The sequence below is a fragment of the Sorghum bicolor genome, chromosome 8, assembly GCF_000003195.3.
Source record: "Sorghum bicolor cultivar BTx623 chromosome 8, Sorghum_bicolor_NCBIv3, whole genome shotgun sequence".
Taxonomy (NCBI): Eukaryota; Viridiplantae; Streptophyta; class Magnoliopsida; order Poales; family Poaceae; genus Sorghum; species Sorghum bicolor.
Window position 1 is genome coordinate 54,772,672 of NC_012877.2, and position 60,948 is coordinate 54,833,619.

Sequence of the window (60,948 nt, forward strand, 5' to 3'; positions counted from 1 at the left end):
ATCATGCATTTCTACATACGGTTTTCCTAACGAACCGCCACTAAAAATCATATTTCTACAGGCGGTTGCTTAAGAAAACCGCCTGCAAAAATAATTTGAAATTCAATTTTCTGAGCTTTTCAAATTACCTCGTTTGAAAAAACTGTCAAAATGAAAGTTGTAGATCTCGAAAAGTTATGAAATTTTGTAGTTGATAATTTTTTCATTTGAGATCATCTTGTTGTCGAAAACAACGTTTGAATTTCTCAAATTTGAAATTCAAATTTTGTAAATGACCTCCGATGGACAAACTATCAATATAAAAGTTGTAGATCTTGAAAAGTTATGAAACTTTGTAGTTGACAGCTTTTCCATTTGAATCGGTTTAGAGCCTCAAATAATCAATGTAGGCTCAGTATACGATAATATGTGGGAAACTAACCTCTAATATATAGGTAGAGTGGTAGAGGAGGTTACACGCGAGGGCGAGGTCTCATGTTCGAATCCCACTAGCCGCGTAGCACACGATTTTACGTGAAAAAATACGCGACTTAGGCGGCGATTAGCCAGTGGGCCTTCCCTAGAATTTAATCTTTTTTCCTATTTTTAAAACGCGATTTTATATTTTCTATAAAAAATTTCATAGACGGTTCCCTAAGAGAGCCGCCTGTGGAAATGTTTTCTACAGGCGGTTCGTGGCTCATAAGAAACCGTATGTGGAATTGGTCCATTTCTACTTGCCTCCAGCGCAGGCAGTGCTGAAAAACGCCAGTACAAATAGGTTATTAGCCGCTTGTATAGTATTGCTCTGTACTAGTGTGTGTCTAGAGCCTAGTGCTAAAGCCATAGATCATTCTCTAAACATGACATACAAACAAGTTTTTGTAGGCGGTGGCATTTGTTAAAAGACAATTTTCGCTTCTTGTTGACATTTATTGACAATTTCATTTCTTGTAAACCAAACTACATAGATCCTTGTACTTGCCTACATATATAGATAAAATAATTAGCATAAGAAATAGTGCAATTAGCACATGTTCCTAGGTACTAGCTTAATCCAGGGCTCGAGATGTAGTGCTTGTCAATTGCACATATCCACTCTAGACTCTACCTATTATGTAAAATTTGGGATTTCACATTACATAGTCGTAGATTGTTTGTCAATCATTTTAAGAACAACACCCTCACCCTCCCCTTTCTCCTCTTTTGGGCCCTTCAAAAGTTACCTAAATCTACACGAATAACCCTTTTCAAACAACAAAAATGAAAATGAATCATTCCAATCATACACGGCCACACGGGTGAACTCAGGGCCCGCTGACCTTGGGCCTCCGTGTGCGCTCATCGGTATTTGACTCCACTAAATTTAATTAGTGTACAACCCATATATAAAGGGAATAGGCCTACTTAGCTAGCCCCCCCTCTACCCACCCACAAAAAAAGCTTTGGGTATGCTAGTGCAATCATACCTGGCTTAAAGGTGACTCACATGTACACACTTATTTTTATAAGCACACGTATACGCATATATTTATATTGATACTTTTAAAAGACTGAACCGACATATCAATAGGTAGGAACCGTGTGATCGGTTGACATGTCACCTAACATGATACGACTAATAAAATGAAAACATAACCATGAATACGAGCTTCAATGAAACATATATATATATATATATATATATATATATATATATATATATATATATATATATATATATATATATATATATATATATATATATATATATATATATATATATATATATATATATATATCCATAAATATGAGCTTCAATGATAAGAGTTACTCCCTCTGTCTCAAAATAAGTGTCGTTTTCGCTTTCTGAGAAATAACTTTAACTAAACATATAGTAAAAAAATATTAATATTTATAGTACGTAATTAGTATCATTAGAAAGATCTTTATGTCTAGTTTTTAATAAATCTATTTAGAGATACAAATATTGCACGTATTTTTTTATAAATAAAGTCAAATTTGTGGCACAAAAATATAAAACGACACTTTTTTGGGATGGAGGGAGTAGACTCGAACTTGGGTACCAAGTTCCATCACAAATCACAAGAGATCTAACCAAGGTAGGTACACTAGTATGCAGTCATTTGCCTATTTTCCATTTCCTTCTTCATTCCCATATGGCCAAATCCCTAGCTAGTCAATTCTACGTGGATGTTATTAATAATAACAGTCGACACGTACGGTTTTCGCCCGAGTCACCGAGATAACAACATTTATTTTTAGTTTCCTTTTCTTTTATAGAGACAAAACACTTATTGCAATAGTTTTATATCAATCAAGCATCTGATCCAATCAGTTTTTTTTTTAAATATCAATCAAGCATCTGATCCAATCAGTTTTTTTTTTGGTCTCCCAAGTCCTAATTAAATCACAGTCCTGTGCATGATAGTCGAGCAGTATTATTCTTCTCCTCTCTCTCTCATGTCAACCAGCTGCTGCCTTCTATAGGAAAATTCCATAACCGCCTCAAAAGCGCCGAATCATCCGGGGAAAATGCTTGCGTTCTCGAAAGCTCAACTATTCGATCGGCCGCCGGCCTGTACGTGGCTGCAGATACCACATGCATGTGTTTCATGGATGTGAGCCGCCGCTTCTCATATCACAGTTGAATGCTCATGCTTTGATGGGCTGGCTGATCTGAGGCCGGTGATATGCTGTGGGCGGTATCCCATATTCCCATGGAGATATCAGATATGCTGTGTGGCCTTTCAGGGCTTTGGATAGCCGCCGGCCGGCCACAGTACTGAAGCCGTTTTCAAAAAATTTAAAAAAATCTTTCAGATTCTACGTCATATTTAATATTTAGACACATGCATAGATCATTAAATATAAATAAAAATAAAAAACTAATTATACAGTTCAACTGAATCTTTTGAGCCTAGTTAGTTCATGATTGGAAAATATTTATCAAATACAAACGAAAGTGCTATAGTGTCTGTTTTGTAAGAAAATTTTGAACTAAACAAGGCCTGAATGAAGAAATATATAAAAGGGTTTTGAGATTAGGAGTTTAATCATAGGAATCTATAGTAGAAGCATCTAGAGAAAATTAGTGCCCTACTCTATACCTAATTCAGTGGCGGAGGGAAGGGGGGGCTGAGGGGGGCCTGGCACCCCCCAACCTTCCCATAACTCCCTTAATACACCTTATAGATTAGATGTTTAATTATCTAATTAGTTAGTTAATGATATTATCTGTACTAAGATTTTTATTCTTATTTCATATTAATCTCTATAGTTTTTTATAAAAATAGAATTTAGATCTTTCTAATATTTTCTTCATATCTTTTATTTTTATTATTGTCTATCAAACATCAGTTTGTCCCCTACCACACACTCTAATTAGCTAGTTAATTGAAAATCAACGTTTTTCTTGTTTAATCCTTCTGAATTGATCTCCAACAATGTGATCTATATTATTTAGCATTAGTCTTCCTATTATCTTTTCTTATCTCCTATGCTTCTATCATTATTCGTCTAAACTCTAAACGGTCATTTAGCCCGTTGTACTCAACTTCTAAACACTAACAGTGGTATGGTGTTTTTGTTTAACCTTCTATTTAAATGACCATTTTACCTGTTTAAGTGATCGTTTTGTCTAAGACTAAATGATATGTAACTGATTGTTTGTCATTTGATGTTAGGATCTAGTACTAATTAATTTTGCCCCAGTTTAACTACTTGTTTTTATTGTGATTCGGCAAAGAAATAGAATGAGCAGGTGAAGGTTAGAGGCCTGAGACTAGTTAAATTTCTCTTTTTTTTAGTTTTTCTGCTTTTTTTTATCGCAACGCAAACATTTATTTTGGTGCTATGTACAACTTTGTCATGTGATATTTAGATACACATGATTGTTCTTGGTTTGCACGGCCCCCTATGCTCAAATCCTGGCTCCGCCCCTGACCTAATTAGTGGGTGCTTGCGTACGTGGAGATTCGTTATGCTTTGATTTCTTTTTCTATTAATTGGTGGTAAGCGTACTATAGGCTGTACTGGTACGCAGTGATAAGGACAACAATTTTTTTAAGAAAAATAAAGTATTAATTAATGGATGAAAGGATGCATGATTTCGGTAGTAGTTCTTTCATAGCCGCTAATTCGCTCGAGTCACAATGCAAATAGTGACGAGATCTGAACGGATACACACAATCATGATCAAGAAACCGCATGCATGAAAAAGGCACTAAAAGATGGTGACGCCAATTAATAATGCTCGGCTCCCTCTCGGTCATGTACATCTACGGTCACAGCACGGCAACATGCCAGCAATGGAAGTCTGGAACGGAATCACATGTGGCTACTGCGCCGGCCCTGAGCAATTTTACTAGTACTAGTTTTCCAACAGATTGTTACATTATACTCCCTCTATCCCTAAAAACTTCAACTTCCAGAATCCGTGCCAGTCAAACATGTTTAACTTTAACCAACTTTATAGAAAAGAATATCAATATCTATGACATAAAATGAGTATCTTATGAAAATATATTTGATGATAAATCTAATGGTATGAATTTGGTACTATAAATCTTAGCGTTTTTTTCTATAAATTTGGTCAAAGTTTTAAAAGTTTGACTTATGACAGCTCTAGAAGTTGCAGCTTTCAGGAACGGAGGCAGTAGACATAACTTTGTTTTTCACACAAACTTTTAAAAAGAATTCGTAACATGCTAGGTTCAATCAAGAACTATGAGCTCAAATATAAGAATTGATTTACTAAAACTTACGCTTTCACTAAAAAATATATGTATATTTGTTTTATAAGGCCTTGTTTACTTCCAAAAAATTTTGCAAAATAGGAATAGTAGCACTTTCGTTTGTATTTGACAAATATTGTCCAATTATAGACTAACTAGGCTGAAAAGATTCGTCTCGTCAATTCCGATCAAACTGTGTAATTAGTTTTAATTTTCATCTATATTTAATACTCCATGCATACGTATAAAGATTCGATGTGACAGGGAATCTGAAAATTTTTCAGGAACTAAACAAGGCCTAAATATGCGCGTGCCGCATGTGCATCCCGCTAGTATTTAAAAACACTTTTCCTATATTTTAGGTGCGTGAATTTTATGATGGTTTCACACAGCACTCTTGTACCACCAACTAGTAGTAAAATTGTTAACTTTTTATTTGTTATTTATCTTTGTGTCATAACATATTAAATTATTGTCTTTGTCTACCTATAAAAATAATTGTTAGTTGTTTTTGTGCCAACACAAATCAGATTTTTAGGAGTTGTATTTTTGTTGGTACCGAAAATTGCAGATTGCATTTACTGAAAGTGCAATAAATGAAATCTGTAATTTTAGTATAAAATTTATGTAATAACTGTCGTCTAAAAGAAAAACTAAACTTCAGGCACTTGAAATTTAGTGAATCCCATTTAAAGAAGAGAAAATAAAATTATAAAGGCTAGACTGTAATTCTAATTTTTATTGGTGTGGTATACAAAATTACAGATACAACAAACTATGTCAAGACAATTAGCCAGAATTTCAAAGTAGCCCAGTTTAGTTCCCCACCCAAAAAATTTTCACCCATCCCATCGAATCTCTAAACACATGATTAGAGTATTAAATGTAGATAAAAATAACTAATTACACAGTTTGGTTGTAAATCGCGAGACAAATATTTTCAGCCTAATTAGTCTATAATTATACATAATTACTATAGTGACCCATATGTGCTAAAGGCAAATTAATTAGGCTTAATAAATTTGTCTCGCAGTTTTCAGACAAACTATATAATTTATATTTTATTAGTATTCGAAAACCCCTCCCAGCATTGTTCTGATATATTCAATGTGACAGTCAATTTTTTTTTTGAACTAAGGCCCTATTTATTTTCAATTTTTTTTTTTGCAAAATGTATATTGTAGCACTTTCGTTTATATTTGACAAATATTGTCCAATCATAGACTAACTAGGCTCAAAAGATTTGTCTCGCAAATTACAGGTAAGCTATGTAATTAGTTATTTCTTTTATCTATATTTAATACTCAATGTATATGCCGTAACGAGGAATCTGAAAAAAAAAATTAATTTAATACTCAATGTATATGCCGTAACGAGGAATCTGAAAAAAAAAATTAGGAACTAAACAAGGCCTAAACAAAACCATACCACAAAGAAATTTGGAACCCCAAGAGTGGACCGCATGCATGCTCTTTTGGTGACCGGGATGTGATGTACTGATGTGACGTAATGTGACAGTTACGATTTTGAACTTCAAACTTATTACGAGCACCACAAAGAAATTTTATATATCCAAACAAAATATTACCCCACCACTGGCAAAGGCAAGAGGCAAAACGTGTTTTTTTTTTTTGACAAGAGAGGCGAAACGTTGGAGACCAAGACAGCAGCACTTTGGATTGGAACAAGAGCGTGAGACAACGACCGGAACGTGAGTGAGTTCGGTGCGGCATCTGAGAGGGTATATACCATACGAAGCGCGTTGGACTTGGATGTCCCCGGCGTAAGCCGGCAGCGGGGGAGGTTGGTGGGCCATGTTTAGTGCATGTAGCACTTTAGTTTATACTCATAAATTATTATTTAATTATAGATTAATTAGATTTAAAAGATTCAAATTATAAATAAATTATGTATTTATTTATTTTTTTATCTATATTTAATACTCTATATATATATATATATTTTTTAAGATTGAAGAAAAATCATAAAAAATTTTGCAAAAATTTGGTAACTATAAACAAGGCCGTGGGCCTTCGGTTGTCCTCAACGAACCGCCGAGACCTCCGTTCCGTTCCGTTCCGTTCCGTTGCACCGCTCGCTTCCCACCCCAGATGCCGCCTGCCTCCCGCAGTCCGAATGCAACTGCAACCGCAACTGTCCTCGGTTCCCGCCTGTCCAAATGCAGCCGCACAAAACCTTGCGCCAAACTGCCCAACCCTACCTATAAAACTCTGCTTTCGGTGGAGTCCTATCTGGAACAGGGGTCTCCTGCTCTTTCCATCATCATTGCAGTCCAGATTTACGAGCTCCAGTAATCATGGTCTAAAAAGTCATGGCTAAAAATATTATTCACTGATATAAAAAAGTTATGGCCGATCGCTGATTTATTATAAGAGAAAAATATTACTGACTGACACACACAAGCGAACTGAGCCTAAATAGCGTAGGGTTGCACAAGAATTCTATACATTTATTTATAGAAAAAAAGTGCGGAATAGAAAATTCCCAAATTCCAAAGAGGACTTTCATCAGAGCCACCGATGAACCTTTCTCCAAGTTTTGGCAAGCGTAATCCTGCCCAAAAAAAAAACAGTTTGTGCATTTTTTTTTCTCTCTTAACAATCTATTAAATACATGTGTTTAACATTTATATATACAACAGGTAGGAAAGAAGAAAAGATATTTGTCATAAGAGTACTAGTATGTCATAACTTATAACAGCTTCTTCTAAGGAAATTTGCCACTATTCCCCTTCCCAAGAAAAGAAATTGAAAAAATTACACTCATTGAAAATATGCAGCTTACTCTTTTTCCTATCCCTTTGTTTCTGACGCCATTATAAGAATTCCAGTATCATTCCAATTTACAGGTTGTTAATTTCAATGATGTAGCAATATATATAATTTTTTTAACAATGTTTATTTCTAAAACCTTTCAGTTTTTTTCTTTTTTAAAAAAATCCTATATCACCAAATATATAACATACACTTCGTTTGGTCATATATGTCCTAAATCTAAAGATATAGACAGAAGAAGAGTAAATATTCCCCGATAGTAGGAAATAACGTAATGTGCTCCGTGGAGATTCTTGTGTTGGTAACGATAAAGGATGACAATGTATAAGAAGATGAATCTATTATTTAATGAATGACGGATTAATTAGTCGACGATGATGAAAGTCGTTCTTGTTTCTAGACATTAATTTAAAAGATCTCATAGTTCTGCATAAAAAAATCAGAATGCCTATAGTAATAGTTATTTAAAAAGGTCACCTAACCTTGTAACTTATTAACACGTGAAATTGACAAAAAGAAAAATGCACTAGGCCTTATTTAGTTTCCAAAAAGTTTTGCCAAAAATTTTAGATTTTTCGTCGCATCGAATTTTGCGGCACATGCATGGAGTATTAAATATAGACGAAAACAAAAACTAATTACACAGTTTACCTGTAATTTATAAGACAAATCTTTTAAGTCTAGTTAATTTATAACTGGATAATATTTGTCAAATACAAACGAAAATGCTACGGTACTTGAAATCCTAGAACTTTGGCAACTGAACAAGGCATGAGTATGTGAGCCACAGCCTGCACTCTGTAGTGTACGGCACCCTTGTTCGTTTGGCTGATAAGCCATGACATAAAGTATTGTTGGCTGATTTATTGTGAGAGAAAAACACTGTTGAATGGCTGACTAATTTATTGTGAGATAAAACACTGCTGAATGGCTGACAAATTTGACTGATAAGCCCAAACGAACACTTGGTTCTTGCAGATGATGCCTGTGTTTAATTGCACTCTTTGCTGGTTGCAACGTAGACATATTATTATATCTGGATGTATAGCAAATAGATGTATTATAAAAAGTTGAAGTCGCTTATAATTTATAACGAAAGAGTACACTATAATAGGTTATGCGCTTCAATTAAACTTATAAAATCACCATTTTTAAATAAAATAAACCGTACATGTTGTGGATGTTCTCCGCAGGCTGAAAGCGGCCTCGGGTGTGGTAGGTTTCACCATCTAGCTGATGCTTACGTGGAGATTCCTCACCATAACATGATCAAGCACAACAAATAGGAAAGCAGAATTATATACTAGTAGAGTGGACGGTAGGGATTATAGAAATCCATTGCTGAGGTGCTTCTCTTGTACGGAGACATTAGTTTACTAATCCCCTAGCTGCTGTGAATACAGAAGGTTCAAGATCTATGTCCTGATATCATCATTATATAGATAAGCTAACTTGGGACTGACACCAACAAAAAAAAATGCAGAATTGCAGATGGAGTGTGTGAGAAACGGCCTGCACAATGTACGGCATCACCTTATCAGTGAGGTAGATTGGAGGATCAAGCTTTACGCACAGCTTATCAACACCTCAGTGCACAACACCACCACATCTATACTCAAGATTCCCAGAAGACTTAATCAAATGGGTGATTCCCATGTTCATGAGTGTCCTGTTATTACGGCACTTCAAAGTGTAACCATTAACGATGTAATGGTTTTAACAGCTTTATACTGTTAATTTATATATCCGGTTTTCTTGTAAAAAAAAAACCCAAGGGAGGTTGGTTTGGTTGCCTGCTGTGCTAGCTGCATGCCGCCTCTTCCAGTTAAAAGTTCAGATGACGTCTTTGCCCCTTAATCACCGTTCTTGCGCTCTAACTAGCCTACCCCAAATGCAACCGCATGGATTAAAGAACCTTCCCCATGTAGCCCCAAATCCAAAGCTGAAGCTATGAGCTGATCTTTTGACCCAAATGCAACAGCAGGGTTTCTGCCGCTCTCAATCTCGTCATCGATGACTACATTGGATTGAAACAACAATTCAAACATCTACTTTTATCCACTATTTGCTTGAGCTTATCGGCCACTGCTTTTCAGCCACGAAATAATGTTTTTCTCCAAGAATAAATCAGTATTAGTATCAGCTGCAGAAACGATCAGTTGATTTGTAACTTAAAAAAAAAATACTTGATCATTGCAAATCTATTGAGTATGTGATCACCCGTCAAACGTGACGATTATTATCAGCTAATCTTATCGGCCTCTTGCTCGCAAACATACGTGTAGTAGTTGTGTATTAGTTGTTGGATGTAGAACAGATTTTTCAGGAGTCAAGCGTTAAGAGAACTTTAGTGATGTTCAGCAGTAACATAATTCTAGACAAGTATTTACTAGTGGTCTAAACAGATGGTCGAATGTTCACTAAACTTTAAACTACAGAGGTTCTAAACAGATGGTCTAATATGTAAGTTTAGCCAACCTCACAAAAAAATTCATCAAACCACATAATTGAGATAAAATGGTCTAAAGTGATCCAACGCAGAGCCTTAGTTTATGTCATTGTAGGTCTTATTGTACCATAGCTTAGCCATTACCTCTTTATAAGAGTCCATATATATATGTAAACTATTTTGCAGGTATGTGTATGTGCCCTATCAAATTTTAGAAACTTATACTCTGCGTCGGATTAGTATAAAGCCAAAAAAAAAAAAGGACCGTACCACGAAACACTCAAGAAAAAAAATAAAAATGCTATGTTCATTTACAAGTAGTTTCCTGGAGTAGCTGTACCACACCAAACAGCCAGACTGCTCTTCAATCATTGAACTTCCCAACGAATTTCTACCGAAATTAATAAGTACGTTTACGTACTGTACATTCTTATTAAAAAGATGAAAACGAAAAAGAAAAAAGTGTTATTACCAGGTGTAGTAGTAGAATAATGACATATATGTACGTGTCAAGGAAAAGGATGAAAAGGACTATAATGACATCCATTGAATTGGGAATGTGATTCCTGCGATGATAACCAAGAGTATAACTCCGAGTATTTATCATTTATGAAAATGCTTCTTCTCCTTTTTCTTAATTTTTCTTCTAAAAGGAGAAGAAAACATGTGACTGGCAACTCACCGCGGGCACGGGCCATGCATGCGGTCAACACCAGCCGGTCAGCTACACTAGCAAAATGTCAAAGCTACCCCTACCAATTGACAAACGTTTCCCTGGGCAAAGCTTGCTAGATTACTAGGTGAATTGCAAGTGACACCATCGTTAGACTCGTTGCCATCTCCTTTATATCAATTATGCAGTATATTCGTTTGAGCTTATCTATCGAATCTACTAGTCATTCAGCAACACGAACAATATAGTTTTTCAACCAAACGAATAGACTCTTAAGTATTTTCAAATTTGTCATACAATTGGACCCTCTTAGTACCTGTTTGTTTTTCTTCCTATCTCCTTCTTCCTTGCGATGCCTCACCGCAGCATGATAAGGTCTCGCTCAAGCTCGGACCACTCTCCCTTCTCTCCCCCGCCTCCGTCATAGCACCCTCGTCCTGACCTGGCCTGATCGCCTCCACTACCATGAGAAAACTGTGAGTGTTGAATCTTTCCAAAACACTCGGTTGTTCTATAACATTTCTCATATATTTTTTTGCCTCATTTAATTTGGTGAAACTAATACATCTATTTCGTCTCGTCAGATAACGATGTGGACAAGATTCATATATGTTAATTCATTTCTAATCAAATCAAAAGGAAGATTTTTTTTTTTGTTGCTATGGGTCTGAGAGCAGGGGCATTTTAGTCCTCTTCTCCATCGCACTACCGGGGGGACTGATCAGGTGCCACCTTCGACCCTCACCTGAGGCAGGCGGCATTCCGACCGGCATCACCTATCCACATCTTTCTCTCTCTCTCTCCTCCTCACCGGTGGTCGAGCTCCCCGCAGCCCGTACCTACCTGCCCCCAGTCCCCGCCGCCCCGCCTGCCCGACGGCGCGCGGCTTATCCACCACGCCATCACCACCACCACCTCCGCCGCTGGGCCGGATCGATCCGGATCGGGATCGCGCCGCCGCCGCTGCCCTCCGCACTCGCGGGGTCCTGCTCCTACCATGCAGCAGCGCTGCGCGCTTGCCCGACCGCGCCGGCCCGCCGAACCGCGCGTCCCGCTCCCCGAAGACCACCCCTTCGTCGCCGTCTTCTCCTTCCTCTTCATCCCCACCTAAACCAGCCTCCTCCTCGCCGCGAAAATTCTGCTAGAATCTCCTCGATTTCTCTCTCGTCCGCCGGGAGCGGACGGATCGCCGCGTCGTCCTCGGCCGCCGGCGGGGAGTATGAGCCGGGAGGCGCAGAAGCTCGACTCCGCCGCCGGCGACGGCGCGGTCGGGATCGGGGTCCTGTCGCTGGACCTGCTGGGCCAGGTGCTGGACCGCCTGCGGGAGCCCCGGGACCGCAAGGCGTGCCGCCTCGTCAGCCGCGCCTTCGAGCGCGCCGAGGCCGCGCACCGCCGCGCGCTGCGGGTGCTCCGCCGCGAGCCGCTCCCGCGCCTGCTCCGCGCGTTCCCGGCACTCGAGCGGCTCGACGTCTCCGCCTGCGCCTCGCTCGACGACGCCTCCCTCGCCGCGGCCGTCGCCGGCGCCGGCGGCGGGCTCGCGGGGCTCCGCAGCGTCTGCCTCGCGCGGGCCAACGGGGTCGGATGGCGCGGCCTCGAGGCGCTCGTCGCAGCCTGCCCCAGGCTGGAGGCCGTCGACCTGTCGCACTGCGTCAGCGCCGGGGACCGCGAGCTCGCAGCGGTGGCCGCGGCTGCAGGGCTCAGGGAGCTGAGGCTGGACAAATGCCTTGCTGTCACCGACATGGGGCTCGCCAAGGTGGCTGTTGGGTGCCCCAGGCTGGAGAAGCTCAGCCTCAAGTGGTGCCGTGAGATCTCTGACATCGGAATTGATCTGCTGGCCAAGAAGTGCCCCGAGCTCCGCAGCCTCAACATATCCTACCTCAAGGTTACTACTCCTATATGAGCTATTAAAATGTTCATTGCTTGGGCAATGGATTGATGAAGGATGATTACTTGTGGATAGACGTTTGGACTAGCAATTGATATGCTGTGTAGAGAAATGGTGAAAATGTCATATGCATAAACACACCTATAGTAAGAACCTTTGTCCAAAGAAACTTTGGGCAGTCAGTTATTATGATACCCAAGTACCCAACAAGAGCTGCACAGACCAAATTTCAGATGCAGCATGGCGGCAAAAAGAAGTGGTTTGGTACCATGATATGCTAAATCTCAACTTTAACCTGGAAATTCTCATAAATCTTGTGAACTTGGACTTAAGTTGGAAGCTAATGCATATTGTCAGTGGTTGTTTTTAATAAATGCACATATTGTAGGAAATGGTTGCGTCTTCGCTTCTCTTTTCCTGTCTGTGGGTAGTGACAGCTTAGAGTGTACAGTAGTTATATGTAACACCTGGCCTGTTTGGGCTTTCTCTGCAGGTTTTAAAAATCAGTAATTAAAAGGTGTAATTGTGGTAGAATCAGGCAATATGCCACCTAGTAGTGATTAGAAGGTAATTAAAAGCTGGCCCTACAGTAACAGGTAGGGACGTCCATTATTTGTACATAACAGGGCTGAGAAAATGGCCTAATAGACCTGTTTTGAAAGTGACCCCTGTCATGCAAATGCAAATTTTGTGTTATGATACTGTATAATCCTAGATTGGAAGTTTAAAGTTTAGTTGTACTTAGCATACAAAAGCTCATGATCCATACATTTTGCCATCCACTGAGGTGTTAGGTGTGTGATTATAAGGGGCCTGGGTGCTGAATGAATTTTTGGCCGAGGTCTTGCATTATTTAGTTTTTCTCACTGATAGTAATGGCATCATTGCATTATACTATTTGTTTGTATCATATGCTTATTATTCTTGTGTTGCAGGTGGGTAATGGATCCCTTAGATCAATTTCCTCACTCGAGAGGCTTGAGGAATTGGCAATGGTTTGTTGTTCATGTATAGACGATGAAGGCCTGGAATTGCTGAGCAAGGGGAGCGATTCGCTGCAGGTAATCACTTCTTGGGATGTTAAACTTTTATAGACTTTTGATGGCTGATGCACAACATTGTGTCAATTTGATTATTTAAAATTCGGACAATTTTCATTATTGGTCTCCTTACTGTGACTGTGCTTACTGTCATCTGAAATCCGGAAATTGGCAACTTTATGTATTTTTAAATTTAAATGGTGAATTTTGATCTTTTTAATCTTTTTTTTAATTTCAGAGTGTTGATGTGTCAAGATGTGATCATGTGACTTCCGAGGGGTTAGCTTCACTGATAGATGGTCGCAATTTTGTCCAGAAGTTATATGCTGCAGATTGTTTGCATGTGAGTTGGTCTTCCGCACATTACTCACCTCTTGCAGCCATTAGCTCTTATTTTCTGTACAATCCAACGTGCCATAATTTTTGTGTTTGAAACAAAATGGTTATTTAACTGACATATTCAGAGGGACTCATCCTCATGAAGAGTTAAAGAGTAATCAAAAGTAGCAAATATCTGACTGCCTGTAGTTTGTTGATGTTATATTTACAGGAGATAGGACAACGTTTTCTATCCAAGTTGGCAACACTGAAGGAAACCTTGACAATGCTGAAACTCGATGGTCTTGAGGTCTCGGACTCTCTTCTTCAAGCCATTGGTGAAAGCTGTAACAAATTGGTTGAGATTGGACTTAGCAAATGCAGTGGTGTTACAGATGACGGAATCTCATCTCTTGTAGCTCAGTGTAGTGACCTAAGAACAATTGATCTCACATGCTGCAATCTCATTACCAATAATGCGCTTGATTCAATAGCTGACAACTGTAAGATGCTTGAATGCTTGCGGTTGGAATCATGCTCTTTGATAAATGAGAAGGGACTAAAGCGAATTGCAACTTGTTGCCCCAATCTTAAGGAGATAGACCTCACTGACTGCGGAGTGGATGATGCAGGTTTGTGATCACTACATTTGTGTCTATGTTTATTTTTAATATAAAAAAATCTGTTATTTTGAAATTGAGAGTGATCACTTTACATTGCTTGTTTTGCAGCATTGGAGCACTTGGCTAAATGCTCTGAATTGAGAATATTGAAATTAGGCTTATGCTCAAGTATTTCTGACAAAGGCATTGCGTTTATTAGTTCAAATTGTGGAAAACTTGTGGAGCTTGATCTCTACCGGTAATTCAGATTTTCTTATTTATTCTTTTATCAGGATCTTTATAGTCATATGCATGAAAATAACATGTCTGCAATGTCCTTTGCTTCAGGTGCAACTCTATTACTGATGATGGGTTGGCAGCTTTAGTAAATGGATGCAAGAGGATTAAGTTACTGAACTTGTGTTACTGCAACAAAATCACTGATACTGGTTTGGGTCACTTAGGCTCCCTGGAGGAGCTCACAAACCTTGAATTGAGGTGCTTGGTCCGCATAACAGGCATTGGGATCTCCTCAGTTGCAATTGGATGCAAGAGCCTGATAGAACTGGACTTGAAACGATGCTATTCAGTTGATGATGCTGGGCTTTGGGCCCTTGCTCGTTATGCTTTGAACCTTAGACAGGTAACCTTGCGATAGAGTTTAGCTTCTATCCTTGCAAATTCATAAGCTGCTGGAACACCATATAAACATGTACCTGTTTTGTAGCTTACGATATCGTACTGCCAAGTCACGGGGTTGGGCCTGTGCCACCTGCTGAGCTCCCTGCGGTGCCTCCAGGACATTAAGATGGTGCACCTCTCATGGGTCTCCATAGAAGGGTTTGAGATGGCACTGCGAGCAGCCTGTGGGAGGCTGAAGAAGCTGAAGATGCTCTGTGGGCTGAAGACCGTGCTGTCCCCCGAGCTCCTCCAGATGCTGCAGGCATGCGGCTGCCGAATAAGATGGGTCAACAAACCTCTTGTCTACAAGGACTAAACTCGTGGTCCTCATCATTTGTGCAGTGTCACCATCCGCATGGATTGTCATGATCTCCCAGGTTCTGCCCTGGCTTACGTTGTGAGCCATGTGAGATATTCCGCAATAATCGTTGGGGCGCTTAAGCTCCTGTCCCCAAGTTGTGGTTATGGTGTTTGCCTCTTGGGCACATCTTTGCGGCATCTGTCGTCGCTGCTCCAGTGTATGTACACTGAGGCATGGGTAATATTCATGTGTATAGCCTGCAGTGGGATGATCCACTTTCTGGGATTAGTTAGTCTATTTGTTACTTCATTCCGCATGGTTTGAGCCTTTGAGATGAAAGAATCATAAGGGATATGACCGATGCTTTGCATTCACTGATTCTTTCTTGCTTTTGATTGACTGGCAGTATCTTATCTGATACTAATATGTACATGATGTAACTTACATGGAGTTCAAATAACCGTTGCATAGTCAGGTCAATGGTGGGTTCCTGGCTACCCTTTGCTCCCCCCCTTCAGAGAAGCATTCCTTTCATTGATTTAAGGGGGCGAAGCCTCATACATCACCGGGTCACTCACACATGCCGGAGTTTCATGCCACACCGCTGTTCTAAACTGTAGCTAGAATGTGAGCTACCTTGTTACCAGATCTACTTGTATAAGTAAAAAGGAAGCCCTGAAAGGCAAGCCAATTATCATCAATCTCCTCCAGAATTGACCCTAAAATTTGGGTACCTCGTGGTCATACACGCAGATAACACAAAGCCGTGGAATTTTGCTGTCAAGAGCCGCTGATTTGATACATCCCAATACTGGATGAGGATTTAGTTTGGACTATGTTTTGGCCAGAAGATGTACCGATCATTTTGGCATTACCCACTCATGTGGAAATGCAGGATGTAGTAGCCTGGCACTATGATCCCGGGGGTGTTTTTTCAGTGAAATCGGCTTACAGATTATGGTGTGATGATCATCAGCGACAAAGTACACACAGTTCAGGTGCAGCAAGTTCTGGGAGATCGGGTGACGAGGACAAGGTCTGGTCAGACATTTGGAATTTGGAAGGTCCGAACCGACTGAAGCATTTTATTTGGAGATTTGGCCGTAATTCTTTGGGGTTGTGTTCTAATTTAGAAAGGCGTGGCATGAAAACGGGCGATCGGTGTATTATGTGTAACAGAGTTGGAGAGGACTGCCATTTTTTTTCCAAATGTGTAAACATGTCAAGGAGCAGCCTGAACTGTGTCCGGAGATTTGGCGTGAAAAGCTAGCAGCCTGGAACACAGCAATGCAGGTTGTCAAAGTTATTGTGGAGATCAGGGATGATAGTCGGATGACTGATGAAGATTTTGTTTCTACTCCCTCCCTATATGATTTAGAAGTCGTTTTAGACAAAGCTTAGGTCAAACATTGGAAATCTAAATCATCCATAACTTTTAAATTATTGAGTTTGCAAATATAAAGATTATATGAATAGATTTGTCTTGAAAAATACTTTCATAAAAGTATACATATATCATTTTTTTCAAATATTTTTATAAAAATAAGAAGTCAAAGTTGTGTTTTGGAGACCGTGTCACTGTCCTAAACGACTTCTAAATCCTATACAGAGAGAGTATTGTGTAATTGATGGCATGAACGAAATTCAGTAAGAGAAGGTGAACAGAGAAAGGCAGCCGGAATATTTAGCTAGTCTCTCCTGGAAGCAAGCGTTGGAACTTTGGGCATTAGCGAGATCATATACTTGAGACTGATGCAACCCACGTAGTAGAAGCTATCCTTAGGTGATGGTTTCAGATTATCAATGCTGGGGTGGTGTATTTAAACCCCCAAGGTATGATAGTGTAAGGACATGGTCAGATCATTCAGGGTCAAAACATGAATATGAGTGATAGGTGCAGAGAGCTTTCGTACTTATATATATTGCTTCTCTTTGTATTCCTTGCGCAATGTAAGTGTCTCATCATCAGGCATCAGCTACTCCTTATATTTGAATTGGTTCTTGATATGCATACATATACTACATCCCCATGAACACATAATGTATGAGGTCATCAAATCTATGTTGGAATTGCAAAGGGATGAGCTGCTTTTAGCCTCACCGGAAATGTACATTTGTGTACACAAGCACCAAAATTTAAAAGTGGTCTACTGTTGCAAGGAGACATAAGATTGCTATGATACATTTCAGTAGTGTCAGACCAATTGCTACGCTAATAATCGCAAGAGATCGACTGCCCATCCAGCCAATGATGCATAATGTCTGCAATCTCTCAAAGCCATTTGACGATGGCCTCAAAATCGTCATTGTTAACTTAAATAATGTACTCCACAATGATTGGTAATATTTAGGCAAAGTTATATGCTTGTCCAACTATCTGCACTTGTTCTTGTTGCACGTTATGTACGTCAGAATCCGCTTTGCCTTTTCTTTTTTTTTTACAGTTGTGATGCAGGAAAAATATTAATGATACTAATTATAATTGGAGATCTCCCCCAACAAAGGTTCCATGTCATTTCTCGTGGGATGCACTAGGAAAAACATAAATTCTAAAATTTCTTACAATAATTAGAAACTTCTAACTTTAATTGGGTAGACTAATCATCATCATTAGAAAAAACATACATCTCTACTATTGTGAAAATACGTAAAATAACCCTTAAATTTACAGCTAAATTACCCATGTTTGATTATAAAAGGTACTTCAAATCGAACCTTTAAATTCGAATCCAAACAACTTACTCCAAATATTATGAAAGATAATTTAACTGCGAGGGTCTCGAGCCTCAACTAAACCGAGCGCCAACCTGCTCTAGCCTAACCCGACACCAAGGATCCCCAGGAGACCGTGGCTTGTTCTCTTGTTCGCTTGAACTATTCAATAGTACTTTTCAGCGAAGGAACAATATTTTCCTTGTTTACTTCCAAAAAATTTTGCAAAATATAAATAGTAGCACTTTCGTTTGTATTTGACAAATATTGTCCAATTATGGACTAACTAGGCTCAAATGATCCGTCTCGTCAATTTCGACCAAACTGTGTAATTAGTTTTCATTTTTCATCTATATTTAATACTCCATACATATGTCTAAAGATTCGATGTGACGGGAAATCTGAAAAATTTTGCAAAATTTTTGAGGAACTAAACAAGGCCGAAGAAATAGTGTTTTTCTCTCACGATATCAATTTGAGCATCAGCGAATCATTTAGCTGAAACTGCGCGGAAAACACAGTTCCTTCGTTGAAAAGTACTCTTAAAGTAGTTCAAGCGAATAGGGGAACACACCATAGATTCCGGCACTACTGAGAGGTCTCTCCGCTGCTACACAGGGTGCAGGAGCTGCCACAAGTCATATGCTGTATCTCGTGTCCAAAAAGTTGCTTGTTGCAGACTCATATTGCTCGTTCACCAAGTTTCCGTTTATTCCTCATCACTCATCAGCATCCAGAGAAACCCACCACATCCACATATGATGACTGCCCGTTCCCGCTCTGAGCACACAATCTGTCAGCAAGTCAGTTGCCCAGGTGACCGGATTGAGCTTAGGAACCTTCACACCACCAGTCAGTTGGTCTCTGGCTGTGATCTCCCGGAATTGCGCAGGTTGTCTACATCTACATGGGCTCTCGAGAAAATCTTAAAATTGGCACTTTGTTATACTCTAGGACGTACGGCCATCAAGTTGACTCCTTCGAGTGCATGATAGTATGTGCGTACCTAATCGTCAACCTTATACAACTATAGAATATAGATAACCAACGCCTCGACTGTTACCTTGATTGGTGCTTGGATTAGGCATTTGTCAGGCTCAGCCGGCCGTGCGCACAGAGTGGCTACTAGCTAGTGCCATTACTTTCTGCACCGCACTTGGCTTAGAGTGAGCATATATACAACGTGCCCAAACAGTATTTTTTTTTCGAAAAATGCAACGGCATGTGTTTCATTAAGCAGAAAGTGCCCAAATAGTATAAGAGGGTGTTTGGTTGGAGTGTTAAAGTTTAACAGGTATTATAGTATTTTCATTTTATTTGGCAATTAATGTCCAATCATAGACTAATTAGGCTCAAAGATTCATCTCACAAATTACTCTCTAGTTGTGTTTTTAGTTTCATAAATAGTCTATATTTAGTACTCCATGCATATGTAACATTCGATGTGATAGAAGTTAAACTTTACCGGTGTCAACCAAACAGGCCCTAAGAAATGTTAGCAAAAGGAAGGTTGAAACTTGGAAGACTTCAAATCACCCCCGAGAACTTCACACCCAAAACCACTGAACTAGTGTTGTTGTTTTTGTTGCCTTAAACCTAACAATATCATTCAGCTACCATTCCTCCATGTATCTCCTATAGGCTGTTTTGTGTGTGTGTGTGGGGGGGGGGGGGGGGGGGGGGGGAGGGTGGGGGCACTACGAAATGAATCAGGTAGGGACCAGTGGTGGACCCAGGCCAAAATTATAGGTACGGCGGACACATGCCAAATGTAACCAATATTCCAATTACATATGTCATACCAATTGGGTCACACAATACTTATAGTCTAAATAAACAATAGTTGAATGGTAGAGGCGAAGACATGGAAAGCACAAAAATAAGAACCGTTGTGCAGAAAATATGAGTGAAGTTGTAACATCTAGTTTTTGGGATTACCTCTATATATGCCCCTCTAGATCATGCATAGGAGCACTTTTGGAGAAGTTCTAACTACAGCAACGGGCATCCAAGAGAGTGCTTTGCTCCAGTGGACTGACTGAGGTTCGCTAATCAAAGATTAAGGACTCTATTAGTTCTTAGGGAGTAGGAAGTGTGCAGCGCATCTACTATTCTCATTAGGCTTCTTGATTAGGTCTAATGAGAGTTTATGTTTGTTACTCTTGATGATTAACATCACCTGGAGGAGCTTGTGGGAGGGCCAAGATGGTGTAAATAGTTATGGATGATTGACCCGGAGCATTTATTTCATACAATTTATATTCCTAGAATTATCATGCTAGAGTAGGGTTGGAATTAAGGTGCAAAACTTTATATGGTAGGCTAGAAACACTTATTTAGCCACAGGTGTGAAATGAGTTAAGTGATGTGTCTTAATTCTGTGACAATTTCAGATTAGCCCAATCCCCCTCTCTCTTTCAACATAGTTTGCACAACAACTTTGAGTTAATTATTATTTTATTAATAATGGAAAAATTAATTGATTTATATACATATTTAGTGATTGGTTTAGAAGCATTAGTGAAGATGCAGAAGTGTTATTTTCAGTTATCCTTCATAATGTCATATGTGGGAAATTTAGAGAATTTTTTTATTTTAATCCTTTTAAATAAATGTTTTGGTAATAGCTATGTCTAAATTTTTTACGGATCTAACCTTTTTGGTCGTGCTGTCTTGCTGGCATGATAAAATAATATTGTCCCATCACATACATTGACAAGACAAGATCTGTTACGTTAGATGGTGTTTCCAAAACCTTATCACGTGACTCGAGTTGGTGGGACATTAATGTTTTGTCACGCAACGATAGTGGTTTGACAAGACTTGACTTTAGAAAATCATAATTCTTTGATACGATTTCGGATGAAGAATATTTTTGTATGAAAATTGTAGCTCTTGACGAGATATGCAACTTTTTAATTCTGAGTTCTTTTCATTTAAGGATGTTGAGATGCTCAAAAAATAGTATAAAATTGCAGCAGCGTAATACCCATGTACTAGTGCTTGTCGCATCATAAAAATAATATATTTTTTATATGGTGTCAAAGATAGTTTTTATATCGAAGTTGTAGTTCTCAAAGAGGTCTATAACTTTATAGTTTTGAGTTTTTACATTTAAGGTCATCAGGTTGTTTGAGAAAATAATATAAAGTTTCAGTGACAAATTAACCGTACACATTGTCTGTTGTCAAAAAAATGTATACATTGTTCTCTCATGAAAATTATATTTTATTAAGTGTGTTAAATAAATATACTTTTTTACTAAAATTATAGCCATCGATGAGACCTATAAGTATTTTGTTTTGATGATTTTTATTTGAGATTGTTAATATGCTTAAGAAAATAATACAAAATTTAAGGGCAATTAATCACGTACCATAGCGTATCTTTTTAGAAAATAACAACTCGTCCCGCCTTCATGACCTTTGCCGACCACTCATCCCACCTCTAGCCCCAGAAGGTGCGGGCGATCATCGCAGCACTAGCGTTGAGGTCGCTGGAGCTCTACTGTACGCAAGTATTTACAAGCTATATATACTGTATTGTAAATAAAAGAGCCCCCGAAGCTCACAAGCGCTATCTACTTTATGTCTAGAAGGGATGATGGATCTAGCGATGGGACCAAAGAGGGGGCTCAAGCCCCCCTATTGCCGCTAATCCCATAGAGGCTCTTTAAAGCTCCTCTAATAATTTTTGTCATGACTCCTTTAAAGAGAAGAGGTAGAGGTTGAAGATATGGACTTCAGCCCCCAAACTTTCATCCTAGATTTGTCCCTGCAATCTCCTAATTATAAGGTTCATAAAAACATGTTATTCCAACACACATTATGAGGATGTGGTGGCACAACTGATTTTGAATTCTTCATGATCTTTTTACCGTGTATTTGGTTTGGGGACAAAATACAAAAGGTTAGGTCCAAACCAGTTTTGTGAGATGGGATGAACCTATTTCGTGTTTGGTTAAAGGTTTGGGATAAACCCAGTTCTTTGGTTTTGGTTGAAAGGTTCAAGAGAGACAAAATTATAATTGTAAAAACTAGCCCATGCTATATATATGGGCCAAATTCATTTTATGACAAATATTTTCGTTATACTACCTATGCCATGTCATAGACCACCGCATCAAATCTCTGGACACTTGTCATCATCCCATCTAATATATTATGACAAATATAGTGATAAATATCGTAGTCATAACCTGCTGACAAACATGCAATTATCAATAAGACTAATGATAATTGGGTCTGCTAGTCATAAAAGGAGGATTATTACCCGCCTTCTATGACCACAGGCATATCATTAGTGCTATGTTATAGAAGGGGTACAATGATAAGAAAAAATTATAATTATCACAATCAGTTAGTCATAGAAGGTTTAATCTCTTGTAGTGTAATTGTCGACCATTGCATGCGGTCGGTATTGTGATCAACTCGATCAAATGATTATAGTAATAAACAAGCAATTAAGCTCTATGTGTAGATTGTAGTAGTACGAGCCGCTCATTCTTTTACCCTAAAAAAATTAATAATACTTAGTTAATATCGTAAATGTATTATCTTTACATATAAATTTAGTTAAAATTAAAATATTTTGACTTTCTAATATTTTTAAAATGATTTATAAATTTAGGACGAAGAGAGTTGTTTTTACTAGCGGCGCCAAATATAAAATAGTAAAAAAATAATTACGAAAACCATACCTACCAAACAGGACCGAGCTGTTGTCCCTATGTTGCGACGATCAGGATTCCATTTTGGCATTTTCGGAAGAGTCTGTCGTCTATCTAGCAACCATGTGTTTCATACATTTTGAACACATGAATTTTTTTATGACCATAGGATGAAGATCCAATAGTCTTCACCTTTCTGCTACCTCCAGACAATCACAAATCACAGATTAAAGATCACAGATCACAGAAAACATTTTTTTCTGTGGAAGGACAAATCTCAAATCACGGAGGAGGAGAAGGAGGAGGCCTACTGTGGCCGGATCCGCCGCCGCCGCCGCCGGCGAAACCGCCGCCACCGCTGCTGCCATGGCTAGTGCCGGCGGGCACGAGCGCTAGAGGCGCGCTGGACGCGGGCGCTGGGAGGCGCGTCGGGCGTGGACGCTGCCGTTGCCGCCGTAGGGAGGCGCGCCATCGCCGGACGTGGGCACTGGGTGCTCGCCGGCGTCGGAGGAGGAAGGAATGCAGCCGCATCGGGAGGGAGGCGACTGTCGAGAAGGAGGGAGGGAGGGAGGCGCGTGAGGGAGGGAGGGAGAGAAATTAGACGTGGGCCCTAAAGTCATAGACACAGAAAAAACCATGTATTTTTTGTTGATAAAACACATGAGTGTTGTATAGCATTACTGTTTCGGAACGGTGTCGTGCCTTGTGTAGATGCCAAAACTTTTTAAATTTCACTACCGTAGCATTTTCGTTTGTTTGTGACAAATATCATCTAATTATGGACTAACTAGGATCAAAAGATTCGTCTCGTGATTTATAGCTAAACTATATAATTAGTTTTTATTTTTGTCTATATTTAATATTTCATACATGTGCCGCAAGATTCTATATGATGAGAAATTTTGAAAACTTTTTTTTGTTTTGAGGTTAACTAAACAAGGCCGAAGTCATATGTACTTGTATTATTTTGGCCGGAGGTGCTCACTGCTGCTCATCACGTGTCACGACTGTGACACGACCCAGACGGTACCGTTTTTGTCTTCACCTGTTGCATACGCCGGCGCTCAGACGAAACACGTGTGCCAGCCAGCCCGTGCCGTAGACCCTCCGAGACGTTTCACTCGAAAGCTTGACAAATAAAAATTCAGTTTTGACATTTGATCGCAATTTATTTACCTTCACAAAAACTACAGATAACAAAAAAAAAAGATTACCGCGATCCATGGCGCATTTAAGAGCACACGCAGGCAGGCAGGTGTCTGCCTTCAGTTTTCGGGCAGTGCAGCGACACTTCTCCTCCCAGTTCGTTGGGGATCCGAGAGTTGTGGGTCTGCGCGGCGACTCTGCGAGCTGCCATGGACCGACGAGTGGCCATGCGACCCGACCGGCCCTTCTCCCACCCACCCTAAAACCTCGACAACCTCCTCCCTCTTCTTTCTCTCTCTCTCTCTCTCTAGAACGCGCGCAAGAACACACGCACGTAGGAGAAGCCGGACCGGCGCACCAACCCCAGGTCCCAACCACTTAATTAGGAGGAGGAGGGGGAGGGATCGGAGGGGAAGGATCGTCATCCAAGCCGCGTGACCTTTAATTCGCCGCGCCGCACGCCCTTGTCATGGAAGGTGGCGGCTGGGCAGCCGGAGGAGGCCACGTTCTTGGCGCCGCCCAGGAACCGCGGGGGGAGGAGGAGGAGGAGAAGGAAGCCGGACCTGCCGCAGAGAGGAAGAAGGGCAGCGGCGGCGGCGGCGGCGGCATGAAGTTCCGCGTGCGCGCGCGGGCGCCGCACGGCGTCGGGGCGCTGCTGCTCATCGGCGGAGCGGCCGTCGTCGGGGCCGCCGTCCTCGCGTGGCGCCGCTCGCGCCATGGCAAGACGGGTGCCGCCGTCGACCAGCCTGAGCGCCGCCTGCCAGCGTACGTCGTCTCACATCTGTTCAGAGCCGCTTTGAAATTCGTTAGCTTTTATCGATTATAAATGTTCACTTTTGTCGATTGTAAGATTCAATCAGATGAATGATCTGTATTGTTTCCTGGGCGTTGGAGCTGAAAAGAACCGTTTTGTTTGGGGTGGATTCTTTGCAGGAAACAAGAGGCTTTGGATGGCGGAGTTGTCGAGGATGGGAAGGTGTGCAGTCACCTACCGCATTTTTTTTTCGATCAATAGTCACCTACCGCATTCATTGATGGGAACTGGAGTTCTTGGATTCTTGCCTTTTTCAGGTGAAATTTTACATGCAAAATCGGTTCGAATTTGTAGGTTCAGGGTGCCTCATTGGTGCAGAAGCTTGATCAGTCCGATGAGAACTTGAGTGTGGGCAACACCGATAATGGATCCGGTAGATTGGTTAGTGCTTCTGCTCTGCATGCATAATTGTTGAAAACTTTGTTCATTGGGGGTATACCATATACATGTTTTGTCGTTGTAGTGACCTCATCTCTGTAAAATCTTCTGAATAATGGTGTCAGGATGGCAACGATTCTGAGGAAAGCCATCAGATTCACAAGGATGATGAGATCACTGCAGATCAATTGGTTTGTTTCTCTTTGCAAATATTTGGATTAACTTCCCTCGAATCAGTATACAATATACATCAATATTGTATTTTGCATGCACTGTGATTGTTTAAATGGCTTCATTTGGGAAAAAATTGGTTTTCAGGAGAGCAAGCATGAAGAGAGAATTGATGAGAATTCTGGCACCAATCCTGTCGAGGTCCACACGCACAATCTGGTTAGTGTTTGTTCGCTATGCAACATTGGGAAAACTGAAACCTTTATGCTATATTATTCCCCAAGAAAAAAAGAAACATTTATGCTATTTTGCATGCACTGCGATTATTTAACTGGCTTCATTTGGCCAAAAATGGGTTTTAGGATAGCAAGCATGAAGAGAAAATTGATGAGATTTCAGGCAGCAATCCTGTTGAGGTTCACACGCACGATCTGGTTAGTATTTGTTGGCTATGCAACATTGAGAAAACCGAAACCTCTTATGCTATCTATGCAGCGATTGACATAGCCTCGTAGGTGCCTTCTGTTTATTATTTCTTCTAAATTTGAGTTTCAGGACAAAGAACATGTTGAAGAGGTTGACCAGAAGTCAAGCTGCAACAATGTCGAGATCACTGCACATGATATGGTTAGTTCTTGTTTGCTAAGCATAACTGTGAACATTGAAACCCTATTGCTATATATGCAGTGGTTGTTTTTAGGTGCCTTATGTTAATTTATTTTCATTCTTCTGAATTTTAGTGTCAGGACAATGAACATGTTGAGAAAATCGATCACGTTGAAGAAATTGGTCTGACTTCGAGCAGGAACCCTGTCAAGATCATCATGCAGGAAATGGTCAATGTTTGTTTGGTATGCACAATTCTGAAAGCTGAATCGTTTGTGCTGTAGTGCCTGCATAGTTGCATGGGCATTCTCTTCTGGAAGTCTGGAGCCTCATTTTTGCATTCCTATCTTTCATATCCTTCTAAATTCTTGCTACAGGTCAGTGGAAGTGTGGAGAAGGTTGAAAAGGGCTCAAGCAAGAAGGACATTGAGAAAGAGATAGCCCAAAAAGTATTTGTTTCTTCGTTCTTCAGTCAAAAGTTTGGAATGTGCAATGTCTGGTCAAAATTTTGCTCATCTATGCATCCTTATTTTTTGTGCTTGTTTCTTTTAAACTGTGATTTTTGTAGGATAATAAAGATATGGAGGCTTCTGATCAAAGCAAACTCTGCATCAAAGGTCCAGGGATCATCCTCAGTAAACATAATGATGAGAGTGATGGTACTCAAGAGGCTGAATCGATGGAGAACACGCCGACGGCACAGCTTTTGCATCAAGACCAACTCTTAGATGACATGGTTACCGACGCTGTTACAGAAACAGAAGATACTGTTACTGAAACAGAAGATACCATTGCAGAAACAGAAGATACTGTTACAGAAACAGAAGCAAAGCAAGGTGAAAGAACACTCACAGACGAGAGTGAGCTCGAGCAGGATGAAAAGAAAGATCTGGTAGGACTTGTTGAACTTGCGAGCTCACCAGCACTGTCGTCACTGGTTAAGCCAATAGCAAAGAAAGAGCCAGAGTTTCCGACACCCAACGAGACAGGGATGAAGCTAGACCAAGATTATACCAATGGTGAGCTAAGGGAGCATACTGACCTGATCAGCAAAGCAGGAGCAATGCGGGGAGAAGGTGACATGGCGACCATGGATTGCAGGAGTTCTGCTCTGGTCGTTATTGCTCTAATCTTCACACTGGCCATGGGAATAACAATCATCGTGCGCTTATACGCCCCTTCCCGGGCAACAAAACTCCAGATGGATCTGCCATAAGTTTGCAAGGGCATGCACAATGAGGTGCTCCTATCAGTGATTCAATATAATTGCTGAGGTTGCAAAGTTCCGTTGGGAACGAACGGCGAAGTTAAGAGCTGGAGTGTACAGAGTACAAGATAGAAAGAAAAAGTCTACTATGGGTCATGAACAGAATTCAGATGGCCATTGTGCAGCACGATCTGTCTGTACTGGAATAGTTACAAGTGTGGTGCCAACTACCAAAAGGAAGAACCAAGGAGGTCCGAGAGAAGTAGGATTCTTCAGGTTCAGGAGCACTTGTTTTTTCTTTTTTAAAAAATATTATTTTGTAGGATATGGCAATGCTGATAATCTACGATAGTCCCCAGATCATGTTGAAGTTCGTGCTTTGTTTTGTTTTGTTTGATCGCTTGTCTCGTCGACCTTTTGTTTACCCTCTCGTCAACCGTGTATGATGTGTGTCTTGGTACCCATCGATGATAGACCCCCAAGTTCCCGGCAATGTCTACGGTCATGTTTAGATCCATGGGGCTAAACTTTAGCCCATGGCTAAAGATTAATGGCGTGTTTGATTGGAGACCAAAGATTGGCATGTCATAGTTGTGGCACGCCAAAGTTTCGTAGCACCTTGCCCTACATATTATAGACTTATTTTTGTGACAAACCTTGCTACAAGTGTGGCTTTGATATTGCTCGCCACACTTTGTGTGCCAGTCATAGTTTGCTGAAGGTTAGACGTGGTAAGTTTTGGTCACTAACTAAACATGCCCTAACCCTTAGAATGAAGGGGCTAATCTATAAGGTGTTTGGATCCAATGGCTAAAGGTTAGCCATGTATTCTATCATGATTCATTTGCCCCCAATTAATTCTCGTGCACAGCCATGCACAGGGATAGGTGGGGCCGTGGGGGGAAACATGAGTCTTTTGCCATGGGAGATCGCTTTTATCCCTCTTTAGCCTACCTTGGAGGGGCTAATGGAAAGAAAATTGGTGGACTAAAGTTTAGTCCTCCACTTTTAGCCCTCCTGTTTAAATCCATAAGGGCTAACTTTTATCCTTCTTTAGCCTACCTTGGAGGAGCTAATGGAAAAGAGGTAGGCTAAAGTTTAGCCCTCCACTTTTAGCCCTCTTGTTTAAATCCATGAGGGCTAAAAGAGGTGGGCTAAACTTTATCCCCCATGGATCTAAACAAAGCCTAATAAATAGAAACCAATGTGTATAATATTACACCATTGCAAACATACAAGTGAGACATCAATCATATAGTATAAGCTATGAATGTACTCCCTCCGTACCTCAAATAGTTGATGTTTTGAGCAACTTTGCTATTTTTGCAAAAGCTGACGTTCTAAACCTTAGAGGATGGAACTTGATATGACTGCCCCTGAGTAATCTGTCCATTAGTATTGAATGCCCTCCTCGGGCCGCACGCGCGTGCCTCCTTCATCTTCTCCAAATACCAGCTGCTGCCACAGCTATTTAATGGATGAGTGACAGGCGCATCAGCTGATCGGATGGATGAGTGGTGGCCTGGCAAAGACCTATCAGGCTGCGCTCCCGCACAAAAAATAGCGCACCGAGGAGTCGAACTGTGACCACTTGTTTTAGGCTGCGAAGGTCTCACACTAGGGCCTTGTTTAGGCCTTGTTTAGTTCCTAAAATTTTTCAAGATTCTTCATCACATCGAATCTTGCGGCACATGCATGAAGCATTAAATATAGACGAAAACAAAAACTAATTCCACAATTTGCCTGTAAATCGCGAGAGGAATTTTTTTGACCCTAGTTAGTCTATAATTGGAAAATATTTTTCACAAATAAACGAAAGGCTACAGTAGCGAAATCCAAAAAATTTCGCCAACTGAACCAGGCCTTAGTTCCCAAAAATTTTTGTATAACTTTTCAGATTCCCCGTCACATCGAATCTTTAGACGCATGCATAGAGTATTAAATATAGACGAAAATAAAAACTAATTGCGCAGTTTGGTCGGAATTGACGAGACGAATCTTTTGAGCCTAGTTAGTTCATAATTGAACAATATTTGTCATTACAAACGAAAGTGCTACAGTGTCGATTTTCCAAAAAATTTTGGAACTAAACAAGGCCTAGGTTATTGTAAAGTAAACACCCGCAGTGCTATTTAATAAGGACAGAGTTTCCTAACCTCTAATTAATTACTCCTTAGTTAGCACAATCTTGTCTTAAACGACAGCTAATTTGGGTACAGAGGGAGTACGAAGTAAACTCTTTCCAGCAAGTGTGGAGTAAAAATAACAGAAAAGTGGGTGATTCAGGAAACATAGGAGATTTTTACAACAATGCATATATTAGAACTTTATAGAATCTTAATTCATCAATGAGACTAATAAAATGGTCATGTTTCTACATTGTCTACCATAGGTATACTCATACCTCTTTAACTTTTCTAGTACATAGAATTTGATATGTATTCAGATATAGGTTCTATCTAGATGCATAGCAAAATGAATATACTAAAAAAGTAAAATTAACTTATAGTTTGGAAAGGAAGAAGTATATTTCGAGATGAAATTGATTTGTGAGGATCCAGGCACACTTTTTTCCCCTGGAGAGGAATCTAGGCCCACATGACCCAGGCCCATTTTTTTTTCTTGAGAGGAATCCAGGCCCACATTTAAGCCTGGCAGTGGCAGGTATCCTTCCTTTCTTTTCCCGGGAAACCCGTACCGGCCCAGCGCTCGTGGGAAAGGAGACATCTTGGCAGCGACGCAGATCGAGCCGCGCTTGCCTGGTCGCGTGAATCCCCTCGAGCTCGAGCGCCGCCGCCTGCGGGAGCCATGGCGCGGTCCCCAGCCGCCTCCTCCTCCTCGTCCTACACGGACAGCACGGGATCGTCCTCCGACTCGGGCTCCACCTCCTCGGGGAGCGACCGCCGCCGCCGCCACCACCACCGCCACCGGAGCAGCAGCAGCCGCCGCAAGGAGGGCGCGGCGTCCTCGTCCTCGTCCGCGCTGAAGGCGCGCAAGGACCGGAGGTCTCGTCACAAGCGCCGCCGACGCGAGCGGGAGCACTCGCGCCGGCGGTCCCCGTCCGACGACGACAGCTACAGGTGATCTGATTCCCTCTTTCCTCTCGGGGTTTCTCAACCTAGGGTTAGGATATAGCGGTTGTCTCGTGATCGATCTAGAAGGTGCGGTTCGGGATCCGAATGTTGGAACAAGAGAAAGTAGCCTGTGTGATTAGTGTTATTGTTGTTGGATTCTGCGTTTCGTTCATATATATTAACTCATTTTTATGCTTGTTACAAAAAAAAACTCGTTTTTTATGCTTATTATATGTTGGGATTGGTGGAACGGTTTTTATTTGGATGGGATTGTACCAGATGTGAATGTTATACTGGGCAATAACCTGAGATTTTTGGTGTGTACATCATTTCGCCTGAAATTCCACATACCACATATCATAATTCTTATCATTTCACCTGAAATTGCACATAATCATAATTCTTATTATTGTGTCTGAGAGTACATTTGAAATAGTTTAATACTGCAGCTACGGCAGTCACCTGTTAGAAACTGATTTTCCTCAGATTAGGCTAACCCTAGACAGGGTAGCCATATAATTCCATACATGGGCCTCATGGGCCTAGCCTCATGGGCCTAGATTACACATACTCCAACAGCCCCCCGCAGTCTGAACTACCGGCGCAGCGGTGTTGCAGACTGGACTGGAAAAGAAGTACACACACGAAGCCTCATGGGCCTAGATTACACATACTCCAACATCACCTAATGATGGATATTGCGTGTGAGTACATTTCGAGTATTTTAATACTGCAGCTAAGGCATTCTGAACCTAATGATGGTTTCATGATTAGATGGATGAAGTCAATTTAAGTGAGACTTATTAGGAGTGACTACTAAGATTTGGTGAACATACATATGGCTTCCTGAACAAGCAACTGCTATAACTGTTTTGTTGTTTCAGACTGAACAAAGGAAAAATTATATTTCCATGTGGTTCTTCCTAGTTTCCTCATACTGAAGTCTGTTATTCTCATTGTAGCAGCACAAGCTCTTATGACAGCGACCGTGAGGTGTCTGGCAGATCTCGGAAGCATAAGAAGAGCAGCAGATCAAGAAAGGTACTGGTCCAGCAATTTGTGCCTGATTGATGTGTTCTTTTAGGTTCTTATGTACAGGCATCTAATATGTCTTTGGTCTCATTGCATTTCCTTGTGTCACAGTCTAGGGAGAGGGAGCGAAGCAAAGATAGGCATCATAAACGAGACAAGAGTAAACACAAAGAGGTAAATTTCCTATTTATTCAGAAACTACTAAGCTTTTATGATGGCTTAACATAACATGTTGGTGATAGAAGTATATTTTATCATTTATACTTCCACACAAGAGGTCCTTATATTTCTTTGTGCCTGTTTCTGGGCTGGCTCTTTGACATTGGAGCTGGGGTTGATGAACGGGTAACAACATGGTGGATTGGTCTGCTGCTTGTCCTGTTGGTTGGTTGATTGTGTTCTATTATAAATGGGGGAGCTTTATACAGAAGAAAGAGAGTGAGCATGCTGATGGCCCTGTCCAGCTTTCCAAGGTATAATATATTTCGTTTTTGCATTCTGTGTACTTTATTGTGTTCAGCATTTTGAAAAATCCTTTATTTTATCCATTAGTTTCTTGGACGCGACAAAGAAAAGGAAGAAGGTCCTCAAAGGAGTGCAATCTCTGGTAAAAAGGTGAGGATAAAAATAAATAAATGATGAATGCGTCATTTCTCTTACAAGCATGATGAAAATGAAAAGCAAAAGGAGAGTTGCATTTAACTGACCTATTTCATTTGTAGATAATGATGAAGCTTGAGAAGACAAAGGAAGATAAGGCAGCTGAGAGCAAGCGAAACGAACTGTTGAAGTTCCTGAATGCCAGTTATGATTGATATGTTGGAATTGCTGACGCTGAAGGTGCAGAATGCCCTTTTGATTGTCTTCGCACTGGTGCTTCTGGTGATACTTATAAGTGTTTTGTTTTTTTGTCTATAACTTGGCCACCAAAGTTTTTTTATGCTTAACTAGCAACCGAGTGAAGGTCTACTGTAATTGATTTGAATTTGATGTTGCCAGTCGTGAATTTTCATCTTTTAAACTTGTTCTTGTGATTGCTCTGGGGATTCAGTGTTCTTATGGCAGCTTACTTCAGTGGATGGTGAGGCTTCAGTGCCAAACCCAATCGTTATTGATTCGTGAAATTGTTTTGGTATCCTTGTGTACGATCATTTTGACTCGAGTGGCACTCCCTGCCAGAGACGCCGAGGCCGAGCTGCCCAAAATTTGATGTGAGCATCGCCTCAGTTGAACCACAGCAGCATTATAATTGGTCGTCAGATAACATAGTTGTTATGGGGAAACTCAAATTTCAATGAAAATGGGATTGTTTTGTGGGATTCCTGGGTTATAGAATTTGTCATTTTACGTGGAATTCACTAGTGCATATCACCTGCCTTTTTTAGATATAATCACTAGTTAGCTAAAAATTAGTTTAAATTAGCTGTAGTGCAACCAAATAAAAGGACTAATAGATGGGCTAATTTTTTATAAGTCTTTGACTAGTGTTAGCCAACTAGCTAGCCAACCCTAGTTAATTTGAGTTTATTTTAAGCGTAACCGGTAACTAGTCCTAGCTTATCCTAACAGGCCCTATTTGTTCAGGATCAGACTATGATACACGGCTATCACTCTTTACGCTAGTTATTCAACTCATAGGGAGTCATATGATTCGTAGTTCTATCCATACCGATGCAAGTCGGCATGTGTGGTTTGTGAGTTCACCTGATGGTGTTTCTAATCATTACAGTCCTAATTAAATAAAATGGGTGATGTTACTGATTCATAAATACAACCATCGATTTTATGTTGTTTTTGTTACATGTACCGGATCTAATGCATTAGATAAGACATATCTCAATAGGAGTTTCATAGAGTTTTATAGACATTAAATAAGCTGACATGGCAATATATTGATGAATAGAGATAGTTTAATAAGGATGAAACTCTTCCGCATTGTTTTCAAAATATGAATATATTGATAATGGAGCCACAAAACCTTCACTATGGCTAGCCTTAGATATAACTATACAATCTAGAGATAGTGGCGGAGTCCATATGGCATGAAAAGGGCATATGAGCAAAAAAAGATGATGTAGCAAAGAAATACTTCTACTTCAATCTTTTTTGGTTTTACTAGGTACATAATTATTATTATGTAACTAGATAATATACACTATGCTTACATACATGATAGAATAATAAAACAATCTATAATCTAGTGTGCAAGGTAGTGTCTTTGTTTGTTCATAACTACTCAATCCATTTTTAACACCAAGTTTGATCATCAGTCTTATTCAAAAATTGTATAAAAATTTACTTTTTTTGTTGTGGCTTGGTTTATTAATAAAAGTTTTATTATAAGTTAACTTTGTTTGCATAAATTTTTGAATAAGACGACTGATCAAACTTGAGATAAAAAAAAAGTCAAACGTCAGAATGAAGGAAGTAAATCTTAACTTCTTCGGAGCGCATGCTCGTCAGCTCATGTAGGTGTGGTGTGTGTGGTACTTGATGTGTACGTGAGTTATTAGTTAAAACAGATTTCTGAGCTGAATTATTTTTTCTAAGATTAAGATTTAGTAACATAAAATCTTGCAGAAATAAGATTTAAAAAAAAAAACTACTGTCTGGTTTGGGAACGAGATCGTCTAACCTTGGCCTCCAGAACGTGTGTCTGCAGTTCCTCATCGTGTCCATCCATTTTACATCGAACCGTCACATTCTAAAACTATTGGACTTAGCCAATTTAACAGGCCTGCAGCCGGCCCATCTTAGCCCAGCCACGCTACTCCCTGTTCCTCAGCGCAACTCATCGATAGTTTGCCTCCGCCGCCGTTATGGACTTCTCCGTCCCCTGCACCGAATGGTACGGTCGCCGCTGGCACCGCCGTTGCAGGTCGCCAGATCGGCAGGCCCGTCCTCGCCAGGCGAGTTCTCCACTTTGCTGGCACTCCCTTCCACTCTCTTCATGATCTGGTGGCATGGCCCATCATTTGTATCTCCATCTCGCCGGCACTTTCCTCCGCACCACCGAGTATCATGGCCGTCTGTAGCCAGCCACATCGGCGGCGCTCCTCACCACGCCGGCAGTTCCTCCGTGCCACTGCGTTGAGTGTGCATGGCTGTAGGCAGCGACACTCTGTGGCCAGGCAGCTGGTGGACGTTGTTCAGTACAATGGAGAAGACTGTATTTTCTAAATGTTGTAAATTGTGTTCTAGTTCCAGTGCTGTAAATTTTGCAAGTGATAGCAACCTGTGCAAATTGTGACTATACGAATTGTAAAGATTGCCATCGTGCAAGTGTGACCAACCTTTCATTGTATTATAAATTGTTCAGTAATTGCAATTTCAGAGACTATATTGCCTAGAATGCACAAAAGATATTATGGTAATTGCAACTTCAGAGGCTATATTGCCTGGAATGCACAAAAGCTTCAGAGGCTACATCCAATTCCATGATGCAGCGACTACATGATCTGTACTACTAGAAGTCAGCGATAACACCATCTGTAATCGATCCCTGGAAAATAAAAGAACAATAACTCAACATAGTGGCCATGTATGACTCTAAGGAAATGTCTATTACTGTGAAAGTTTACCGTCAAAAGTTCAGAGAAGCTATTGATTTGCTGGAGAACTGAACAACTAAAATGTAATTCCTAATTTTTTAATAAGATGTAATCCCTAATTGGATGAACAAGGAACAGTAGTGGCATTACGTACCTATTTTCTTCCATCGTTTTGATGCAAGCAGGTGATGTAGATTTTATCCCAGATTTCCTAATATCCATCATTTAAGTACAATCAAATTAGTGGTGAGATTTTGGAACCTGTATGTCGATGCAGACCGAGCAAAACCTGGTGATGTCGATCACTATCGCATCGGACTGAGCGGCACAACAAACGCCGACTGCCGCCGCGAGCGACTGAACCTGTATATCGATACAGACTGAGCCAAACCCGGCAACGTCGATCAGTATCGCATCGGACTGAGCGGAATAGCAAACGCCGACTGCCGCCGCGAGCGACTGCACTCCTGCCAAATACACAAGGAACGGCGCCAAAAAAACCCAGTAATCGTGCCAAAAAAGAAAGCTACGTCTCTTTTCTGCCGTGCTCTTGTTGGACCAAAGCCCAGTATACAGACGAGGGCAATACATCACCGTTCCATACAAACCAATGGTCAGATTCCTTGCCACTGCAGACACACGTTCGGAGGCAACGTTAGATGATCTCGTTCCCCGATTTGCGGTTTATCCCTTCGTGTCTGGTGTTATCGTTCAAAACTACCGTTCTTTGGCTAAGCGGTTATCAAGTGCCACTAGGTGTCATTGTTCATGTGCATGCATTTAGAACCTAGTGAGCTAACTTAACTCCTTCGAAGAAAATGATTGTGAAAATGCTAACACACGTGCACATGTTGGTTTACACAATTGTGGTGTTGGCACACTTTGAGAAGGGAGTTGAAGTTTGAAGGGTTGAGAGAGGATGGGTTCCACTCTCCCTCCCGCCGAGCTTGCGAGGCGGGATTCGGCGCTTTTTGAGAAAATTAAGTGCATATTTTATATTGCGCCGGTGGGAATTTTTGGAGAAGTCGTGGGAGTGTTTCTCAGTTGGAAACACTCACCGGACGCTCAGCGCGGAGGCACCGGACGCTGGCCTTTAGCGTCCGGTGTGCTGTCGGGTGCAGCAGAGTGCACCGGACGCACCGGAGTGAATCCGGTGCTCAGCGTCCGGTGTGCGGGCTGTTTGGCGACCCTCTCTGCGCACGAGTCCGGTGAGCACCGGACCGTCCGGTGCCATCGTCCGGTGGTGCTGTGCAGGCGCGCGTGCGCAGTAGCCGTTGGCGGCAACGGTCGACTTCAAACGGCTAGTGACACGTGGCGGTCAGCAGAGCACCGGACGCTGGGTGTTGAGCGTCCGCTGGCTCCCTGTGAGCGTCCGGTGCCCCTTTAAGAGCGTCCGGTGACCCCGAGTTTTGCCCAGTGAAAGAGCCAACGGCTCTATTTGTTTGAGGGGCTATATATACGTTTTTGGCTGGCTTGAGGCTCAGACTCTTGGCATTCTAACATACTTGACATCCTTGTGAGCCTAAGCAAACTCCTCCCACTCATCTCCTTCATAGATTAAACATCTTTGTGAGATTGGGAGTGATTCCAAGTGCATTTGCTTGAGTGATTGCATCTAGTGGCACTTGGGGATCGATTTGGCTGCGGTTTTCTTGTTACTCTTGGTGGTTGCCGCCACCTAGACGGCTTGGAGCAGCGGAGGAGGATTGGCACGAGTTGGTGATTGTTCGTGGCCATCTCCCGGTAATTGTGAGAGGTTTGTGCCTACCTCGGCGGAGAGCCAAAGGCAACATTAGTGGATTGCTCGTGTCATTGAGCTACCTCACTTGTGGGTAGGTTCTTGTGGTGTCCTAGTGAGGACGAGGTTCATGCTACACCTCTTAGCCACCGAACCACCAAGTGTTGGTCGACACAACGGGGACGTAGCGTGCCGGCAAGCACGTGAACCTCGGGAGAAAAATCGGTGTCTCAATTGTGTTTGATTGGCATTCTCCCGGTGCTTGATTGTTTATATTGGTGATTGGTTCATTCCCTACACGGCGGTATAAATATCTCATCTTATCTTTACTTACCGCAAACTAGTGTAATTAGTTTAGTTGCTTACTTTGACTTGTGTAGCTTAGTTCTCTAGTGTAACTTGTAAAGTCTTAGTTCTTGTGTGCATAGAGATCTTAGCAACTAGAATTGTTGGGTAGGTGGCTTGCAAACCCCCCTTTAGAGCTAGAGCAAAAAGCTTCGCTTTGTTATTTACTAACCTTTTGCTCTAGTGAGTTTGTAGAATTTTTTTAAATAGGCTATTCACCCCCCCTCTAGCCATATTAGGACCTTTCAACCGTCCAAAACAACCTTTGTTTAAAAAAAGGTAAATAGTTTAAAAATTTAATGTTTAAAAATCTGGGTTTAACCACGTAACACTAGTAGAAAAGAGTACAACGCAGACACCTCCTTTTTATGCCACAGGCGGTTATAGTTATCACGCGCTTGTGATATAAAAAGGGCGGTGTCAGAACTACCAACCGTCTGTGAAGATGCATTTTCACAGGCGGTTTTCCTGTAGAAATCATGCATTTCTACAGGCGGTTGTCCTAAGAAACTGCCACTAAAAATCATATTTCTATAGGCGGTTTTCCTAACAAAACAGTATGTATAAATCATGTATTTCGACGGACGGTTCTCCTAAGAAACCGCCTGTAAAAATCATAAGAAAGCCGCCTGTAGAAATAATTTAAAATTGAATTTTTTGAGTTTTCAAATGACCTTGTTTGAAAAAACTATCAAAATGAAAGTTGTAGATCTCGAAAAGTTATGAAACTTTGTAGTTGATAATTTTTTCATTTGACATCATCTTGTTGCCGAAAACTACGTTTGAATTTCTTAAATTTGAAATTCAAATTTTGTAAATGACCTTGGATGGAAAAACTACCAATATAAAAGTTGTAGGTCTTGAAAAGTTATGAAACTTTGTAGTTGACAACTTTTCCATTGAAATCCGTTTAGGGCCTCAAATAATCAATATACGATTGGCTTGGGATAATATGTGGGGAACTAAACTCTAATATAGACACAATTAAGTGATTGGTGGAGTGGTAGAGGAGCCTATGCGCAAGGGCAAGGTCTCAGGTTTGAATCCCAACGTGATTTTATGGAGACGGGTGGGTGATTAGCCAGTGGGCCTTCCCTGTAATTAAATTTTTTTTCTATTTTAAAAGTCGATTTTGTATTTTCTATAAAAACATTTGTATAGGCGGTTCTTAGTTACCCGCCTGTAGAAATGGCCTATTTTTACTGGCCTCCAGCGCAGGCGGTGCTGAAAAACGCCAGTAGAAATAGGTTACCAGCTGCCTGTACACTATGCCTTGTGTACTAGTGTAAAGTACGTGCCTATCGACAAAGAGAGTCATCAAAGGCAAGTACATGTGAACTATACGGACCATTTATTAGATCACCATCACATCACATGTATTTCTTCCTTAGATTAACTAGATTTCTAATCATAGCTCTCTTATTTGCAGCTTTATTTTGTCTATTGACGGATTTGCTTATCACTCTGAAGTCCAACCAGACGCAAATTCATGAATACAAATTTTCTTTTGCGTACATGATGCTGATTTCAAACTGAACACATTCACAAAGGCCTTGTTTAGTTCTCAAAAATTTTTTGAAAAAATTCAGATTTTCCGTCACATCGAATCTTACGGCGCATACATAAAGCATTAAATATATATAAAAATAATAACTAATTGTACAGTTTGTCTGTAATTTGCGAGACGAATCTTTTGAGTTTAGTTAGTCCATGATTGAATAATATTTATCAAATACAAACAAAAGTGCTACAACGTCTATTTTGCATTTTTTTTAGAACTAAACAGGCCAAAGACTCTCTACACATCAATTCTCTTCTTCATCTTTTGCTTATGAGAAACCAATTCTTGAGTTCCTGGAGCAACGCGTGAGAAATCAATTGCCTAGTCCATTTCCATTAGATATAAATATAATCATACAATCTAGAGATGGTGGTGGAGTCCTGGGCTCCTGGCTGGCATGAAAAAGGGTACTCTTCACTTGTCGCGGTATCATAGGCTTGGTCGTGTATCGGCATTTCTCTGTAATCAGTTCACTTTGGTTTCCATTACAAGTAGCTAAGTTACTTTGGTCTATTAGCTGCTCGTCAGTAGCATAAAAACTCTGTAACATGTTGTTACGCTCTTTTTAATGAAATACGGGTTAACCACCCGATCGAGAAAAAAAGTATGAAAAAAGCATATCAGCGAAAAAAGGATGATGTAGCATTCAAAACTACCGTCCAAATCCAACCTTGTTAAGAAAAGGTTAATAACAGTTCTAAAATTTGATGGTCAACTTCAACAGTTTTGTAAATAGGTTTGACATTTTTTTTTTTGTCAAAACTCTCGAAATCTCGTATCCAACAGTTTAGCAATTGGGCTTGACATTTATAGCAAGTTGGCAAATTCTCCTCCTTTCTTGGCATTTATGCACGCCTGGAATAGGCTTGACATTCTGTATGCGCGTGCTTTTATAGCAAGCTGACAACCTAATGTTGCTTCATTGATCTCCAGAACCAGTAGAATTTTTTTTTGCCAAGTCAAAATTGCCAAACACTTGGAGATATCTAATTGTTCCCTCAATTGTTCCCTCTCTATATCGTTTTGGGAGTTGGCAAAGAACAACATTTCCTAAAGAAAATTTGCAAAACTGTTAGAGTTGTTCTAACGTGGAAAATCGGAAATTTGAGGGCTGTTTTCCTGTCTCTAAATATAAATTTTTGGCCAAATTAAAAGATGGGCCTCTCTTTGTTTGGGTTGGGCCCAACGTTCGCCCTTTCCAGCCGTTGTTAGAGGCCGAGCGGCGGCCGACCTCACACGCAAGGCCCAGACCCAGACCCAGACGGTAGCAAAACCCTAGACCGAGAATCTACAAATAGCAAAGCAAACCAGCCCTGAACGCCGCCGCCGGGTGGACGCTATTCTCATCCTCCTTCCGCTTCCTGATGGTTGTATCTCTGCACCCTACCTCTACAAGATTGGGTTTCGTTCGATTCTTTTGCTCTCTTTTCTGTTTCTCTGGCTTTTAGTTTTGGTTTTTCTGGTGGATCGATCGATTGCTCTCCCGATGATGATTAAAAATTTATACTTTCGTTCTTCTGAAGTTGCAATGTGGAAGAACTTTATACTTTCGTTCTTCTGAAGTTGCAATGTGGAAGAACAATTTGGAGACCTGAACTGAGGGGATTCTTGCTCGATCTACCCCTGTTTTCTTTTTCTTTTTTGTTCCTCTATCTATGTTTTAATTTTAAGTTTTCACTGTGCTCATCCGGATGGATATGAATAGTGTTCTTGGAAGATCCCTGTGAAGACCTGTGATGTTAAAAAGTAGTGGCCTGATTTACATTGATGAGCCTTTTATTATCACGCAGAGGGATCTGAGTCTGGTTTTTTTCCTCTTTTAGTTTTTATTATTTATTTATTTATATTTATTTATATTTATTATTATTCATCTATTACTATTTTTCCTTCTCACCCGATGAATGTACATGATTAAGTTTCAGCCTTGTCTGAAAAAACTATCAATCTGTTGATACTCTTTCACATCCATGTCTGAGGGTGTTTGTCTTCTTCCTACTTCAATTTCATCATTTCACCTGAAAGATTTCTGAATCTGCAGATCGGCTTAGTTTAGTCTCTGGTGATGATCAAAATGCATACTTTCGTTCTTCCGATGCGCTTTCTCATTGCGCACTGCGGAACTCTCGAGACCTGAACTGAAGGGACTTCAAGCCTGTCGCTACTGCATCTTAAATGTTAGATAGCTTAGCAAAAAAAAACAATTTTAATGTAGTTTTTTTTGTTTTGTTTTGTTGCTTCACGACTGGAAGAATGGCCTGATTATCTATTGTCTGGTCATTCTGTAGAGGGAAGCATAGATTGAACAAGTAGCCAGAATTAAACAGCATGATGCTTGTTTCATTGCATCCGTGTTACCTGTCTCCTGGCACAGTACAATGACATTTGCTTTTTATGAAATTGTTTACCTATTACGAGCTGTGATTTGAAGTACACATAATGCAAATTTAACCGAGGAAACATCGGTTTCATAACGACAGTGCTGATAATGAGGTCGAATGATGATTCATGATTCAATTGTGAATCTTGGCCTAATAAGAATCATAACAGCAGCAACCAGAAAACCAGAACGAAGTTTGAACGACAACAGGCAGTTTGACTATACAATCGCGTGCCGCCGCAACAAAAATACAGGCCATTCCGGCGAAACAATGTCCACAGACATCAATGGCACAGTCAAACTGTTTGCAAGGGTTGTCAAAATTGATGCATTTGTTTTTGCCTGAGGACAGTGGACAGAAAAAAATTTCACGATAATAGCACTTTTGTTTGTTTGTGGTAATTATTGTCTAACTATAGACTAAGAGCATCTCCAACAACTTGGTAAAATTCACTTGTCAAATCTTGAGTTATAGCAAGTTGCTAATTTGTTTAGCAAAAGAAAAAAAGATATGTCTCCAATAAGTTGCTATTCTCATTTGTAAAAATAGACGATGATAGATGGGATCCGCTTACTTGGTAAAAGAATATGTGTCTCCAACAAGTTGCGCTCGGGATAGCAACTTGGGATGTCAACTTGACAAATCTCGGCAGTAGAAACCTCTGCATAGCAACTTGGGAAATTTAGCAAGTTGAGATAAGGAGTTGTTGGAGGAGGATTTTTATGTTTTTAGCAAATTTGGTAGGATAACATGTTGAAATACCAAATTGTTGGAGATGCTCTAACTAGGCTCAAAAGTCAAACTGTGTATTTAGTTTTTATTTTTATCTATATTTAATACTCATGCATGTAGAACCGGAGAGGATAGTGGATAGCAAAATATGTGTTGGAGGAAAAGTGAAAATATGAAATTAAATTAAAACTCATACAAATATATATTCATGTGCAAAAGTTTTAATGCAATCTCGAACTACAAAAATTCAGATAGATCAAATTTTCTGGGGGTCACAGCATTGTTTATCTGGACATTGCTGGGGTTAACAACTGTGAAATTGCTGGGGTTAACAACTTTGAAATTGCTGGGGTTAACAACATTGTGAAATCTGATCTGGACAGGAATTGGTTATCTACCGATGTGCCTTTTCAAAATATTGAAACGAAGTCTTAATAATTCATTCGTATCTGAATTTAATTGCTAGAATCTAATTCTTTGAAGAAGAAAAAATGTTTACAGTTTTCTCTGGGTTTGCTTCTGTATGTCAGTCTCGCGTGATCTCAGGTCCAACAACCTCACTTGGACGAAGTTTCGTGGAAACAGGTCTCGCAAGACCTTTAGGTCCAACAACTTCACTAGGACACAAGCTTCCTGAAGACACGAAGAAGGAAACCAAAGTGAATTATGAAAGAACAATCGAACAAGTAACACAGCTTCGTGGAAATATATATATGTTGCCAGTAAGTGATGACAGTGAGCTAAAAACAGAGTGATTGTTGATAGTTAGAGATTGATCTACTGTGCTATATCCTTGATGCACAAGTGGAGGCTGTTGCTGAAGGAGAGACAGGAAGCTCATTGATCATGCTAAAGATGCTATCATGAAGTGGATGAAGGACTTCCAACCAAGTGCCTATTCTATGTCAGACATCGTCCAAATTTAGTCACTGTAATAGGACTTTGGTTTTGCTGTTAATCTTTTGTAGTTGGTATCCCCAGCATGTACCGTATGTTACTGTTGCTTTATATAAAAGCAAAGGTAAAACTCTTTTAAAAAAATCTAAATTTTCGTTATGGAAGACGGTTGGCGGTAGCAGACGAAGAGAAAGGGTCTATTTTCTTTACTTTCACTTAACCAAGGATTCGTTATGGAAGTAAGAGCTTGTTTGGTATAGCTATTTTTTTAAATAAATAGTTTTATGAGCAACTTTCTAGATGAAGCTGAACTGTTTTGAAAAAAGTGTTTGGTAAAATAGTTTTACCAACTGCTTCATGTATAGATGAGAGAGAAATGAAAAAAAGAGCTGTAATAAGCTATTTTTTTTCAGTTTCATCCCAACTCATGTCTTTGTGAGAGGAGAAAAACAGCTTCACCTATTTTAGAAATAAGTGTTTGGCAAAAATAAAAAAGCTCATGAGCTGTACCAAAAAGGGCCTTAATAGCAACAACCAAATTTTCGATGCTGTTGGAGATGATCTTATGACAGGCCTGGGCTGGACGATATTGGGCACGAACCATTTTGACTTAACTGTAACCTTTCATTTGAATCTTGGATGCTGTCAATTATGTAAGCTTTGTAGATCAACGTAAATGATCTAACAAGAATCATTATATCATTATAGATATGTAAATGACCTAATAAGGATCATCTTGGAAGTGGATTTGTCTAAGCACAAGTATCATTTGAGTCCGGATGATATACAAAAGGTAATCTGTCTGTAACAACACAATCTGAAGAACAAATCTGGCTTGCAGTTTCACGGAATACTGGGGAAGCAGTTTCATGTACCAGTCAATGTACAACTGCACACTGATCATGGCACAACAGAATTACAAGAAACACATTCCGGTGAAACCATGTCTACACAAAAACACAGTCTCGCCAAAAACAGACTCTACAGCTCATCTATGTGTAAATGGCAGCAAACCGACTGCCCAGGAAGAATCATGCCGCAGGTATACAGTAGGAGGTGCTGAGGGCTGGAGGAAGGACGCACACCAGGTGAGGCCCTGCTGGGTTGCAGCTAATATTTGCCTCGCCCACCTCCGGCAGGCCCAGCTGCGGTGGGTGGACGTACCCAGACACCAGCGGCACACATGTCACCATGATCTCCATCCTTGAACCTATGAGCAAGTACAGTGTGATGTGAAAACTGTCAGTCTTTTCGTTTCAAATTGGATTGGAAGTCATCATTCTCTGCCACACATGGATTGAAACATCTGGTACCACGGTTCTTACCTTGCTCATTTGACAACGATACGTGACCACATTTCCTCCCAGCAACCATCCAGTTCTGCGGGTTTGCCTCAACCTGATAAAGTAGTTCGTCCTGCAACACAAAGTCCTAGTTTAGTTGTAAAGAAAACTTCCCATGGTTTTTGTCCTTTATAAGCTTACTTATTGACTGCATAAACGGTTAAACACTAAGGCACACCGCTGAGTGCCGACAGGATAATTGACCTTACAGGACTGGTAGTACAAGAGTTGCAAATGTTGAGCAAGAATGTTCTGGACTTACGACAGATATGGATGCATCCTCCGGGGTTTTCAGCCTTTCGACCCTCCACCTCATATTAACTAATTGCCCAACCCTCAGGCAGTCAGTAGAAAATGGAAGGAATCCAACTGCTAGACATGGATCCAGGACAGGTCGCTTCAGTCTAAGTGCAATCTTGAACAGAAGCTCTTCAGAGTCACCAGATTTGACAGGTACAGGAGAATGTGCTCCAGTTGTTCTGTCACCAGATATCCCATAAGTGATATTCAGCATGCTGTCTGCATTTTCTGCCTCATCTGCATCTAAAATATACCATGAAATCCATAAGTCAGTAGGCAGTACTAAGAGGATTGTAGCGACGGCAAACAATCGTAAGAGACAGCTAAAATAAAAGGCAGACTATATGACAGACTTACCCTTTGTACCACTTAACCGTATCATGAATAAAATTCCAGCTTTGGAAGAAGGAGCAATAACCAGAGGGAATAAACTCAAAGCTGGCCGTCCATCTCCTTTGCCCAAGTGCTCAAATCCAGATTGAAGATCTAACCGTACATCCTTTACATGCAGTGTGGCCTTCACTTCAGAACACAATATCACCTGAAATGGGTGGAAAAATACTAATTGAGACTAAACATGACCAGAAAAAACTATTAATTATTATAATTTCAAATTGCAGAAATACACAATTATCATTGCCAGAATTTTTGCTAATGCTGCTGCTTAACAAAATGCAGAACATATCACTTTGACAACAAGGTCAGCAACACATATAATAGAATTCACATATATGAGAAACCAACTTATGATTCAGAACATGTTCAAACATGCATAATATTTTGATAGGAAAAAATATCTTTTTAGCACCTAAAAGGTGAAAATTGTTCAAGTTGTAGAAGTCACCTAATTGTGCATGCAAAGATCAAGTTTATATACTTTTTTTAGAGCCAACAAAGACTGTTACTTGCATGCTTCAAACTAAAGTACAAGTGTACGGACACATATTTGCATGGATTTGCAAGTCAACGATTTAGTGTTGCCATTGTCTGGTCAAACACATGGACCCATGGGCATGAGAAGCACCCAAATAGGCTAAAATTGCATGATTCATGGTAACTTATGCCTTACACAGAACCAGTGGCAGAGGCAGAAACTCTTTTTTTTCTTTGCTTGGGGAGCCAATAGTATTTTTTTTTTAAAACAAATGTTTGGATTTCCTTTTTTTTAGAATTATTAGATTTCAAATCTTGTAGTGCAACAATTGCCACACATAAGCAATGACTCTCATGCACATGTGCCAGACAGGAGAGAACTCTACCTGTAGAAGTAGAGCTCCATCATTGCACTTGTCCACAACGCGTGTGCTTACATGGAATGGGTTAGTAAAATGGACTGCAATGGTCCTGAAAATCACAATAGTAAACTTGTTGAATATCTGTATCTAAAGGATCGCCGAATTGAAAGGTATCTCATCTTTTCTCATACAATGACAGACATGACACACAGCTCTTCTGCATGTTCGAGGATACAAATAGAGAGATACCTTTCAAACACTTGATTATGGAAAACTCCAAACTCAAGCTTGAGAGCAATCATTCTCATCCCATCTACAACGCTCTGTTTCTGAGACACTGAAACAAGGAGACAAAGAAAGGTCAACTAACTGATTGAAACATAACATAGTGAATTTATCACTTGTTACATAAAGACCTGGGGATTCGCCTCTGGCAATTGTATCATCAATAGCACGAACAGGAAACCAAACAAGAGTAGTCACATCACTAGCCCAATCTGGAAGTTTTATCTTTCCATTTTCAATAGGGATCTTTTCAACCTTTCCAGCTTCAATGGAGCCGTTGGCAGAATTAGCACACTCCACATCACTTCCGTAAATTTCTATTTCAATCATCTGAGACTCCTCAATTTTCAGTTCAGCACCAGCATCGATATGCAATATGCCACCTTTTAAAGAATAGTCTATTGGCTTAACAATTAATCCAATCCATTGGAGCTCATTCATAAGCAATGCAGAGGACACAGCAGGTGTAATATCAACTAAAGCCCTTGGTTTTCTCACCTACAACAGAGAGACAAAGCAATGATAACATAGCTGTCTTAAACAAAACAATAAAAGTAACCATGTTCACTAATTACAAGAAACTATGCCCTGCTTTTGTTTTGAAAGTATAGCTAGTATCTCTTATTGGCAGATTACTGACATGGGACTACGATTTTATAAAACAGTTCAGGTCTTCAGCTCATTTTAGCAATTACCTTCAAAACAGGTCTTGTTGGCTTCTCAAAGCTCATAAATTCATCAGTTTCAACTGGACCATCTTGAGAAAATCCATGCGATCTGAATGACAGTTTGCCAATCTGTCCAGTGAGAGCACCCAACACATAGGAGCCAGGCTTTTGAGGAGGAATGTTAAAAGAGATGATATTTCTACCTGGTACGAGAACATGAGAATCTGAACTTTTAATTGCCTGCATGGATGGCAACATTAAACCATTAGGTGACTGAAGAATAGATTGTGTACGGTCATTTCTCTAGAGTTTGAATGTACTTTATCATAATAGTTTTGGTTTATGAAATCTGTTCTGCATGGATGAAACTGAATTTTACTTGAAAACATAGTAGTGCATCCAAACCACAAATAACAGAATAGGACATGCCACAGAGGAAAAGGGTAGCAATCAGCAATGCAGTACTTGTACCTTGATACCTTCATCTGCACTAGAAGAAGCTGACAATCTTAAACTGAGAGACTCCAGTGTGATGTCATCTGGGAAGCCACTCCAAACTGCTACAGATAGTGTACCAGGATCTCCATCACATAATTCTAGTGGTGGACCAGCATTTCCAGCAAATGTAATTAGTGATGAGACATCAAGGGGCACAAGATGTTTCATTTCACTGTGAGCAAGTCGAACAACTTCTGACTGGAAAGCTTGCCGCTCTTTAGATGAAAACAAGCCACTGTCCAGAGAAAGTAACTTTACACAAGAAGACAAATAACCAGCTTCATCATTAAGAATCTTCTGGCATTCTGCAAGATCAGGAAGAACATCTGCCAACAGCTCTTCCCAGCCCTCTGCAGAATAGAGAGCACAAACTTTCTCATAGGATTTCACAGCTAGGTCATAATTTCCATGCTTAAAGAACAGAGCTGCAATCTCTCCATCAAGAACAACTCCATGTCTTTTCCACCAAGAGCGGTGGTAATTGTCAGCAGCACCTTTAGTAAGCTCCATATATCTTTTCTGTAACACAAAAAATAGTTACTGTTACAGTTCATCTTTATTCAAATTTGTCTCTAGATCAATTAGTTCAAGGAAAACTTCTTAATGAAATGACATGCAGCTCTCCTGCGTTGTTCGAGAAAAAATTAGTTCAAGGAAAACACAGAAGCATTATTAGGAAACTTAAAGTTCATAATGTGTATCTATTGTGATGAACATGATACACTACCTCAAATTCTTCTAGTGATGAAAGTGATGTCATAAAATCAGGATCTGATATCGTTTGTTTCAGTGCATGCTCAGCTGCAACATGAATTTCTGACAACCTCATGGGACGATCAACTGGCAGTGAAGTCTCGGACGTTGCTGGACCTGACATTGTTCTTGTCATTAAGTTAGAAGCAGGTCTGTTGGGAGGAAGTTTTGAATTTGCATCTAAACCTGAACTGCCCAGACAAACATACACAAGTATGTAAGTAAATAGAAATTGCAATCTAAAATCTTATACTGTAAAGATTAATGCATAGTCCTTACGCATCAGATGAATCATACAGCTCGGATAGATTTCCAACAGAGAGAAAAGCCCTGCGCCTATTAGCCTCACGTAGAAGTAAAGAAGGTTCTAATGGCAGAGGTTTCCTGTGAATGCTGAAGAGCTTTTCTCTTGATTTGACTTGAAGAACCATCTGCGAATGAAAAGGATCCACAACTTTACAGTTGCAATAAGTGTGGCGGAAATGGATTTTGTATAACAAAGAACATATTAGCAAATATGAAGCTGTATAGGACCTCACACTATAAGATTCCAGTGTTTAGCATTAAGGCCTTGTTTAGTTCTGAAAAGTGAAAAGTTTTCGGTACTGTAGCACTTTCGTTTGTTTGTGACAAATATTATCCAATCGTGGACTAACTAAGATCAAAAGATTTGTCTCGTGATTTACAGCTAAACTGTGTAATTAGTTTTTGTTTTCGTCTATATTTAATGTTTCATGCATGTGCCACAAGATTCGATGTGACGGAAAATCTTGAAAACTTTTTGGTTTTCAGGGTGAACTAAACAAGGCCTAAATTATTAAATCTGCTGCATCCCATCTTTCATTAAATATAGAAACTATCAACACCAGCTTTGTATTATTGCTCAATGGTCATGTCATGTGGGGAAATACGTACACTAGGCGTCGCAGGCTGCGCGATGTGCGCAGGGCCGCTGAGCGCGCCCAGAGCCTGGCCAGGGGGGCTGGCGCCGTTAGTGGCTAGCCAGGCGGATTGGCCAGAAAATGAGAGTTTAGGTTTGGTAAGATATGGTTTGTTTAGAAAGATATTATCTGGTTTCCTTAAGTCTAGAAGATTAGTTTCCTTTCTTGTTGGGAGTCCAGGCTATAAAGCCTTGTAATTGGAGACCTTTTGGAATCAAGCAAAGTTAAACCTATCTCTCCTCTCTCATCTCTCAAGCCGCCGGCCAGGGGGGTATAACCCGACCAGCGAGGTTAGGCGAGGGGGCATAACCCCGCCAGTTATCACGGACCAAGGCTACGAACTGCGTAGCCGAGGGCCGCCGTCGCTGGGCGAGAACGCCCTTGACAACCTGGTATCACGGTCACGCCGATCCTCGTCAACCTCCCAGGCCACCACTGCCGCCGCCCACCCTACCCCGCCGCCGTCTCCTACATCCTCCACTGCGTCCACCCATCCCCTGCCCACCATGGCTGATCCCACAATCGCCGATGTCGTCGAGATGCTGAAATCCTTCAAGGAGGAGATATCCTCCATGAAGGCTGACATGCTGGCGCTGAAGGAGAAGTCGGCTTCTACGTCCGAGAGCGCGGGCGGCGGACAGCGCGACTTGGACCGTCCCCCCAAGTTCCAGAAGCTCGATTTCCCGCGCTTCGACGGCAAGTCCGACCCTCTACTCTTCACCAACAAGTGCGAGTCGTACTTTCGGCAGCAGCGCACCTTGGCAGAGGAGCGCGTCTGGATGGCGTCGTACAACCTCGAAGATGTCGCCCAGCTCTGGTTCATCCAGTTGCAAGAGGGCGAGGGCACTCCTTCCTGGGGCCGATTCAAGGACCTCCTCCACTTGCGGTTTGGGCCGCCCCTGAGGTCGGCTCCGCTCTTTGAGCTCGCGGAGTGTCGCCGCACGGGTACTGTCGACGAATACTCTAATCGTTTTCAGGCCCTGCTGCCGCGTGCTGGGCGATTGGAGGAGACCCAACGCGTTCAGCTCTACACAGGGGGACTTCTTCTGCCCCTGAGACACAGTTCGCATCCACAACCCGGAGACCCTCGCCGCCGCGATGAGTCTGGCGCGCCAGGTCGAGCTGATGGAGTTGGACCGCGCCCAGGCCGCGCTTCCACCACCAGCCCCACGCGCACTGCTGGCTGGTCCAGCACCTCGGCCGGCGGTCAGGCCGGCTCCAGCACCCCTGGCGCTCCCGGCCCCGGCGCCGGCTCTGCCAGCGCTCCCAGCTCCACCACCCAGGGGCGCGCCCAACCAGGTCAAGCGGCTGTCGACCGAGGAACAGGCTGAACGCCGACGCCTCGGCCTTTGCTACAATTGCAACGAGCCGTATTCCAGGGGTCACAACCGGGTCTGCCGCCGCATCTTCTTCATTGACGGGATCGAGCTCGCGGACGAGGAGGCCGCCCCCGACGATGCCGAGCTAGCTGCACCAGTGTTCTCCCTCCGCGCCGTCACGGGTATGCCCATCTGTGATACTATGCAGGTACGAGTGACCGTGGGCGACGTCACCCTCACTGCGCTCCTCGACACGGGCTCTACCCACAATTTCATCGCGGAGACTGCTGCGACTCGCACCGGCCTCCCCATCCTCGCCGACCCGCGCCTCACCGCCACCGTCGCCAATGGCGAACGCATCGCGTGCCCCGGCGTGCTGCGACAGGCGCCGCTCGTCATCAACGGCGAGGGCTTCTGCGTCGAACTCTACGTTCTGCCCCTCGCCGGCTATGATCTGGTCCTGGGCACCCAATGGTTGGTGACCCTGGGCCGGATTGAGTGGGACTTCACCGCGGGCACCCTGTCCTTTACCCGCCAGGACAGGCGCGTGTGCTGGTCCGACGTGGCCACACCCACGCCGGCCCTCAGCGCCGCCGTTTCAGCACCGACGACCCTCCTGGACGAGCTGCTTCTCGTCTTTGGGAGCCTCTTCGCGGAGCCAGCTGGTCTGCCTCCTCAGCGAACCCGCGACCACAGCATCGTCCTCAAGCCCGGTGCGTTGCCGGTGGCTGTCCGGCCCTACCGCTACCCCGCTGCGCACAAAGATGAACTCGAGCGGCAGTGCGCCGCCATGATGGAGCAAGGCATCGTACGGCGCAGCGACTCCGCGTTCTCGTCCCCGGTCCTCCTCGTCAAGAAGCCGGACGGGTCGTGGCGCTTCTGCGTCGACTACAGAGCGCTCAACGCGCTCACCATCAAAGACGCGTTCCCCATACCGGTGGTCGACGAGCTCTTGGATGAGCTCCACGGGGCCTGCTACTTCACCAAGCTCGACCTCCGCTCGGGGTATCATCAAGTCCGCATGCGGCCGGCGGACATCCACAAGACGGCGTTCCGCACGCACGATGGCCTATATGAGTTCCTGGTCATGGCCTTTGGACTGTGCAATGCTCCGGCCACGTTCCAGGCTTTGATGAATGATGTTCTTCGCCCGTTCCTCCGTCGTTTTGTGCTAGTGTTCTTTGACGATATTTTGATTTACAGCAGCACTTGGGCTGATCACCTACGCCATCTTCGCGCGGTCTTCGACGAGCTGCAACGTCACAAGCTCTTCCTCAAGCGCTCCAAGTGCGCATTCGCTGCAGCGTCGGTCGCGTACCTCGGCCACGTCGTCTCTGCTGCCGGCGTCGCCATGGACCCCGCCAAGCTCCAGGCCGTGAAGGACTGGCCGCAGCCAAGGTCCGCCCGGGCAGTGCGTGGGTTCCTGGGACTCGCCGGCTACTACCGCAAGTTCGTTCACAATTATGGGACCATCGCAGCACCTCTCACCGCCCTTCTGAAAAAGGACGGCTTCTCGTGGACCGCCGAGACCGCTGCTGCGTTCGACGCCCTCAAGGACGCGGTGACCTCGGCGCCGGTGCTCGCCATGCCGGACTTCTCCAAGCAGTTCACCGTCGAGTGCGATGCATCGTCGCATGGCTTCGGGGCGGTGCTGGTCCAGGAGGGCCACCCCATCGCCTTCTTCAGCCGCCCCGTGGCGCCACGACACCGAGCTCTCGCCGCCTATGAACGCGAGCTCATCGGTCTTGTTCACGCCGTTCGCCATTGGAGACCGTATTTATGGGGACGCCGTTTCACTGTCAAGACCGACCACTACAGCCTCAAGTACCTGCTGGATCAGCGCTTGTCAACCATTCCTCAGCATCACTGGGTTGGCAAGCTTCTGGGCTTCGACTTCGTAGTGGAATACAAGCCGGGGCACTCGAACGCAGTGGCTGATGCTCTCTCGCGGCGGGATACGGTCGAGGAGAGCGCGGTTCTGGTGCTGTCCGCGCCCCGCTTCGACTTCGTGCAGAGGCTGCGCCAGGCTCACGCAACTGACCCAGCCCTCGTCGCGCTCCAGCAGATCAGTGCGGGCACACGGGCGCTTCCCTGGGCGCTGTCCGACGGGCTGGTCACGTACAGCGGGCGGCTGTACCTTCCACCAGCCTCCCCCTTGCTGCAGGAGGCTCTGAGCGTCGTCCACGAGGAGGGCCATGAGGGGGTACAGCGTACGCTGCACCGGCTCCGTCGCGATTTTCACTTCCCTCACATGAAGACGGTGGTGCAGGACTTTGTGCGTGGCTGCTCCATCTGCCAGCGCCACAAATCAGAGCATCTCCACCCGGCGGGGCTCCTCCTACCACTGCCCGTGCCGCAGGGCGTGTGGTCCGACATCGCCATGGATTTCGTCGAGGCCCTTCCACGCGTTAAGGGCAAGTCTGTCATCCTCACCGTCGTCGACAGATTCAGCAAGTATTGCCACTTCATCCCCTTGGCGCATCCGTACTCTGCGGAGGGGGTGGCCCAAGCATTCTTCGCGGACGTTGTTCGGCTGCACGGCATTCCGCAGTCCATCGTGTCCGACCGCGACACGGTGTTCACCTCAAATTTTTGGCGCGAGTTGATGCGCCTTAGCGGCACCAAGCTCCAGATGTCGACAGCCTTTCAACCCCAGACGGACGGGCAGTCCGAATCAGCTAACAAAGTTATCATCATGTATTTACGTTGCCTGACAGGAGACAGACCTCGTGACTGGCTGCGTTGGCTTCCGTGGGCGGAGTACGTCTTCAACACCGCGTTCCAGTCTTCGCTCCACGACACTCCGTTCCGTGTCGTGTACGGCCGGGACCCTCCATCCATTCGCTCCTACGAACCGGGCGAAACAAGGGTCGCTGCGGTGGCTCAGACCATGGAGGAACGCGCCGAGTTCATCGCCGACGTCAAGCACCGGCTCGAGCAGGCCCAGGCGGTCGAGAAACGTCACTACGACCGGGGTCATCGGCCGGTCTCTTATCTGGTGGGAGACTGGGCGCTTCTTCGCCTTCGACAGCGGCCGGTTGCGTCCCTGTCTGCGGCTCCTGCGGGCAAGCTGAAGCCCAAGTTCTACGGGCCATACCGGGTGGCGGAGCTCATCAACGACGTCGCGGTCCGTCTCGACTTGCCGCCCCAAGCCCGCCTCCACGATGTGTTCCACGTGGGCCTTCTTAAGAAGTACCACGGCGAGCCTCCAGCAGCCCCGCCGCCCCTTCCTCCACTCCGCCATGGTGCAGTGGTGCCCGAACCTGAGCAGGTGGTCAAGTCACGCTTGGCTCGTGGTGTGCGCCAAGTCCTTATCAAGTGGAAGGGGTCCTCGCCGGCTTCAGCTACCTGGGAAGATGTTGACGTCTTCCGTGCTTCGTACCCGCAGTTCCAGCTCGAGGACGAGCTGCCTCTCGAGGAGGGGAGAGATGTCATGTGGGGAAATACGTACACTAGGCGTCGCGGGCTGCGCGATGTGCGCAGGGCCGCTGAGCGCGCCCAGAGCCTGGCCAGGGGGGCTGGCGCCGTTAGTGGCTAGCCAGGCGGATTGGCCAGAAAAGGAGAGTTTAGGTTTGGTAAGATATGGTTTGTTTAGAAAGATATTATCTGGTTTCCTTAAGTCTAGAAGATTAGTTTCCTTTCTTGTTGGGAGTCCAGGCTATAAAGCCTTGTAATTGGAGACCTTTTGGAATCAAGCAAAGTTAAACCTATCTCTCCTCTCTCATCTCTCAAGCCGCCGGCCAGGGGGCTATAACCCGACCAGCGAGGTTAGGCGAGGGGGCATAACCCCGCCAGTTATCACGGACCAAGGCTACGAACTGCGTAGCCGAGGGCCGCCGTCGCTGGGCGAGAACGCCCTTGAAAGGTCATCACCAATACTTGTCTCCTGGATACATTATCAGATCTATTATTATCCTATTTTCCATCAAATGTTTAGTTATATTTTTACCATTTGTGATTTGTGATGTACCAGAAGATTTCACGTGTGGAAGAGCATTTTTGCTGACAGTGAGGGGGCCACACCCTACATGCTAGAGAAGCTGTAATGGAACCATGAAAACATGTAACATCAATTTAGCATAGTCAGTTTCTATATTCCATAATCCATAGTCCATTGGCAGCACTTTTTTGTAGATTCATTTTTTTGAGCATACCAAATTAAAGAGACAGACCAATTTCCAATAGGTTAATGTTATCAGTTGGGAGGATATGGGCAAGTTAGAGTGTAGACTGAACAATAGGGAAATGTGACTTTGGTGTAAGAACTATCCACACAGAATGTAATTATAAGCAATGAAGCAAAGCTGGAAAAAATACTTACCTTCTCCTTTTCCATTATTTCTGCTGATGAATCAGGAGGGATTGAAGGCCATGTAGCTGGCTTTGGCCATGGTAACATGCTTAAAGATGCACTGGAAGCACATTAAAAGTCTCAGTTTGAATGCAAGATGGTATTGAGTAACTAAAATGTTGCATCTGCAAGCTTCATTATGACTTACAAAGGACAGAAATGCAATCTATCTATTAATTTAACTAGCTGATGGAAAAGGTGAAGTCAGTAAATAAAATAGTAGCATTGATCTTGTACCTGTTGACTGGACTCTTTTCTATCTCAACCCCATAACCAATCAAGTAAGCAAGCCTCATAAACTGCGATATTCATGAAGAGTGACATATAAACAAACAGTTCCAAATTCTGGGAACATAATCCAGAAGACAAGTAATAGATCATGATGGCAAACTTGAACTCTGGGGTATGAAGAAGTTAATAAACTACAATTAAAATACAATGGGACAGCATTCACCAATTTCTATCCTGAATTTAAAAGCCACAATGGTATATGAGTAATGGTAACACGGTCATCCATTAGTAACTCAGGACCATATAATAATGGTTTAACCAATGTAATTGGAGCCAATATAAGACAGTAGTGCAAAATAATTCCTGAAAAGGATATAAGGGATCTCCAATAGTTCCTAAAGAAACAATTGGTAAATCAATGAGTTTTCCAAGTAGCTAAAATAAGTTGGAAGTATATTTGTTGGGTTGCTCAAATCGTTTCCAAAATCTCGCTCCTAAAAAATAGAAGGCAATTTTTGCATCAGGAATCCCAGATTCTAACCCATGTCATTCCACCTCCAGATTGGCCGATTGATACACGTGTGTGTATTTCCGCATGATTGGATCGATTTTTCCAAGTGCGAAAAGATTAGGAGTTATAAGGAGTTGTTGGACAGCGTTTTTTAATCTTGCCAAAAATTAAGATTGGGAGTGGGTTTTGGAAACTCTTGGTGATGCTCTAAATAAACCAGAGTGATTACCAAGAAAATAAATGATTCATTGTGAATTTGTGATTGCACGTAAAGCATCCAAGTTATAGCTTCTGTTTGTGTAAATAATAACCATGGTGCTAGGCAGATACTAAATAATTGGCAATTCAGATTTCTTTTATTGTTTAAACAAACCACCCGTCAAGGTATGCTGCATGTAACAAGTGTGAATTGTAGTGTTTGAGAATTTGCATAGATAAAAATAATCTTGAAATATTAGATTGGCAGCTTAGATTTTATATTAATTTAATTGAAATATTAAACACTCTTTTGAAGTAGAGCCATTGGTTATTGGCCCTGGAGGCCTTACATTTGATTTATTATTACACTTCATCTACATTCTGAATTTTCTATGCCACAGCTACCAAGCTATGTTAAGTACAGGAATCTTGAAAACATTCCTTAAAGCCTGAATGACTAAAAACTCATTCCTTAAAGCCCCAAAACCAAGCTATTAAAAAGGAGGCCAAAAGCTCCCACATTAGAGGTGGGTCTGGGAAAGCAATTTCTAGACAGCCTTACCCTTGCTTAATTTTGCAAGGAGGCTCTTTCGAACCAAGACCTCCACCACAAGTGGAGAGACTAACTGCACAAGACCAGCCTTCCAGGAAAAAAAAAAGAACTACTAAGCAATATTTCAAGTTTTGTTAGAGCTACTGAACTACAGCGAGGAAAGCATAAAAGCAGAATTCAGATTAAAGATACACCAGACAATGGAGTGGACAGTGGCATAACACAAGTACAACAACTTGCCTTAACACGACAGAGGGAATAAAGATCACCCTGAAGACGATAGAACTCTTTCTCTGAGTCAATAGCAACAGATCCATCACCATAATGCGAACTCGTAGACTTTATCAAACCCAAGCATGCAGTTATCACCCATACTTCACGGAAGCAAAATGGTAGAGCATTCTGAATGAGAAAGGGTAAGCATAATCAGAATTAAATAAAGCACTTCCATGACAATAGTCTTCCCAGCATATAAATAACTCATAAAGGAATGAAACAGTAGTTACATACTTCGTGCAAGGCTAGTGTCTTGGAAAAGCCAACAACAAAAGCATATCCTCTGGCAGCAACCTCAATTGGGCGAGACAGTTTAAACAATAGCTGCATAAAAGGTGAAATGAAAATAAATGGTAAAAGGATTAAAGGTGATACATGGTTTTCAGTTGGCGTGGCAATCACCAATATGAACAATAAAGCAAAATAAAGTCTAGCATAACATTGTACTCCCTCTGTCCTAGTGGTATATAAGGCGTAACCACCTCTGGTTCAAAGACCAAGAACGCATTTAATTCTCTCTCACAGCACTTGTTTAAGTTTGTGTTAGAGCACAGCTGCATTTATGTTTGTGAGAGAGCACGCCTTATATTATGGGACATGGACAAAAAGTGGTTACGCCTTATATACTAGGACGGAGGGAGTATTTGCAAATATCACGATACTTCTGAGCATAATGACAAACCTTTTGACATTAACATGAAAAGTGAAAAGCTTGAAAATGGATCATCTAGAAACAGAAATGAGTTCTTTCATATTTATTCTACTAGCTCTAAAGACTGCCCACTTGTAACTGAAAGAAAACGATACAATAGGTTGAGAAGCTTGCAAACATATATTACTCCCTCCATCCAGGAAAGAATGCAATTCGAGCATAGTACCAAGTCAAACCATTTTGAGCTTGACCAAGTTTATACACAAAAAGTATTAATATTTCTGATACAAAATAAGTGGCATTAGATTCATCATGAAATATATTAGCATAGTATACATAAGAGCTAGAATTGCATCCTTTTTCTCGACGGAGGTAGTAAAATAGTAAGTAATAGTGTAACAAAGCAGAAACCATTTCAGTGTAGCAAATTATCAACAAAACAGAAAGAATGCTTGCAGACACACAGATGTAAGACATTTTCCACCATATCTAGCTTGCAAGGTGCAACAAATGCATAATCAACTATGTACAAACCTTAGCCTGGCAAGCAAATATGTATTGCCTAAACTCAAATTCTCTGAATACGTCATCCTGAACAATTTGGGTAAGTGCTTTGGCTCCTGGATTTAGCAGTGCAGCCTGGTCATCCCCAGTATCTAGCCCACCAAATTCACGATGTTTCCCTGGAGAGTTCACTGCATTGATGAGAACAAGGTTATATTTATACTAAACAAACAATAAAAAATAATTGACAAGAACTGTAAGTAATAGTTATTGAACTAGAAATTCTAAGGCAAGAAAGAGACGTAGTCACTAGTCATTGATAATGACATTATAGTTTTCAAATGAGAAGAGTAAAAAATAGTTAATAAATAAACAGTAAACTACCTCCAGAAAGAACAAGGAAATTTTTCACAAATAGATACACAGGTCTATGAGTTGTAGCAATCCCAATGACTTATGAGCACACTGGATATCAAAGTAATATAAGTGATCAGAAGGTCAGTGCAATATCGCTAGTGTTAACATAAACCTCATCCAGGTCAAATTTGTTTTTGAACGTAACAGGTCAAATTTGTCTAAGTCCCAATAGAACTCAATGGGGATTACAAATCAGAAATTTTAAGGTGCATGTAAGAAATGTGTGATCATGGCAATATAATAATGTGAATACATGAATGAAGTTACTTAAGTTCATAAAGACAACTTCATCACTCTTGAAATAGCCTTATACTCAAACCCTGGTAGATAGGAAGTATTTCTTTTTTAATGCAAATCTACTACGAAGCTCAAAATTGAAGCAAGGTCATTGTCAGATAAAACTAGATATAAACCTGATTCTGAATAGCATAGTTCAAGTTCATCATATTCACGGAGTGAATCTTCATGAAGATTACTCATCTCAAACATGAATGCCAAGCTTTCCTGAACATCATTAAGGAAAGGAAGTCAAATAGAGTAACAGTGCAACTGAAAAAAGAAGTGGTTAAGACTGGCAAACATCACTGTGGTTGCATTATTGTACCTTCAGAATGAAGAAGTTGCAGAAGTTCCATATTGGAGTGAACCGTTGCTCACTTAACCTCCGTATTTCCTCTTCATAAAACTGAACCCGCCTATCCAAAGTGTTTCTGATGCAGTCCACCATTTTAGAGTCAAAATCATCCCAGAATTCCTTGTCTGCTCCATGGAGATCAAACTTGCAGCATCTATATCAGAAAATGAGAAATTTTTACACTGTTACTACTCACATTGTTTGTAGTAACGTTTTACCCAAGAGGCCATAGAGAATTCAAAAGTGGAAATAAGCTCATGAAAGAAAACATGACTGCAAAATAACAGCAAACGAAAAGCTGGGTTGGAACAACTGGAAAATTTGAACACATGCATTTTTTCCAAACAAATATTATCATGAAGAAGTCATAACAAATACCTCTCTCTCTTTTTGGTGTTGAAATCAGCCTCCAGCCTAGCATATACTTTCTTTGCCATCTTAGTTGCTTGATCATTGCTAGGATGGGCCTTCGACACAAACACAATGAACCATTCTCGTTCATCATTTTGCACAATTAATTTGAGGCGAGGCTTAAGAATGGTCTTGAATTCATCAAGATCCTGCACATTTTTATATAAATAAATAAATGAATGGCAAAGTCATCCACATGGTCCATTTGACGAGTACTGTTGCTTGAAAGAATCAAAATGATTAGCATACATAGGATAAAGGGGTGATGTGGGTGGGGAGTACCTCACAAGTAACAAGAACAACAGTTGCATATGGCTCCCGGAACCAGAACAAGTATTGTTCTTGTGGGAATCGACTCCGTAGTCTTGAATCAGTAGTTTGTATAAACTCAGCTGGTAGATTGTCAACAAAAACAGGGTTCCTTGCCTTGTTGTTGAGACAGGCCTTCTTCACTGGCACTCGTTGTTCAAAACTTTCCTTGACATTTAGCCACAAGTCACTAACATCTTCGACTGTTACAAAAACGCAAATCAACATGTGAGAAGGAATTTGTACAAATATACAAAACTTGAAACCACTTCCATTGACAGCAAAGAAATAAAAAAAGTACATAAGTCTACTTCAATTGCGATCCAAATTTACCCCTAGAGGGTTATTAGTCCATCCATGCTAGCTACCTACGCACACAGGTTGCAGCGCAGTAAGGTTGGCGAGTGCATGCTCTTCCCTACTGTCAGAGCCTCTGTTCCCGAAGCAAAGGAGGTGATGGAACAGCATATTACTAGCGAATTTACATGAGTACTTTCTGAGTAGTAACATTGTAACTCGTCATACAAGAAGAAGACTGAGCTACCAAAATGGCAAATCGAGATCTCTCACTGTTCATTCCTTAAGCAATCTGAAACTAGTGAAAGCAAATCAAATCAAAGAAAAGAAAAGAAAAGAAAAGCTTAACAAGTCTGAAACTATCACTATAGGCACTTAGATGCAACCAGCAGACGCTCAGCTACACAACAATACAAAGGCAAGGCACAGTAACACCATTCCTGCACGAATCTAGGCTCGTTCAGATCCTTCCGGATCACACAGCAGCGAGATCAAGCGGACCAAGCTACCCAGATCGCGCCCCAGCAGCGACGTGTGAGTCGCGGCAGCGCAGTTCAGATCCTTGGGGGCTAGAATTAGGTTTTGCCAATTTAGAGGGGAGGCGGCAGGTTGGTACCGGCGATGACGATGCGGTCGCAGGTGGACTTGATGGTCTGGAACTGCGCGAGGTAGTTCGCCATGGCCGCCGGCCGAAGCGGCGGCGGCGGCGGCGTAGGCGGGAAGTGATGGGCTCCGTGCCGGTACTAGTGCCCCATGCGGGCGCTACAGCTCCTGGGAGGTCGCCGGATGCGCGGGCGAGGCGCGGGGGGTCCCCGAGATGCGGAGGCGACGGGGAGCAGCTGGGGAGTCTGCTGAAGACGAAGGCGCTAAACGGGTCGGGTGCGGAGGAGTTACGGTTACGGACTGAGAATACCTGACAAGATGGACCCTCCGCTTGGGGGTGAACTGTCATGGAGTCGACTCATTTGAGTTCGAATAAATAAATATTATATATAAGTATAGTTATTCTCTATATTTCTCGGTTGTCAAAAATAAATTTAACATGTGTTTGAATACCAAGTACTTTAAGTAACTTCTCAAATAATGATTTAACATATGTTTGATTTGAAGATAAGTTTAGATGGGATGGTTTCATCCATGATTTTATAGATGATATAGTTCCATTGTATGTTTGGTTGAGAGGAATGAGGATGATTCTTTTTCACCGAGCAAAGCCCTGGTGCCTCCGTTCTGGTGAGCACCGGACGTCACACTGTCCTAGCGATTTTTTAGACAGTGAACAATGCCCATCTTTTCTTCGATAACAGCTTTGGTGAGCACATCGAGCATATCTGATCGCTGCTTAGCAGCTTAGCCAAGTGATAAACTCTAGAACATCTTTCCAGAATACTACTGTGAGCACTCTGATGCTCATTCGGAGAGTTTCAAAGAATACGAATCAATTGCAAAGACGCACTTTTCTCCCTCTATGTAAGCATGCCAACTCCAAATTATTTTTTGAACAAAAAAGCCTAAAGTTAGCATTTTAAAGGATTTTCAAAAATATTTTCACTTGCATCTCACCACATTGCTAGGTCTATAATATATAGAAGTTAATCATCATCTAATGACACTAGTTAACCATGTTAGCTTTAGAATTCCTCTCTTAACAATACGACTATTTATTCTAAATGTAACCATGTACTCTATTATATCTTAACAAGTGAAATAAAAACTCCAAGCATATACCTTTACCTCCGGGCTTGATTTTCATCTGTCATTTTCCTAGCCTTGCGCATCACTATTATGTGAA

The 60,948-nt window shown here is 42.0% G+C and overlaps 4 protein-coding genes across 8 annotated transcripts; 3 read left to right on the plus strand and 1 right to left on the minus strand.

The window, feature by feature from the left end:
- Window positions 11,377-15,877, plus strand: LOC8068815 (F-box/LRR-repeat protein 3). Its single transcript, XM_002442255.2, has 7 exons — window positions 11,377-12,514; window positions 13,453-13,578; window positions 13,796-13,900; window positions 14,108-14,507; window positions 14,607-14,736; window positions 14,826-15,120; window positions 15,205-15,877. Exons 1-7 carry the CDS (start codon window positions 11,852-11,854, stop codon window positions 15,472-15,474), a joined length of 1,989 nt encoding a protein of 662 aa, XP_002442300.2. The 5' UTR covers window positions 11,377-11,851; the 3' UTR covers window positions 15,475-15,877.
- On the plus strand, window positions 24,456-27,559 carry LOC8066345. Its single transcript, XM_002442256.2, has 10 exons — window positions 24,456-24,751; window positions 24,920-24,962; window positions 25,095-25,181; window positions 25,304-25,369; window positions 25,497-25,568; window positions 25,712-25,783; window positions 25,905-25,976; window positions 26,090-26,200; window positions 26,333-26,404; window positions 26,524-27,559. The coding sequence occupies exons 1-10, from the start codon at window positions 24,456-24,458 to the stop codon at window positions 27,169-27,171; spliced, it is 1,539 nt and encodes a 512-aa protein (XP_002442301.2). The 3' UTR covers window positions 27,172-27,559.
- On the plus strand, window positions 29,854-32,342 carry LOC8066346 (splicing regulatory glutamine/lysine-rich protein 1). 4 transcript variants are annotated; one of them, XR_002446614.1, is made up of 6 exons: window positions 29,854-30,242; window positions 31,199-31,277; window positions 31,380-31,442; window positions 31,597-31,741; window positions 31,821-31,883; window positions 31,991-32,010. XR_002446614.1 is itself a non-coding variant. In XM_002442257.2 (6 exons), the coding sequence occupies exons 1-6, from the start codon at window positions 29,971-29,973 to the stop codon at window positions 32,081-32,083; spliced, it is 615 nt and encodes a 204-aa protein (XP_002442302.1). In that variant the 5' UTR covers window positions 29,854-29,970; the 3' UTR covers window positions 32,084-32,342. The 4 variants fall into 4 exon arrangements, 2 of the variants coding, with proteins under 2 accessions (XP_002442302.1, XP_021301279.1); XR_002446615.1 differs by having other exon boundaries at window positions 31,202-31,277; XM_002442257.2 differs by having other exon boundaries at window positions 31,697-31,741; window positions 31,991-32,342.
- Window positions 43,180-60,049, minus strand: LOC8066347 (trafficking protein particle complex II-specific subunit 130 homolog). 2 transcript variants are annotated; one of them, XM_021465934.1, is made up of 21 exons: window positions 59,773-60,049; window positions 58,833-59,062; window positions 58,518-58,699; window positions 58,110-58,293; window positions 57,919-58,009; window positions 57,119-57,267; window positions 56,167-56,256; window positions 55,897-56,058; window positions 54,401-54,462; window positions 54,134-54,224; window positions 47,832-47,983; window positions 47,527-47,743; window positions 46,773-47,318; window positions 46,329-46,541; window positions 45,765-46,131; window positions 45,598-45,685; window positions 45,373-45,457; window positions 44,471-44,654; window positions 44,076-44,356; window positions 43,796-43,886; window positions 43,180-43,680 (listed from the first exon to the last, which is right to left on the minus strand). In XM_021465934.1, exons 1-21 carry the CDS (start codon window positions 59,834-59,836, stop codon window positions 43,502-43,504), a joined length of 3,708 nt encoding a protein of 1,235 aa, XP_021321609.1. In that variant the 5' UTR covers window positions 59,837-60,049; the 3' UTR covers window positions 43,180-43,501. The 2 variants fall into 2 exon arrangements, with proteins under 2 accessions (XP_021321609.1, XP_002443335.1); XM_002443290.2 differs by having other exon boundaries at window positions 57,119-57,279.

What these genes read in the sequence shown, in the direction of transcription:
- LOC8066345 (XM_002442256.2), top strand. Translation starts at nt 24,456, where the DNA reads ATGGAAGGTGGCGGCTGGGCAGCCGGAGGAGGCCACGTTCTTGGCGCC. An exon ending in AGATCACTGCAGATCAATTG is followed by an intron (nt 25,370 to 25,496) that starts GTTTGTTTCTCT and finishes ATTGGTTTTCAG; the next exon opens with GAGAGCAAGCATGAAGAGAG. An exon ending in AAATGGTCAATGTTTGTTTG is followed by an intron (nt 26,201 to 26,332) that starts GTATGCACAATT and finishes TTCTTGCTACAG; the next exon opens with GTCAGTGGAAGTGTGGAGAA.
- LOC8068815 (XM_002442255.2), top strand. Translation starts at nt 11,852, where the DNA reads ATGAGCCGGGAGGCGCAGAAGCTCGACTCCGCCGCCGGCGACGGCGCG. An exon ending in TCAACATATCCTACCTCAAG is followed by an intron (nt 12,515 to 13,452) that starts GTTACTACTCCT and finishes CTTGTGTTGCAG; the next exon opens with GTGGGTAATGGATCCCTTAG. An exon ending in AGGGGAGCGATTCGCTGCAG is followed by an intron (nt 13,579 to 13,795) that starts GTAATCACTTCT and finishes TTTTAATTTCAG; the next exon opens with AGTGTTGATGTGTCAAGATG.
- LOC8066347 (XM_002443290.2), bottom strand. Translation starts at nt 59,836, where the DNA reads ATGGCGAACTACCTCGCGCAGTTCCAGACCATCAAGTCCACCTGCGAC. An exon ending in CTGTATGATTCATCTGATGC is followed by an intron (nt 47,744 to 47,831) that starts GTAAGGACTATG and finishes TTGTCTGGGCAG; the next exon opens with TTCAGGTTTAGATGCAAATT. An exon ending in AGGATGCATCCATATCTGTC is followed by an intron (nt 43,887 to 44,075) that starts GTAAGTCCAGAA and finishes TTTGTGTTGCAG; the next exon opens with GACGAACTACTTTATCAGGT.
- LOC8066346 (XM_002442257.2), top strand. Translation starts at nt 29,971, where the DNA reads ATGGCGCGGTCCCCAGCCGCCTCCTCCTCCTCGTCCTACACGGACAGC. An exon ending in TCCGACGACGACAGCTACAG is followed by an intron (nt 30,243 to 31,198) that starts GTGATCTGATTC and finishes TTCTCATTGTAG; the next exon opens with CAGCACAAGCTCTTATGACA. An exon ending in ACAAGAGTAAACACAAAGAG is followed by an intron (nt 31,443 to 31,696) that starts GTAAATTTCCTA and finishes AGCTTTATACAG; the next exon opens with AAGAAAGAGAGTGAGCATGC.